Source organism: Oncorhynchus nerka, linkage group LG20 (genome assembly GCF_034236695.1).
Source record: "Oncorhynchus nerka isolate Pitt River linkage group LG20, Oner_Uvic_2.0, whole genome shotgun sequence".
Classification (NCBI taxonomy): Eukaryota; Metazoa; Chordata; class Actinopteri; order Salmoniformes; family Salmonidae; genus Oncorhynchus; species Oncorhynchus nerka.
In genome coordinates, this window is record NC_088415.1 from 54,407,335 (window position 1) to 54,473,169 (window position 65,835).

The window sequence follows — 65,835 nt, forward strand, 5'->3', positions numbered from 1 at the left end:
GTGGACCTGTTGGGGCGGTATGCAAACTGAAGTAGGTCTAGGGTGGCAAGTAAGGTGGAGGTGATTTGTTCCTTGACTATTCTCTCAAATCACTTAATGACAGAAGTGAGTGCTACGGCCGTTAGTCATTTAGTTCAGTTATCTTTGCCTTCTTTGGTACAAGAACAATGGTGGCCATCTTGAAGCATGTGGGGACAGCAGACTGGGATTGGGAGCGATTGAATAGGTTTGTATAGGGCACTGGAGTGAAGTAGATGAAGATAGGCTGATGAAGGTGAGTAATGAATAGGGAATAGTAATGGAAAGGTTTTCTGGCGTAAATGTGACTTTTACGTTATTGCTGAATGCAAAAAGCTCTAGATGAGAAATGTCATTGTGAGTCAATTGAGAGGCTGCTATGGAAATGTATGTCAATCTCTCCCTCAGTGAATGTTTAAAAAAAATAACATCTTACTCACACCCAATTCTCTCTTATCTCCCTCTCTCTATCCCACCCTTCCTCTTTTTCTTTAGTGCATCGTGAAGTGCCAATCCTCGGGCCTTCTTTCAGGCCTTGACGTTCTTCCTACTGAGCTCAGCAGAGCTCCTCTATAATTACAGCTCTCTGGTCGCTGAGCGGAAAATTTTTGTGCCCTGATGCAACTCTGTGCCGGGCGGCTCAAGTGAACTGGGCCGACCCTCCTATCTCCGGCACCCCGACCTAGCCGGCACACTCTATGGAGAAACCCACTTTAGGAATTAGAGAATTGTGTATGACACATCTTTAAAATAAGTAGTTAACTGAAGGAACAGTGTTTACCTCGATTAACAACCCTGCCTTGTGTTTGATTATGTGTGAAGACTGAAGGGTTTTTGTAATTACCAATATTAGCAGATGAGTATATTTGGAAGTAGCAGTAGACAAAGAGTTGACATTGTGTGTGTCTGTGTAATGCATTGTGGGTGGTGACAATTTGTAGTTGTTTTGACTAGAACGAATACAGATTTTGTACGATTTGACTTCGTAACAGGTTAGGATAGCCGGTTAGGACAATTAGGTTAAGGTTAGCTAAAATGCAAAATAAAATAAATGTATGACTTTAATTTGACAAAAGCTGTATCCCTTCTATCCATGACATGTGCCTGGAGCCTGTTGTATGAGACAGTAGTTACAGTGAGCCCGGGAGAGTTTGGCAAAGTAAACCTCTTTGTGGAGAGAGGGAGTGAAGAGGACAAGGAAATAGTTCCGCTGGCCAAGTAGGCTAAGTGCTACAGGATAGAGCGCCGGCCGGCCTCGAGGACGAAATGGATACTTGGCTATTTTCGCCCTGTGGGTTGCCAGTAGGCTGACTCGGTTTAGTTCCCTGAACACAGCAACTTTCTGGTGTGGGAAGAAGGAGCTCAAATGCATGGCTCTCTGGTTGTAGCTAGGTCTAGCAGAACCTCTGCCCACCTCTGTCTGGGGTATACTCCGGTTAGTACAGGCCCCTCCAGTCCTCTCTAGAGACTGAGCTGAGCCAGGTCAGTCCGTGCTGATGACTGGGCAGTAAAAACACAGTTTAGGCCCTGTAAGCAGCCTACCCGGCTCAATGAAACCACATGGCCCTTTGTGTTCAGACCAGCTCTCACAGGAACATAAAACTGACAGGAGCCCCTGGCTCCTCTGATGTGGCTGCTCAGAACTTTCTCTCAACCGCTCTCTTTCACTTTCTTCGTGTCCTTTTACTGACGAAATTGACCTGCCGGACAATACAGAGATAAGGAGCAGACAACTTGAAAGACAGTGATATCTGGGTAATCGGTTGTCTTTACCATATACACACGAGATCTAATGCACAAAAACTGCATTTTCACTGTGTGTATGCACTCACTGTATACCTATTACCCTCTCTGCCTCCTGTTCTTTGTCTCTCCCCCACAACTTAGTGATGAGAACCAGATGTAGGCCATTGCATTAAAGTGGAGGTGGAGGAGACAGAATAACTGACTGAGCACAAGGTTGTAAGGCAGTTCATTAACTAACGAGAGCGAGAGAGAGAGGTGGAAGGGTGGTAGAAACAGCATGAGGGGAAAAGGGGTCTCTCTGCCTTCTCATATGGTCTAGACTAACATTGTGTGTATATTTAGCTGCCAGGTTCAAAGTGCCAGTCGTCCAGACCAGGCCCAGATTGAAGCAGGGGGGTTTCCTAACGGATGTGACTTGGTCAGAACGAAGGTGGCTGGGGTTTGGGGGAGGTGGGAAGGAGAGAGAGTCTGATTCAGCAGCTCCTGATGGGAAATCGCTTCCTGCTCAGTTTGGGGGGGAAAAGCACGATGAGGTTTATAAGAGTAAAACCTGTAGAATAACCTGTATTATTTTCACACGATACTTTTGGCTATAAAAGAGCTCAACACACACTAGGCAAAGTGCAGACAGACTTACATAGCATAGCACATTAATGCAGCAGTTTCGCCCATACCACGATAGCTGTGTGCGGATTCAGCACTGGTGGGAGAGAGACATACTGTACCACAGAGGAAAACAGAGAAACTATTAGAAATAAAACAGTTGGGAAGGAGATGTGAAGATCTTGAGTTGGAGGGGAAAAAAGGAAGATTAGCACATTGCAAGAACGCGCACACACACACACACATAAAATGTAGGCCTCTTAGCGAGTGAAAGAGTACATTTTTTTCCAGTTATCTTTCCAGTGAAACTAATAGAATACTTAATAGAAGACTTGCAAGGGAAATGAAGCGAGACAAAAGGAGTGAATATTATAGACATCTCATCTGTCTTTCCCCTCCTCTTTCCACCCTTTTTCTTTTCCATTGAGTCCAGCTACACACCACCATACAACACTGTATCCGCACAGAGAAAGTGCCATACAAACAAGTGTAGGTGTCTCTGTTTCTGTGTGTGCAAGCGTATTTGTGTCAGTGTGTCTGTGTGTGTGTGTGTGAATGAATTTGTGTGGTGTTGGAGTGTAGATTTGTTTTTTTTTTGGTGTATCAGAGCTTGTGCAGGATGTGACTTGGCTGTTTGAAATTGAAGCCATATGTAGCCTATATACTTACTCACTACCAAGGGATTTTACCCTGTGTAAGTACTGGAATACATTGAATAAGTCAAATAGTTGGGGGTATTGGAGGAGAGGTTTGGGATACACTGTACAAGTACACTGCCCTACCAAGCAAAAAGGCAGGAACTGCTCATTTGGTCAAAAATGAGTTAATGTCATTTTTGCAACATTAAATACATTCTTATTCATCTGGACAAGTATCCTGCCCCTGTTGTATTGTGTTTTAAAGACAATGGTGGGGTCATGTTAGCAGTAACTGCATTAAGTTACTGTGAAACCAAGGTAAATAAAAGCATTTTTTTTCTCAGTTCCACGCTATGAGCAGTTACTGCCTTTTTGCTTTGGTAGGGCAGTACATTCAATTCTATTAGTTATATCTCAGGACAGTTTACAGTAATGCAGGGGTACTCAAGTACTATTTGAGAAGGTTTGGTCACACACATATCCTAGGTGGCAAAGGTCAGAATGGACATTGTCATTTATTGGTGTAGTAACAAATCCCCACATCACAACCCAAACTGCCCACTGGGCAACACACTGGTTGAATCAATTCAATTACATTGAACCAACGTGGAATAGACGTTGAATTGACATCTGTGCCCAGTGGGTTTTCAAACTGTTCATACCCCTGTTGGTTGGCGGAGAGACAATGTTGCCGTTTTAAAGCTAATCTCCTGCAATTCTACACATTTTGCCATGTCTACGTGCGTTCATATCGTACCATGGATCGAAGCCAGACTGACGGTCCATATTGACACGGGTCTGGATCCGGAACGCGGTCCACCTGTAGAGTATTGCTGCGGTAATGGGTTCATGAGGGCCTTGAGTTTTCCTGACCAATTGGCTTGACCAAAACGACTTCAGTTCCTAGCTATAGTCTACAACTTGAGCCTGAGTTTTTCCTGGTCAAGTCTTGTGGTCAGCAAAAAACTCTGTGTCCTATTCATGTTTTGTCTGGCCAGACTGTGATGTCACACTGTGAGCAGACAGAGTGTGACTTCCTCATCATCCAAGGTCCATTAATTAGCAGGTCAGTTGCACGGCAACTAAAAACAGCCACAGGAAGTCTCTCCTGGAGAGATCGAAGGACTGGGAAAATAGAGAGGAAGCTAAATAAAGGGACTGCAAGAAATGTAGGCTCCATTAGAGAAGGAAGAGTATGTTTTCATCTGTTCATCATCAAATTGGAAATTAGGTGAAGAGAGAGATGAGAGATGGATGATGAACGAGGGGCTGGGAGAGGAAGTGGTCTTTGCTAAGACTTGTGAATAAAGTGAGTCATTTAGCAGAAAGGAAAGAAACTGTCTCCAGTTACACAGAGAAAGAGAGAGAGAGGAAGAAGAAGAGAGAGAGAGGGAGTTGTGGGGAGGAATATGCTGAGGTTGTTTTTCATTCTGCAGAATTAGCCGGGAGAAGAGAATGTGCACGCATACACACACAAACACACACGCACAAATGCCTGCACACACGTCTGACAAGTTAACAAGGCATGAAGGACAAAACACATACTGTGTTTTAAGTGTTTTATATCCTCCATGTCTTGCTAACTTGTCAGAGTTGCGTGCACATTCTCTTCTCTCAGCTAATTCTGCAGTTAGTATAGCAAGACACAGGCATAAACTGAACACACACAATGGAAATACCCCCTCCAATCCCCCATCCTGTTGTCCTGCTGAGTGTCTGGCAGTTCAGATGCAGTCGGAATTCCAGATGTCGTAACTTAACCCTCCCTCCCCCCTCCCAAGCGGAGTGAGCCTCGTGACTCTCTCCCCAGTCCAAAACTCAACTCCACAACATACTGTAGCAGATGGAAAGGCTGGTCAGCCTAAATCGTTTTAACACAATAGGAAAATACAGTACATCATCAATGTAATTGCGCCATTCTTTAATCATAAGAATATCTTATGTTAACTAGTCATCTCCTCTGTCTTCCTGCCCTCTCCCATGCACCTCAGCTGTTTGTCAAAGGCCCATTAGCTGAGAGGAAACGCCTTAGCCTGTTGATTTGAACCTGCTTCATTGGCTTATATAACACACATATAGCACGCGCACACACACACACGCACGCACACACGCACGCAAACACACATACACGCACGCACGCACGCGCGCACGCACGCACGCACGCACACACACACACACACACACACACACACACACACACACACACACACACACAATAGCCAACATGTTTTTCTGCTGTGAATGCCAAAGGGTTTACACAATCCTCTTCATTCCTGGTTTCACTTAATCCTTGGACACAGCCTTTATTTTCCAACCCAGTTTCAGGCCTGCCAGTTTCCAAGCACCAATGGAGCTTTTGGGGAGCAAGAACCCTGGAGGTAAAGGAAGAGTGAGTATGGGACCAGTTGCGGTCTGATAATAAGGTGGATAAGGAAGTGCTATGTGGACAGTTTGTTAAGAGGTCATTGGTGAATGCAATACCAAGGTGATATTGAGCTTCAGTTTTTGACTTGCATTTGTTTTTACAATGTTGTTTGTTAAAGTGCCTCTGAGTGTGTGAGTGTGCGTGCACGTGACTGACCACTTAGCTCTGAAAACCAAAATAAATAACAGATATAGCTCGAACTTTTCAAAACATTTTATTTGAAAGAAAAGTGTAAAAGTGAAAAAGACAGGCACAATCTTATTCAAATAGTTCCGATAGTTATCATTATTATCATAAAAATTAATATAATTATTATTGTTTTTACTACTAGTAAACCCTCTCATCCCTGAAAAAAAAAACAGCACCATGAATTGAGAACTGTAAACAAGTGCATTGACAAAAAGGAGTCATTTCCATATCTTCAATTTATTGCATTGAGACGGAAAAACAATCAAGTTTCAAAAATAATATCCCCATCCCATTCACTTTCCCCCAAAATGAATATAAAATTAAGGCCACTTTCAAAATGTAGTTCCCTGTCCAGCAGGACATTTAATGACAATGTACACAAACACATTCTATACATGGAGAACAACAATAACAATAGTAATAGACATAATAATAATGACAACATCCTTGATAATAATCATCATAATAATCATTAAAACACTGCATGACATAAAGGAATATTAATGACACAGACAAATTGCTCAGCTTTCAAATTAGTGTTAAATATGCTTCAAAGGGACACTGTAGGTGTATAATTTGACATTTCTTATGTTCAATACTGGCTCTCTGAAATATCGAGATATCAAATTGTGGTAAGGATGGACTGGGGGCACGCATTGACTGCAGCACTTTGTGTGTTTCATTGAGTGTTTAGTGAATAGACTTATCTGATATATACCCCCTCTCTTTAGACAGTTCATAGTTCATGTGATAGAACTGAGATATAGGAGACAACGCTAAAAGGCTTTGACAGAATCTAGCGTCATGTACTATCATGGAGCAGAACATCCACATGACATGAAATTATGCTGATTGCATTCTTTAACACAGTCGACACTAAATATGGGCAGATGGAGGCACTGGACATAGTCATGTTCAAAGCTGAAATTCGCAGGGACACAAACACTGACGACACCCACTAAAAAATAGGACATTTAAAAAGGCTAAACAAACAGCGAAGAGCTGGAGTCAACAACCACAGAGAGAACGAGAGAGAAAGGAGGGAAGAGAAGAGGGGACAGAAATGGCAGAAAAGAGAGGGAGAGGAAGAGGAAAATGAATCTCCTCCATGTTTAAGTTGGTAGTGGTAGGAATATTTTAGCTATAGCTAACAAGTATATCTTGGCTCTGGCTAACCCTCATTCAAGGTCCACAGACTTCTCTTTTTATCTCCACTGGTATTACTCTCTATTTGCTCTCTTCTCTCCCCTACAGCCCCTCTCAACTCATCAACCTCCTCTCTCTCTCCTCTCCCTCTCCTCCCCTCTACACCTTGTCCAGTAGGGAGCGTTGGCAGTACAGAAGACGGCGTGGGGTGCCGTACCTGCGGAAGAACAGCAGTGCCCCCAGAGTGAGGATCACACACACCAACAGCATGAGGGGAACCACCACTGCCGCCGCACCCGCCCCTCCGCCAGATCCTCCTTCCTCTTCCACCTCGATGATGATTACTTCTGTCTCATCTCTATCCTCCTCTCTATCTTCCCGGTCATGTCCTCCACCCCCCCTTCCTCCGTCGGTCTTGGGGTCCTCCTCTGGACAGCCCATCCAGTCTTTAAGAGCAGACTTGGGGAATCCAGGCTCAACACGAAGCTTCTGGTTGTTGAACTTCCAATACTTATTGGCTTTGTAGAAGTAGGTGTGCCCTGAGAGCCAAAAACAGTGGGGAGGTAAAGATGTAAAATAAGAAATACAAAGTTGGGATAACTTTATCCATTGAGAAAACACACACACAAAAAAACACATTTGTTTTCTTTAGATTAGGACATAAAAAAAAGACTCACACTGCACGCTTGCATGCACCCATACACAGACACAAAAACACACGGGACGGTTACCTTGGTCTCTGCTCATGAAGCCAGCTTTAATATTGTCTGGGACGCCCTGCCACACATTGATTGGTTTGGGGTATTCAGGGTCCACAGAGCGTGAGTCCTCATTGTAACGATAGTACCTAACATGGGGAGAGACAGACATGTTTCAGTTTAACATGAGTGCATCTGCATATCTCCAAACCTCTGGTATGTGCTGACACACACCTACAGGTCTATTGTTCATCCAAAGATGTGGCTGCTCAGCTGGTGTGGTCTGAGTTATGAGATGTAAGCTTGGTGGGCCAGTGAAAGACAAAGCCTCCCAGAGACAGAATTCCGTTCTAGTTCTTTTAGCGAAGCCTCTTAATTAACTGAGTTCAGCAGGATAACCAATGTGCAATAGTGCAAAGTATAATAATGTGCAAAGTATAATAGTATAATTCATGACAGAGAAATACGATGTCCCCTTTCAGTCAGTCAACTTCAGTACAACATACTATGGGGAGTCGCATGCTCGCGACTTCGGTTGACGGATCCACAATCACACCCGACAATGAAATCCATGCCTCGTGTGCCCCACGCAGAGCTCCTGGATGATATCCGTGTTACGGTCTACTTCATTCTGCATGTGTCCCGGAGCACCGTTCTAGCGCCCGGGAAGAGAATGGGAGCTACTGTGGAGGCACAGTGTCATCTTTGGCTGACGTTCTCGCAGGTGCCGGAGAGGGACAGACAGATGTACCTCAATGAGCTGATTTCTCCTACAGGGTTGTTCGGTTCGGCCCTAGAGGATATGCAGGCCCGGTTCGAGGTCAAAAAGAAGCAGGAAGAGGCGTTGCACGTTTTTCTCCCTTGGAGGTTCATTCGGGATGCCGGAGGGGGAACCTTCCGGAAGGCTGGCAGGCGGAGCTCCTTCAGCTAAGCAGGCTGTGCCGGGGGCCGAGCCCAGCACCAGGTCAGACCGTTCTGGTTCCCAGGCACAATGCCAGTCTGCCTGACACAAGCGTCACCCCACTTCCAGAGGCGAGGTAAGAGATGGTCCTGCTGGAAGGTGACAGCCCCCATGCACCTAGCTTGGGGATGGCACGAGATCGTCCTCACTTACCAGCCTCCCCAAAAACCTGTGGTCACAACAGTACCACTAAGTGGCACTGCCAATTTGGGTACGTCACGGATGGACGAAGCCTCGAACCCAGAGTGGACCGGACTTCAGGCAAATGTTTGCACCTAAACACATTTTTTCAACCATTGTTTTTGGGTTTCAAGGGTGTTGTGTATTCCACATGTGAGTTCAATAAAACAGGTCCCTCCACATTCAGACACAAGGTTGTCAAGAGTGGTGGAGATAGAAAAAAGATATATATTTCTCCAAGTCCATGAGGCCTCAGATGACGCTTTATGGGAGACTCGCTGCCTCCTCTGACTAATGGCGCTCATGCGCAGTGTCGCCCTGGGTAATGCTAACAATGATGTCGGGGTACAGGCTATAACTCATTGTACGCCCCCCCACATGACTGTAGATTCTTCAACCAAATTTGCAAGAGTGAGACTACCCATGTTATATCTCGTTTCCCTCCTTCAGGGAACAATAGTTAATATCATAATGTTACGTTTTCAACATTCTTTGGTTTAGTGTTTTTACATTTCCACTCCACTCAGTCATGTCATGTTGATGTATTCAAACACACAGAGACATTCAGATGTAAAGAGACTTACTTGTTTCCCCTGAAGAAGTATGTCTTGCCGGTGGGGGTGTAGAAGAGGGCGGCATCTATTTTGTCTTTGGGTAGACCACTGCCCATCTCCTTTAGAGACTTGGGATAACCATCCTCCAGAATAGATTCCTTGAAAACCCAGTGCCTGTCTCCTACACAGAGAGAGATAGAATCTGAATGAGTGGGTTTCCTCAGTAAGAATTACAATGTCTTCTATATGTCTATATATCTTCTTCATGGATACTCTTACTGACAGATGTGGCTGCTTCACGTGATGTATTGTTGTCTCTACCTTCTTGCCTTTGTGCTGTTGTCTGTGCCCAAAAATGTTTGTACCATGCTTTGTGCTTCTACCATGCTGTGCTGCTGCCATGTTGTGTTGCTACCGTGCTCTTGTCATGTAGTGTTGCTATCATGCTGTGTTGTCGTGTGTCGCTGCCATGGTATTTTGATGCCTTAGGTCTCTCTTTATGTAGTGTTGTGGTGATGTGGGTTTTGATCACGATGTGGGTTTTGTCCTATATATAGATGTTTTAAATCCCAGCCCCCGTCCCCGCAGGAGGCCTTTTGCCTTTTGGTAGGCTGTCATTGTAAATAAGATTTTGTTCTTAACTGACATGCCTAGTTAAATAAATGTTCAAATAAAAGTCTATAGAATAGTATTATGCAGGGGTGGTAATAGAGTAAAGAGTAAGGACAGATTTACCCTTGAAAAATACAAAGTTCCCATCATCCCTTTCATAAGCAGCATTGATGTTTGATGGCAGGCCCCTCCAGAAATGGCCTATTGGCATTGGGTATCCGTCCAGAACTGCGTTGTTACGGACTCTCCAGAACCACTTATCCTAGAGGAGAGAGAGACATGGATAATACCTGTACAAACTAAATATATATATATATATACAGTACCAGTAAAAAGTTTGGAAAGGGTTTTTCTTCATTTGTACTATTTTCTACATTGTAGAATAATAGTGAGACATCACAACTATGAAATAACACATATGAATCACGTAGTAACCAAAAAAAGTGTTAAACAAATCTAAATATATTTTATATTCTTCAAAGATGCCACCATTTGCCTTGATGACAGCTTTGCACACTCTTGGCATTCTCTCAACTAGCTTCACCTGGAATGCTTTTCCAACAGTCTTGAAGGAGTTCCCACATATGCTGAGCACTTGTTGACTGCTTTTCTTTCACTCTGGATTCCCACGCACCCCAAACCATCTCAATTGGGTTGAGGTCGGGTGATTGTGGAGGCCAGGTCATCTGATGCAGCACTCCATCTCTCTCCTTCTTGGTCAAATAGCCCTTACACAGCCTGGATGTGTGTTGGGTGATTGACTTGTCGAAAAACAAATGATAGTCCCACTAAACGCGAACTAGATGGGATGGCGTATCGCTGCAGAATTCTGTGGTAGCCATGCTGGTTAAGTGTGCCTTGAATTCTAAATAAATCACAGACAGAGTCACCAGCAAAGCACCATCACACCTCCTCCTCCATGTTTAATGGTGGGAACCACACATGCAAAGATCATCCGTTCACCTACTCTGCATCTCACAAAGATACAGTGGTTGGAACCAAAAATCTCAAATTTGAACTCTTCAGACCAAAGGACAGATTTCCACTGGTCTAATGTCCATTGCTCATGTTTCTTGGCCCAAGCAAGTCTCGTCTTCTTGTTGGTGTCCTTTAGTAGTGGTTTCTTTGCAGCAAATCGACCATGAAGGCCTGATTCATGCAGTCCCCTTTGAACAGTTGATGTTGAGATGTGTCTATTACTTGAACTCTGTGAAGCATTTATTTGGGCTACAATTTCTGAGGCTGGTAACTTCACAGTCTCCTCTGTATAGTTGTTGAGATGTCTTGCTTGAACTCTGAAGCATTTGTTTGGGCTGCAATCTGAGGTGCTGTTAACTCTAATGATCTTATCCTCTGCAGCAGAGGGAACTCTGGGTCTTCATTTCTTGTGGCAGTTCTCATAAGAGCCAGTTTCATCATAGCGCTTGATGGTTTTTGCGACTGCACTTGAAGAAACTTTGAAAGTTCTTGAAATGTTCTGCATTGACTGACCTTCATGTCTTAAAGTAATGATGGACTGTCGTTTCTCTTTGCTTATTTGAGCTGTTCTTGTCATAATATGGACTTGGTCTTTTAACAAATTGGACTATCTTCTGTATACCACCCGTACCTTGTCACAACACAACTGATTGGGTCAAACACATTCAGAAGGAAAGAAATTCACATCAGTTAATTGAAATGCATTCCAGGTGACTACCTCATGACGCTGGTTGAGAGAATGTCAAGAGTGTGCAAAGCTGCCAAGGCAAAGGGTGGCTATTTGAAGAATCTCAAATATAAAATATATGAAGATTTGTTAAACACTTTTTTGGTTACTACATGATGTTATTTCATAGTTTTGATGTCTTCACTATTATTATACAATGTATAAAATATCAAAAATCAAGAAAAACCCTGGAATGAGTAGGTGTGTCCAAACTTTTGACTGGTACTGTATATTTAGGCAATAAGGCCAGAGGGGGTGTGGTATATGAACGATATACCACAGCTAAGGGTTGCCTGGAGCCCTTAGCCATGGTATATATCCCATGTACCATAAACCTCCGAGGTGCCTTATTGTAATTATAAACTGCTTACCAACGTAATTAGAACAGTAAAAATAAATGTTTTGTCATACCCGTGGTATACAGTCTGATATACCCCGGCTGTCAGTCAATCATCATTCAGGGCTCGAACCACCCAGTTTATAAATATACATACAACGACAAAGCTCATTTCAGCTATACATATCTGTAATGAAGTACCTTGAAGACAAATATTTCTCCTCGGAGGATGGCGATGGTGTCAAAGTGTCCCTCACAGATGTCAGGGCCAAAGCGAGGGTTGTATGGGGTGTGAGTGGGTTTGGGTGGGTGGTGAGGGGAGCGTGGGCTAGGTGGGGGAGGGCGGGGGCCACCACCTGATCTACCCCCTGCACGGTAGAGGGAGAGAGTAATACATGTAATCCTCTACTACTATCAATACCTAGGCCCTTCATTTTTTTTCTCGGGATCTGACTCAAATGAACTTTGCGCCCTAGTTATAGCCTAGATACAGTATAACAACTAACAGTAATTATAATGAATTTTCTCTTAGCCTGTGCTCACCATAGATTTGCTGTATTCCCCTGAGGTCATCTTCAGGCAGCTGGAAGTTCTCTGTCTCCATCCACTGGTAGAATGGAGCCATGATGGCAGAGGGGTCGTTGGAGTGCTCCAGACCCAGGGCATGACCCAACTCATGTACCGACACCAGGAACACGTCATTACCTAAGACCAACAGAACTATGTCATCACCATCACATTAAATTGTCCCATTAAATTCAAGCTTGTTATAACAGTGGTATATGTGTGCATGTATAGCAAAAGCACTATTCAAATTGAACTGGCTGGGTTCTTCTAAAGCATTGACAAGATATCCCTGTGGTAAATAGCAGGCCTCTATCTCACCATCAAAACGAAAAGAAAAAAACCTGTATATTATGCATTTTCCCCGCACAAACACGCCCTGGGGATAAGTTCAAAACACACACGTCGGGGCCTGCTGATGATGTGTTTTTGTGGCCTGCCGCTCACAACCGCCCGGGGAGCATGGCAACTCCCAACAGATTGAATCTGACATCCCGCCAGTGAATTTCCCATCACAACATTCCTCTCCCTCTTCCAAACACTCGAGGTCACTCACCTGACAGATCACTGTTGCCGACCGTCCAAGGCTCTGCAGAGTCAAAGTGTGTGTCTCCCCCTATGCCGTTACCGGGGAAGTAGGCATGTGCCAAGAAACCCCCCTCGCCGTCAAAGGGACTGGAGTCGCCATGGAAACCCTCACCGAAGAAGAGCATGATGTCGGCAAAGTCCTCCACCTTGTCCCGTATGTGACTGTAGGGGATCTCCCGGAATCGTAGAGGGGTCACACTCTCCCACACCTTGAAGGCTTTCCTGATAGCGTCATGGGTCTCATACTCCCCCACCTTAGGGGTGTAGTTCTGTATACTAAGAGGGAGAGAGGGAGCCTCGTTAGAGAGAGAAGAGCACAGTTTGTGACAGAAAAATATAGAAATGAAGTGAGTAAAGAGAAAGATGGGGAAAACAGTGATTCATTTTACCACATAATAAATCACTGGGAAATTTCAGAAAATCTGGCTAAGATTAGTATGACTTTACATGACTTCACCATATGCGTTGTGGCTGTTCTTTTCATTGTTACCCTACAGTTGGACGGATAACTGACCAGAAGGTGAGATCAGTTGGAGGGATAACTTACCAGAAGATGAGATCAGTTGGAGGGATAACTTACCAGAAGGTGAGATCAGTTGGAGGGATAACTTACCAGAAGATGAGATCAGTTGGAGGGATAACTTACCAGAAGGTGAGATCAGTTGGAGGGATAACTTACCAGAAGGTGAGATCAGTTGGAGGGATAACTTACCAGAAGGTGAGATCAGTTGGAGGGATAACTTACCAGAAGGTGAGATCAGTCTGAGGGATAACTTACCAGAAGGTGAGATCAGTCTGAGGGATAACTTACCAGAAGGTGAGATCAGTCTTATCCCATTTCAGGCCCTGGATAGCGTAGCGCTTCCTTCTCAGGTTACTCTTCAGCTCAGTCCCGAACTTGTCTGGAACTCCACAGCGTGGCCGCTTCATTGCCCTGGCAAACACAAGTCAGGAACTAGTCACACAAACCGGCATTTGTTTACAATAACCCTGAATCAGTGATTTCACACAAGTAAGGCGATGTGTTTTTAACGGCCAATTTATAAGCTCCTGGTCCTACAAACAGGGTAGTATGGTCCTGAACTTGCAACAGTTGTTTAGCGTGAGAGGCACTCACTCTACAGTTTTGGGGTCAATGGAGCCGGTGATGGTCAGGCCGTAGAACCTCTGCATGGCTGCGATGGCCGTGGTGATGGAGTGAGGGGAACGGGCAGCGTGTGTCCGCAGGTCACCTGGGGGCAGGTAGCCATACTGCTGCAGCCACACCTAAAACATGGAACAGGAAGAGGCTGTAATGTTAAAATGTCCTGAATGGATGAAGAATGAATACACCACAGATAAGTCAGAAATACTATATCCAGGCCTCCCGGGTGGCGCAGTGGTTAAGGGCACTGTACTGCAGCGACCCTGGGTTTGTGCCCAGGCTCTGCCATAACCGGCCGCGACCGGGAGGTCCGTGGGGCGACGCACAATTGGCACCCCCACAGCATGATGCTGCCACCCCCGTGCTTCACGGTTGGGATGGTGTTCTTCGGCTTGTCAAGCCTCCCCCTTTTTCCTCCAAACATAAAGATGGTCATTATGGCCAAACAGTTCTATTTTTGTTTCATCAGACCAGAGGACATTTCTCCAAAAAGTACAATCTTTGTCCACATTGCAAACCATAGCCTGGCTTTTTTCTGGCGGTTTTGGAGCAGTGACTTCTTCCTTGCTGAGCGGCCTTTCAGGTTATGCCGATATAGGACTCATTTTACTGTGGATATAGATACTTTTGAACCTGTTTCCTCCAGCATCTTCACAAGGTCTTTTGCTGTTGTTCTGGGATTGATTTGCACTTCTCGCACCAAAGTACGTTCATCTCTAAGAGACAGAACACGTCTCCTTCCTCAGCGATATGATGGCTGCGTGGTCCCATGGTGTTTATTCTTGCGTACTATTGTTTGTACAGATGAACGTGGTACCTTCAGGCATTTGGAAATTTCTCCCGAGGTTGAACCAGACTTGTGGAGGTCTACCATTTTTGTTCTGAGTACTTTTTTGTTCTAACTTCAAACTGAGTTTGAAGTTAGGCCTACATACATCCACAGGTACACCTCCAATAGACTCCAATGATGTCAGTCCTTGACAATCTTTTTGGCCTTCCTGTGACATCGGGTGGTGTAGGTGTCCTGGAGGGTAGGTAGTTTGCCCCCGGTGATGCGTTGTGCAGACCTCACTACCCTCTGGAGAGCCTTACGGTTGTGGGCAGATCAAGCGGTGATACAGCCCGACAGGATGCTCTCGATTGTGCATCTGTAAAAGTTTGTGAGTGTTTTTGGTGACAAGCCAAATTTCTTCAGTCTCCTGAAGTTGAAGCGCTGCTGCACCTTCTTCACCACGCTGTCTGTGTGGGTGGACCATTTCAGTTTGTCCGTGATGTGTACGCCGAGGAACTTAAAACTTTCCACCTTCTCCACTACTGTCCCGTCAATGTGAATAGGGAGGTGCTCCCTCTGCTGTTTACTGAAGTCCACGATCATCTCCTTTGTTTTGTTGTGTCATGCACAAAGTAGATGTCCTAACCGACTTGCCAAAACTTCAGTTTGTTAACAAGAAATTTGTGGAGTGGTTGTTAAACGAGTTTTAATGACTCAAACCTAAGTGTATGTAAACTTCCGACTTCAACTGAATCTTCCAATTTATGTTTTCATGTTTTGGCTTGCGTGAGAAGCACAAGGTCCACAGACAGGCAATGGCCATTCCAATGAGTAACTATAAAAGTATTCAAACATAAACAGTACTCTTCAGTGGCTGTGTCCAGATGGATGAAACCAAGGCCAATTTGACTGAAGCTGACACACTGAAACCAAACCAGGACAAAATGGCACCATACAAAGACAGCTCAGATTTCACTCAAGCCCTTGTAGGGAAAAGCCCAAATCTTGGTAGACAAAACTTAACAGTGAAACTAAAAACATTCTGTAGGTAAAATTTGAACCTACATCACTATAGATCTAGACTGGCCTCGGGGTCGGATGATTACAGTATATATTTGACCTTGCATATCCCTGGAAGCTCATCAAACTCTGGTGCCTCCCTCTCTTTATCTGTGGCAGATCCAGTGGCTGGGTTCCAAACCTCTCTCATACATTTTCTTTCTACCCCCCCCCCCCCCCCCAAAAAAAAAACTGGAGTTGGAAATAACATTGTGGCTAATGTGAAGTAGGTAAACCCGAGACCCACCTATCTGATATTCTCTACTGAACACACCCTGACTTGAACCTTGTCAATAAGCTAGGAATAAGTGAGCACACACCCAGGGAGTGTTTTTCACAACTTTAAAATATGGATTGTTTGGCTGCATGTTTGACCTGCAACTATTCAGCTCTTTTGTTGCCTTAACAGTGTCAGTGTATTGTGAAACAGCACAGTCAGTCAGTCATTTTACTGAGAACGTCTCTGTGATCCCATATGAACCAAAGTCAAAACCCCTCCCCCCATTCCCGTCTTTCTGTCGTCTTCTCTCCACTCCTCCTCCCACTCTTTTATCTTACGGAAAACCCAGAGGCCTGAGGGTAAATAATTGTGAACAACCACACCCAGTGCACAGTCAGTACATCGTTAGTGTACAGTTACTGCCTGGTAGGTTATTGTGCATGTTCCAGGAACATAATGAATATATGAACAAAAAACAACACTTTTAATTAACTAGTAATTATGTCATTTCGGCATTTTCTTTGTATCAAAATGTACTCCAGTTATATGTCAGCAGTTTCATTATACTGTGTGTGTGTGTGGGGGAAACTCACTCTATTACAGTATTGTAAATCCGTATGAAGGAGTGAGGGGGAGAGAGGTCGATGAGCATCATGAAAGAGAGGGGGGTGGCAAAGTGTGTAATTAATGGGTTATGATGGTTTAAATATAATGGAGGTGGGAGGACATGTCTGGAGGAAGAGTTTGTTTCAGGACAAGTTTCAATTCTATGCATGGTATAAGGCCACAGCAGCTCTTTCTCAGGCCACTATACCTTTTGTTCGTCTTTCATCTGGGTCTTCCATAGTGTATGTCGTTAGGCTGTATTTAAAATGGATGTACGTGCAAAAAGAGCCAATCAGTAACACTGAACACCTCTTTCAACCATAAGCCTAGTGAGTCCCACTCCTCCCATATATGGTCCCATTGGTGGGTCCATTAAAAAAAAAAACGTCTTTCAAGTGTTTTTCACTACTTCTGACTGTAGCAGTTTTGATCACCGAAGCCTAAAGAGTGGGCAGTTATAGTGGTCCCTTTCTTTACTTTAGTTGAGTGAGTCAGACCTAGTATGTAGACTTTTACACAAACAAAGTAGCACACTAATAGGCCTACACATTTTAGAGGTAAGGATGTTCCCTGGCCTTAAAAAATGAGAGTTCGTAGGATGTGCGTGCGTGCGCGTGCACTCGCGCCCCTGCATAGAAATAGAGAAAGATGACTGAATTACATTTCAAAGGAGAAGAAAAAACTAAGTCAGTTGCTCCGTTTGCTCTGTGCCAATGGAAATAAAACTCTGGTCGACAGTGAAGGCGCTTTACAGGGAATATGTCTCAGTGCTCCAGATTACTGATCAACTTAGTGTGCCCCAACACACAAACGTAACAGCTGATCATGAGAAAAAAGGCTCATAGCTCATAGCTAAATACACAATATACTGGCACAATGATCTGGCCCATACGAAACACTTGGTTTAGGAGCGACTGAACACACTATTACAAATCAGAACACACACACACATCATCAGAGTCATTAATCATAAATGTGTGTGTCTGGGTGGTGTTGCAACATTATGTGGATGTTATTGATAAGCCTCCCTGACCTCTGACTATTCTCTACCTAAGTGTGTATGGAATTGCCATCGGCTGTCTAAGCAAACTGTCCTCTAGCCAGCCAACGTCAACAAGATTGAGCAACAGATGAAGTCAAATCTGAAAAACATCCCAATGACGCCAAAGTCCTTTCAGCATTAGCCAATCTGTTTGCATCTCTGTACTTCGTCAAAACAGAGAATGCTCTGCTCAAAAGCAAAAACAAGAAAATGGAGGAGATGGTCAAAGTTGAATCTCCTTCATTATCATATCATTACCAACAATTGGGTCCAGAGTTTTTTTTTAATGAATAGATGACTTGACCTATCATAAGGTTATAACTAAGATCCTGAGTATTTCCTGTTCAGGTCATATGGTCAGGAAACTTGGTCCCTGGGATGTAGGCTGGTGGCCATGTTTGTACCCAGCAGCCCTGCTTGCGGAAGTGTACTATGCATTTGTGACCTATGACTAAACATCCTGTCCCACTGGGTATAGCCTAATTGCACCATTCATAAACCTAAACTGTCGTGTTCCCAAATTGCATTATCACAATTACTTATGTTCTCTTCCTTCTTGTGGGTATGACCTCCTTACCTCTAATTCTCTCTCTCCTTCCTGTTGCTTTCCATCATTTCCCACTTATTCACATTTCCATCAGACTGGTTCCCTCTTTGTACTGGCTGACCCTCCGCCTTCCTCCACCTTCCTGTGCCATTCGCTTTGTGTATTGTCAGGCTGCAGGCGTATTGCCACAGTGAGACCAATACAAGGTGTTGTCAAGCAAAGAGGAAATCCTCTGCCCACTTTCTCGCTTTCCCGAGGCCACAATATATGACACACCTACCTTCCATGCTCTGTCTGGCACTATGGTCTTTAAACAGCTAATTGGCTATTACACAGACCTGCAGATCTTGATTTACTGTTATTTTAGGGTATTATCTCTCTCTCTCAATACTAGTGAGCGTACTGGTGCAAAGATTATGGCCAAACCTCACTCAAATTACCAGTAGTATTATATTTGGTTTGTTGGTGAGTTACCCCAAATGTAGAACAGAAACAGTGAAAAGCTGTCAATTGGAACTGCGTTGTTAAACTATAGCGTTCCAAAAGTCTGATGGCACTGGCGCCCAAATAACATATGGCCCATATCCGTGGACATCTTAGGTCATACCGGTAGGCTGTATACCAGACTAGCTCAATTGCCAATTTTTCAGCCTCTGTGTATCACAGAAACACTTTAAATTAATAACACACACATGTTTATAATATCGCTATGGGTGAAATTTATTTTAAAAAAATATCTGTCCAAACATACAAAAACGTCTATTCTGAAACATACATTTTGACTATAAATGTGCGGCCAGCTCTAGGATGAGTCTTGGTGGTTCTAAACTTCTTACATTTAAGAATGATGGAGGCCACTGTATTCTTGGGGACCTTCAATGCTGCAGAAATGTTTTGGTACCTGTCATCACATCTGTGCCTCGACACAATCCAGTCTCGGAGCTCTATGGACAATTCCTTTGACCTCATGGCTTGGTTTTGGCTCTGACATGCACTGTCAACTGTGGGACCTTATAGACAGGTGTGTGCCTTTCCAAATCATGTCCAATCATTTGAATTTACCACAGGTGGACTCCAATCAAGTTGTAGAAACATCTCAAAGATGATCAATGGGAACAGGATGCACCTGAGCTCAATTTCGAGTTTCATGGCAAAGAGTCTGAATACTTAGGTAAATAAGGTATTTCTGAGTTTTTTAAATATAAAAAATATTTTAAAAAAAAAGTTTTTTATTTAGTCATTATGGGGATTGTGTGTAGATTGATGAGGATTTTTATTTTATTGAATCAATTTTAGAATAAGGGTGTAACGTAACAAAATGTGGAAAAGGGGAAGGGGTCTGAATACTTTCCGAACGCACTGTAGGCAGTCAACGTTCAAATTCATCCCAAAGGTGTTCAATGGCGTTGAGGTCAGGGCTCTGTACAGGCCAGTCAAGTTCTTCCACACCAATCTCGACAAACCATTTCTGTATGGACCTCACTTTTTGCACGGGGGAATTGTCGTACTGAAAAAGGAAAGGGCCTTCCCCAAACTGTTGCCACAAAGTTGGAAGCACAGAATCATCTAGAATGTCATTGTATGCTGTAGCGGTAAGATTTCCCTTCACTGAAAATAAGGGACTTAGCCCTGTTGGAATCGGCTAATAGCCCGAACCATGAAAAACAGCCCCAGACCAATATTCCTCCTCCACCAAACTTTACAGTTGGCACTATGCATTCGGGCAGGTAGTGTTTTCCGGGCATCCACCAAACCCATATTCATCTGTTGTACTGCCAGATGGTGAAGTGTGATTCATCACTCCTGAGAACCCGTTTCCACTGCTCCAGAGTCAAATGGCGGTGAGCTTTACACCACTCCAGCTGACGCTTGGCATTGTGCATGGTGATTTCATGAAGCTCCCAACGAACAGTTCTTGTGCTGACATTGATTCCAGAAGCAGTTTGGAACTTGGTATTGAATGTTGCAACCAAGGACAGACGATTTTTACACGCCACGCGCTTCAGCACTCGGCAGTCCCGTTCTGTGAGCTTGTGTGGCCTACCACTTTGGGAGCCGTTGTTGCTTCTAGACTTTTCCACTTCACATTAAGAGCACTTGCAGTTGACCGGGGCAGCTCTAGCAGGCCAGAAATGTTAAGAACTGACTTTTTGGAAAGGTGGCATCCTATGGCGGTGTCACATTGAAAGTCACTGAGCTCTTCAGTAAGGCCATTCAGTTTTGTGACAAAGTAGGCGTGGTATACAGATGATAGCACTATTTAGTAAAAGACCAAGTCCATATTATGGCAAGAACAACTCAAATAAGCAAAGAGAAACGATGGTTCATCGTTTCTTTAAGACATGAAGGTCAGTCAATGCAGAACATTTCAAGAACTTTCAAAGTATCTTCAAGTGCAGTCGCAAAAACCATCAAGTGCTGTGATGAAACTGGCTCTTATGAGGACCGCCAAAGGAAAGGAAGACCCAGAGTTACCTCTGCTGCAGAGGATAAGTTCATTAGTTACCAGCCTCAGAAATTGCAGCCCAAATAAATGCTTCACAGAGTTCAAGTAACAGACACATCTCAACATGAATTGTTCAGAGGAGACTATGTGAATCAGGCCTCCATGGTCGAATTGCTGCAAAGAAACCACTACTAAAGGATACCAATAAGAAGAAGAGACTTGCTTGGGCCAAGAAATATGAGCAATGGACATTAGACCAGTGGAAATCTGTCCTTTGGTCTGAAGAGTCCAAATTTGAGATTTTTGGTTCGAACCGCCGTGTCTTTGTGAGACGCAGAATAGGTGAACAGATGATCTCTGCATGTGTGGTTCCCACCATGAAGCAAGGAGGAGGAGGTGTGATAGTGTGGGGGTGCTTTGCTGGCGACACTGTCTGTGATTTATTTAGAATTCAAGGCACAGTTAACCAGCATGGCTACCACAGCATTCTGCAGCGACACGCCATCTCATCTGGTATGTGCTTAGTGGGACTATCATTTGTTTTTCAACGGGACCATGACCCACATCACACCGCCAGGCTTTGTAAGGGCTATTTGACCAAGAAGGAGAGTGATGCATCAGATGACATGGCATCCACAATCACCCGATCTCAAACCAATTAAGATGGTTTGGGATGAGTTGGACCGCAGAGTGAAGGAAAATCAGCCAACATGTGCTCAGCATATGTGGGAACTCCTTCAAGACTGTTGGAAAAGCATTCATCATGAAGCTGGTTGAGAGAATGCCAAGAGTGTGCAAAGCTGTCATCAAGACAAATGGTGGCCACTTTGAAGAGTCTAAAATTACTACTACATGATTCCATGTGTTATTTCATAGTTTTGATGTCTTCGCTATTATTTTACAATGTAGAAAATAGTAAAAAATTATGAAAAATCCTTGAATGAGTAGGTGTGTCCAAACTTTTGACTGGTACTGTATAGTGTATATGCTTATTTTGCGGAATGTAAACCATTTGACTGTTACAAAAATAAGTGTTAATGGACGACAGACTGTCTCTTTGCAATCATTAACAATTTGGCACTTTAAAGCTTTGCACTTTTAAGGTTAACAGTAGGGCCTATTGCTTTATATCAGGTAAGAGCATCACAATGCATAGTTTCAGAGGATATTGCCCCTCTAACTATTCAAAAAATTGATTGCTGTGTTCAAATGGGCAGCAGGTAGCTTATCGATTAGAGCGTTGTGCTAGTAATCTGAAAGGTTGCAAGTTCAATTCCGGGAGGTGAAAAATATGTTGATGTGCCCTTGAGCAAGGCACATAACCCCAATTGCTCCAGGGTAGCCGTTAACTCTGATGAATCCGGCAATAAGTCAATAATCCCTGTTATTTCTCTTCGAGTGACCCCCCAAGAGTTGTGTGCGGCGCCTTGCACGCTCAGGTCCCATGCCAGCATGAGCAACAGCAGTCGGGCATTCCCTCTATCCGGAGTGCCATTCCTCGACCATGACACCCGCAAAGTAAAGAAAGGCCCGGGTAGTAAAGGCCCGGTTTAAAAATATATATAATTGTTTAAAGAGCCATTTTCATTGATGAAAGCTGCGCATTCTTTACTTGCTTCTAAAGTAAAAAACTGATTTATCTGTCTAAATGGCAAACTCGTTGACTGACATGATTGTTACGTGGAATGGAACAGGGAATCCCAAAAGCAGACTCAGACAAGAAGAAAGGAATGAAGTAACGAAGCTACTTATTGAAACACAGGGGGAAGATGGAGTGCAGGCCAGGGAAAGCTCGGGCGGGTTGCAGGAAACCAGGTACGGAGGCTGAGGCTGGAGTGAGAGTGGTTGGGACAGGGTAAGCAGGTCTGGAGTGGAATCCAAGGGAGCAGTAGAGTGGGGGAGTCAAGAGCGGAGTAGCAGGATGAGGAGACGTGGGACTGGAGACAGGGACCAGAGTCAGAGCGGGCAAAACTGTAGCGGAGAGGAAAACCGTGTCAGGCAAGGAAAACAGGATCTAAATAGTAACAAACGGCTAGAAACATAGACTGACTGAGCAGAGATTACGATCTGGCAGTGTGGAAGTGGCAGGACTGAGTATTTGTAGAGGTCTTAATTATGGAACAGGTTGCAGCTGGTGGGGATGTGCTCTGACTCCAGCACACCTGTCTCCACCCACACAATCACACACACACAGAGAGATAGGGAGAGTGGGAGAGCACTGGGGGAGTTGCGGCGGGTCAAATAGACACAGGATGAGCAGTAGAGGGTGTGGCAGGAGCAGATGTAACAATTATCAGAGCTTCAGTTCCCTCTGAGAGACCTAACAGCCTACTTTCTGCTAAATTGACAGTCTAATCTAGGTCAGGGAGGGGCAACTTTGATGGAGGTGGGGGCCACAAAAAATCTGAACTCATCATGAGGGGCCGCAGTGACTTACGGGTCTGCATACCCACATCCATACCCCACACGCAGTCTGAGTCGGCCCTAGCCTTTTTTGGGGCCCTAAGCAACATTTAGTTCTGGTTCAGGTATGTTAATCCCCGTTTCTTTCCTTTTGCAGAATCAGCGCAATGAATACACCCCTGTTCACATACAGTTCACTTTCATAGCAGCCACATTCAAACAGCTTGTTGTATGTGTAATTCCTTCTAGCATATATCTACGCGCTCTCCTCCTCTCACTTTTCCCCTTTGCTTTTGGACTTCATTGCACAACGCATCAGCTGTCTGTGACAACTCAAAAAAGCATTTCCAAGCCAAACCTTCATATATAATGAGCACTAAGCGCTACACACAGCCTACATTGTTGTCATGTCGTAGTCAACATAGTTACTAGAACTAACGTGTTAGTAAACCCACTACAATCATGCAGTACAGTGTAGTCAGCAGTTACACCGGTGGGCCCCGGTGGCAGTACATTTATAAAACCAAAAGCTTACCTTGCCTTGGAAGAGTTCCAGTGTTGAATAGCCATAGTCAGCTAGCTAACATAGCATCCCTCTCTATTTGAGCCAGGTGTTTGAGTAGGCGAAACTAGCTAGCTTCATTCGATGCTAGCTAAGTAACTGACAGTGAGAAAAATATACACTACGAAATATAGATAGCTCTCTTTCTCTCTCCTGCTTCTCCAGAAATGTTGGAATAAATTCATTTATTCAGAAATGTTCAACTATTGTCTTTCTCTCTCTTTGAGTCAGCTACTCACCACATTTTATACACTTCAGTGCTAGCTAGCTGTAGCTTATGCTTTCAGTACTAGATTCATTCTCTGACCCTTTGATTTGGTGGACAACATATCAGTTCATGCTGCAAAATCTCTGATAGGTTGGAGGACATCCTCCGGACGTTGTCATAATTACTGTGTAAGTCTATGGAAGGGGGTGAGAACCATGAGCCTCCTAGGCTTTGTATTGAAGTCAACGGACCCAGAGGATGACAGAAGCTAGCTGTCTTCCGACTACACCATGGTGCTACCCTACAGAGTGCTGCTGAGGCTACTAGACCTTCATTGCAAAACAATGTTTTAATCAATTATTTGGTGACGTGAATATATATTTAGTATAGTTTTATTTAAAAGCACTGGCCGCTAGACTAATTTACCATTCTGAAACATTTCAGCTGACATGGGCTAATTGAGTGACTGTCATTGACTGATATAAGAGAAAAACAGCTGATGCACAATCACATTTCAAAATTGCACCTTGTGTATTCTACTATTCCCGACTGAGTTTCAATTTTTTTTATTTGGAAAAAGTCAGTTTCCCATCCCTGGTGTAGATAAATTATTCTTTCCATTTGCACAGCTGGAAATGCAATTCAGGCCCCTTACAGTATGCTCAGATTACAGTTCAGGCGCCAGCAGTCAGATTAAAAACATCAAAAGGACATTTGACATCTACAGTGATGTTGTCAGAGCTTCATGTGACATGATTTAGCTGACTGTTTTCATAAATGATAGATGTCTGTCAGTAGGAGTATGGGGTGCGTTGGGGTTTAACATGGTGGTGAATTCCTGTAGTCGAAACAAAGGAACTTCATATCTCTCTGGCTCGGGATACTGACCGCTGGTGAGTCCTCCTCCACTGCTGACCATCAGACTATCATCTCTTCAGACACAGCCCTTCTCTCTGTAAAACTCCCTTCCCCCAGTTCAACCCTAACTCAGGACAGATGTCAACAATTATATTTCCGCATGTCTTTGAAGTTGGGTCCTACCCGCAACTCTAAATCCCCTATCCTTTCAGAAAGTGCCTCTGTACCTGACCACAATACAGAGACCATGTTATTTCTCCCCATTTGCCTTCTTCTCTTTTTCTTTTATTTTGCCTCCTCAGCATTTCTAAATGTTGTCATGTGAGCCATCCTCATTGTGGTCTGCGTCCTTTAGCTGAGGTCAGATCCATCCCACATCCCCCCAGTTCTACTGACAGTCTGACACCCCAGACCTGGGAAATTATTTCCTTGCTTTTTGGGGTACAACTTTTTAACCCTAAAAGCGCCAACAAGGGTACATTTCTGAATCCATGAGGTCAGAAATGTAACAAATTCAAAAACTCGTTACCAACCAAAAACCCCAATTTACCATGATTTCTGTGTTAATATGGAGGAATTCAAAATGATCTATTGTGTATACTAGTGGGGTGTGGCTAAGCTGGCTAAGATGAACATGTGAACTCAATTGAAAAACGTTGTGATAAAAGCACCAGATTTGGCACAAAGGTCGATGTATGTACCCCGGAAAGATATAGGCATGGAGCCACCCCAGATTTGGCACAAAGGTCGATGTATGTACCCCGAAAAGATATAGGCATGGAGCCACCCCAGATTTGGCCCCTGGGGAACATGGCAGCCACTATATAACAACAATAAGTCTTAAATGTAAATACATATTTAGCTTCCAGTCAATGTCTCTATATCAAGTGGAGAGTCTGATGTTTCAGATGCAGTTGGAACTGAGTTGATAGACTATACCGTTCCAAAAGTCTGATGGCCTATCGTTCATATAGGTTTGACATCTTAGGTCATACCATTAGGCTATAAAAGTGAAATAAAAATAAATGTAAAAAACATATTTAAAAAATATCAGATTAGCTCAATTCCAATTTCTCAGCTCTGGGTAGGACAGAAACACAACACTTTAAATGAATAATACACAAATGTTTATACAAATTGCCTATGGGTGAAATTGATCAAAATATCTGTTCAAAACGTCTATTTTGAATCGTCAATTTGGACTATAAATGTGTAAACAGTTTAAAATATATGCTTATTTTGCGGAATTTAAACCATTTACTTAATCAAATGAAAAGTCTTACTGCTTGACAGACCGTGTCTCTCTCTGCAATCATTACCAATTTGTCTCTTTTAAGATAAGAATAAGTTATTTGCGCTTTTGAGGTTAACAGTAGGGCCCATTGCTATATATCAGGTTAAAACATCACAATGCATATATATATATTTTTTTACATAGTTATTGCCAAGTGGTTGGCCTAGCGTTGTGCCAGTAATCTGAAATGCTACGGGTTCGATTCCGGGAGCCGACACGGTGTAAAATATGTCGCTGTGCCCTTGAGCAAGGCACATAACCCCCATCGCTCCGGGGTAGCCGTTAACTCTGAGGAATCTGGCAACAAACTATCAATCCCTGTTATTTACTTTCGAGTGACCTCCCAAGAGCAGGCTATGACTCACTCACCTCTGGTTTTTGATACTGTGGCGCCGCTCCTTGCACGCTCAGGTCCAATGCCAACACGAGCAACAGCAATTGGGCATATGCCTCTACACGGAGTGCCATTCCTCGACCACGACACCGGCAAAAACGACCAAATAGGCTCTGTTTTCCCTGTATCACTTTTCCTTGATTCTTGAAGTAGCTACACCGGTTGGAAGAACGCTTCCAAATTCAAAATTATGGATCAAAAATATAATTATTTAAACAGCAATTTGCGTTGGATGAAAGCCGGACATTCTTTACTTGTTCTAAAATCAAAACCAGATGTATTTGTAAACATAAACTGAGGAGTAACTTGATTAAAGAGCTGCGAGAGGTTGCATCAATAATTTGGCAACGTTTTTAACAGCTCACATTCCACAATAATTATAAACGACAACCTTGTTTCTCTTTGTCGCCGTCTCAGCGTTTTAGGCCTATATATTTATTTGCAGCTTCCCCTAAATGTTTCTTGTGTCGGGATGGTCAGGATGTTTTGATTCTTCTTTCTTCACCCCCTCTCTCTCTGCCACACAGCAACTGCTAGTTTGACAGTCCCGCGAGGCCTTTGCTAGAAAATAGTAAAACCTCCCCCTTCAACATTGGCCCTTCCCTTCTGCTTTTGTGCTCAGTCAGCCTCTGTAACCTCTGAGTAATTACATGATAAAGGAGTTATTGCGAGTTAATAAGCATATCACCAACACTGTCTACAGTCACACATCAGGTCTTTCCATACAAGTATCAATACATGAGATAAATGTTTATGTATTTCAAGTATTATGCAAATAGGTATATCAATGAATACGACTCACATTCTTTCTGAAATGGTCGTCGGTAGCATGGTCTGGGGACATGCTCAAATGTTCTGTGATAGAAGATCGTTGCTCCCAGATAAATGACACAGTTCTCATCAGGCAAGTCATACGCAATGGTAGGTAGTATGGGCCGTTGATATTTGTTAAGGAATGAGGGTAGAGGGGTCACCTCAGCCTCACCCTCATTGGGGTCGAAACAACCAGATGCATCCGGGTTTCAGGAGAAATGGAAAGAGAGCCTCTGCAACAAGAGTTCCGCTTTTGGACGTTAAAAAGATTCCCCAGTGATGTTGTATACATATTAGCTAGTAGTTCTGAAAGTAGCATTCACAAGTCAAAAGTGGTCCCCGAAAATTGAAAACTACGTCACATATATTCAGATGTGTGCACCACGTCATTGCTCTTTCTCTCTCTCTCTCTGCTCTGTGTGCATTTTGCTAGCTGTTACTCAAATGGTGAGGGGCTGTACCTCCTCGACTGGAACTAGAATTGTGTGGGAGGAAAATGTAGGGAAAATGTCGCTGCACAGATTCCAATAAATAGTCGCTTTCAAACTAGGGATTTCGTAGCTAATTGAGGTAAAACAGAAATGCTCATAGATTATGCATGTATGAACTACATATTGACACATCCAGCCCAAAGCGAGAGGTTTAAAAAATACTTACTAGTTGCCAAAGTTCCAGAGCATGTCTGTAGCCGTTTACACTTGTACCTGTATACGGCTTGATAATCGTAGATTTGGGCACTAACAAGCACCTAAATTGGAAGTGGCTGTTCAGTAATATGCTATACATGATGTCAGAGCTCTGGCTCTGCGCTTCAAAGTGTTGTATGTGTTTTGACTGACAGATGTTCTGCACTTGAGCATTGCTCATACCCTGGATTGTTCTGAACTAAATGAGCCTATGTTTGTTTCTTGAAAAGAACATTCGCAGCAGCAGACGCTCCTGACTCCTTTCTATGCGTGCCACATTTTTATAACTTAGCTAGTCATGTCGGCAATAGAACAAGCTTTCAAATCATGTCCACCTTTATAATGGTCTGTTTTTGGATTGCGTCAACAACAACAGTTATCGTGTGATGGCGGGGATGCAGGGTTGTGCTCACAACAAAACATCTACAAATTTGTACTTGCTGTAGTTCCGAAACAGCACAGCTAGGGAGATTCTTTTTTTAAAAGTACCTTATAATAAAATACTCTTGTTTGAGTCATAAAAGTGCATTGAAATTGATTAGGAACTGTGCACACTTTGGAGAGGTGTGTGGCCACTTGGAGACACCAGTTTTTTGTCTTATGTTGCACCTACCCCACTTTTACAGGAATATTCTTATCATGTTACTGAATGTATGCAGAGTACTTTCAGATTTCCTTGTCAACAAATGCGGCCGAAAAGTACAGTAAATGTAAAATGCAAATAAAATAAACAGTGTAATGTTTGGATTCAGTCTTGTGTCAGGTGAACTGTTGTGTACTCACCTTTGGTCTAATCATTTCCCCACTATCTCCCAACTGTTCCCTTTCAATTTCTATAAAGGTTATGCATTTTACTATTTCATCTGTAAGAAACATTTAAAATTAGCCCTATCCAAATAGGCCAATTCCCATGAGTGTAAAGAGTTAACAAGGCAACACGCCATGTTAACTCCTCCTCCACATTTACTGGATTGGTTCAACAATTCAGAAGAAAACCTTCCCAGACAGTTTTTTTGTCGTCAGGACCAAAAAGAGAGAAAAGCTGCTAGTTAGGTTACCTCAGCCCAAATGGGTCAGTTAGTTCAGTTGGACAATCCAACAAGTTCTCATGTTGAAGGCCCAACACTGTCACCTGGTGGCTTTAACCAGTACTACATTATTTAACGTATCTAACTACATTTTTTTTTTTTAAATCCTGAAGGTTGTGTACAGTACTGTATATCAAGTCTTTTTTTTTGTCCGCCCAAACTCTCGAAGAAAAGTGACACATTACAATAATGCCTTGACAGTCATACTTGAGGGTATTCTATGGGCTGTTTTGTTCCACCACTTCCACTCCTCCTTTCACCTCTTTGTCTGGACGGCATCTGAAACTGTGCACACTGCCACCTGCTGTACAGACATACTAATCTTTCCTACTTAGTATACACGTCATGCATGTGGTGATCAGTTGTATGCCACATGCACCAATGTTCTTTTGTAAGTGGTTAGATGAATTGGCACTAGCTAAATAGATCCACACAGACACCAAACTCACAGAATATTCAGTACCTGGTGCATCTGTGTGTGTTTAGTTGTACGCACACTCTAGAATTGTAATGCTTACACCTTGGCTATCCTTGCAACTCTCAATGGCCAGTGATCACTGTCTGAGCCATCAGCCCCCTCCTGACCTTTCACACAGAGATTCAGGTTTCATTCACAATGCACATGTAGGGTGCACACACACACACACACACACACTGCATGGCTGCTCTGGTTGTCATGGCTGAAGAGATTAGGGGCTGAAGTGGGGGCAGCTGGCCTCTTTCCCCTCTCTTCCTTTCGGTTGATGTGACAGACACAGAAGAAGGCAGAGGAGTTGAATTGTGTTGAAAGAGAGCAGGAATTAGTGACGCCTGTGTGTCAGGAAACCTGCCAAGATGAAGGCAGTTAGGGTCTACTACAGTGCTGTGCCAACACGCACGCCCGGTCACACACTTGCACAAAGGAATGCCCACACGCACACACTATGTTCTTGCGTGCATGTAGCCATTTATTTGATGTCCCTAAAGGCAGTGTGTGCCGCACACATATTTATGTCACAAATCAACAAAACACAACAGCTCTGCAGCAGAATGTAGAACAGACATGATAGGCGTCCAAAACACAGAGAAACCGTCATCCATCCCAGTTGTTGTTTCTTTATTTTTTTTTGAATCAATCTTAATTCTCTGGCATACACTGAAAGTACAACTCACAACAATATCAGGCGTACACCTCTGATTCTTTTCTTTTTGTTTTTGTTGCCGTTGTTGTAAAGACACAAACATGAACCGAAGACAACGAGTTACAGAAAACGGACATCACTGTGAGACCATACAACAATCAGCTGATTCATAAGATCCAAAGGAAAGGGTCTCTACCTAGCAGACCACAACCTCCTTTACTCTGCGCTTCTTTGCCCATCAGTTGGAAGAAGAGTCTGGAGTAATCTATTCACCATGACATAAACAATTAGGTTTTGTACAGTAGCAGGTTGAGGATGAGAGACTGCATCTCCATAGGCTGTCAGGGTTGAAGCTGCTGTACTGAGTTTAGTTTAGTGACCCCTCCCAATCTGTTCCACCTACCTTACCCTTTTATGATTGAATGAAGGAATGGTTGATGTGTGAACAGTGTTACTTCCTCTCTACCTTGCCTCCTTTTCCAATGCATGTCTTTATTAGAGATTCTATCTATCAAATAAGCATGGAGTCAGACTCTGTTCAGGAAAATGACCTTTAAAACTAGCTAAAGAAGAGCTAACAGAGCTCTCTGTCTAACAGAGGTCTCTGTCTAACAGAGCTCTCATTCTAGAAACCAGCTCCAACTCTCATCATCTTGACAGTGACTTCTGGCATCCTCAAGCTCTCAATCCTGGAGTCATGTCATCTTTTTGCATCCTTCAGCTTTCCTTCTCTTTTAAAACAAAAGGCCAGGATGGCCAACTTACAGTTTTCACAAACTAACTAAGCAATTTACTCAGGAACTACCAAACCGACAGACTACTCAAATTATTTTGGAAGCAATACAATACAAAAGCCCATACGATTTGACCCAAAGGAACAGTGAATGTCCATTGAGAGCACCAGAGCATCACAGAGCCAATCACATTGACTCTAGAGTAGGCCCTTCATCAGATCCCTCACCTGAGCCCCTCCCAGTGGTAGGCTCCTTTGACAGTTGGGATCTAACAGGAGATTCAGCCAATCGGGGCATCTCCCCGTCCTCTCCTTGGCTGCCACTGGTCGGGCCTTGTGCTGGGTCGTCTGCCGGGTCATTGCTAGTGTTGAGGAATGCTTGGTACTGGTTCCAGAAGCCCACGTTGCTCCTGGTGGCTGGCGGGGTGGAGGACATTGTAGGTGTGTTAGCAGGAAGTCGCTCAGACGCTGATCGACCGCTCCGTACAGGGGGACGTGTTGCCTTGACAACCCCTCCATGATGCTTCATGTGTCCCTGTGGATGAACATGAAAATAACAGATTTTATAAGTGCCACTCCGACCAACCACTGAGTCACCCTGGCTGGATATAACATTTATATCACAAACATTTAGCTTGACTGATTACCCTCAGTCTGGACGGTGCCTTCTCATCAGTGAATGTTTCAGTTCAATGTAACCTGAAAACCAACTATCGGATCAAACTAGTTTTTAGAAGTAATGTCAGGTTCATAGGTTGCAATGTTTTTGACATCGAATGTACAATTCAACAGATTAATAAACCACTTCAAAGCAGCTATAAACATGTAGTCCATTAAACATGGAGTCCATAAGAGAGGACCAAGTTTTTTACCAACCTCACACCAATCTATACCCACATCATTCTCTCTCCCCATTCTCTTACCTTCAGTCCACTGCGGCTGGCATACTCTTTCCCACACTCGACACAGCTGTAGGTCTTTTTCTCAGGGCGAGACATGGGAGGGGGGAGAGTGGGAGCCAGACTGATTGGACCAGTGCCTTCCAGTCGGTCTCTGACACCACCCATCCCATCCTCCTTCCCATGGGAGCTGAGGTACGCCCCCAGCCTCGTCTCCCTGGTGTAGGCGACAGCTTTCTGGGGAACATCCCCAGCCTCAGTGTTGCCTGTCTCTGTAGTCTCTGACAGTGATGCCATTCTGTGGTCCATATCAAGCACAGGGGCTTGCTTTGGTGCTGCAGGTGGGGAGGTTTCAACCCTGTCTTCCTCTGTGGGCTCTGGGGTGTTGGGTTTAGTAGGCTGTTCAGGGTCTAGTGTGGGCGCTAGGTAGGTTTTCGGGTACTCTGGGCTAAGGACAGAGGTAAAGGAGGGGGCTGGGCTAGGGTGTGCTACTGGGGCACCAAGTGTTGGAGTGCTCAGTAGATCTTCCAGGTTTGATCTTGGGCCAGGGAAGAAGACATCGAGAGGAAGGGAATTCTCACCCAATAGACAGTCTGACATCATGAGACTGGACAAGGGGGTGGTTTTGAGAACACTGGAGGAAGTGTGAGCAGGGCTTGTCTTACTCGCTGGAGTATCAATGGTTGTATCAAGTAGTTCCGCATGTTTGCCATCACTGACTGGGGAGCTTGAATCGCCCAGGGCTGGAGGTGGGGAGGGCACGCTGACACACAGGACCGGGGGGTCGGCGCTGCCAGGCGGAGGGGTAAGTGAGGTGGGGTTTAGGAAAGGGTCAGGGCTGAGGTCAGAGGGTGGGATCAGGTCAGGGCTGGAGGAGTGAGATCTGCTTGGCTCCCCCGACACACGCTGGTGATGTCACACTGACGGATATGGGGGCAGAGGCTCCTACTAGGGTTTGAATGTGGGTGGACGCTGCTGAGCTCTTTGACTGGCTGCCTGAGGCTGCAGTGAAGCTCTCAAAAGAAACATCGGAGGTGTCATTGGGCTGGGGCTGGGATTCAGCGTCTGGCTCTGCTATTGGCTCTGACAGAGACTCCGGAGCTCCCTCCGGTGGCAGCTGCCCTCCCAGGTGCATGCGGATGTGGTGTTGCAGCACCAGTGCATTGGTGAACTTGCGCTGGCACAGTGGGCAGGAGTTTTGGGCACGGGAGTTGGGCGGGCGGGCACGGTGGGTGGCCAGGTGGGACCGCAGGCTGCCCTTGGTGGAGAAGGAGCGTCCACACAGTTTACAGGGGAAGGGGCGCTCACCCAGGTGGGTGGCCTGGTGCAGACGCAGTGCCCTGGGGCAGCTCAGCACACGTAGACATACCCCACACTGGTTGGGGGCCAGGGAGCCAGTGCTCATGATGCCTAGGCCGGGGAGAATGGCGCCTGCCAGAGCGCTGCCCCCGTTGGCACTCATGCCCAGAGCGGCCACCATCTCTCTGGTGAAGTTGGAGACAGAGGTGGGGACGTGGGTGGAGGATGATGGGGAGGCCATCACGTAGGTACTGGAGGTACTAGCACCCATGAGGCCGCTGCTGAACAACCCAGTGGAGGCCATGCTGCTGTGAGAGGTCTCCCCTGAGGAGGAGGCCCAGGAAGAGGAGGTGGGAGGCTCCTTCTCCAGCTTTTCCACCAGCCGCTGCAACTTGGAGGTGTCTGAGGAGGGAGTGGAGGAGGAGGTGGAGGTGGTGAAGGCCTGGGCTTTGGGGTAGTGGGAGAAGGGGAAGGAGAGCTGAGAGTGGGTGGAGGAGAGGTGGGAAGAGCCTGGAGCAGGGGGTGGAGGGCGGAGTAGGCCCAAGGCAGGGTGATGGTGTGGGGAACCAGATGGGAAGAGGAGTTTAGGGAGGTGGGCCAGCTGGGAGTAAGCAGAGTGAGACATCATGGGAAGGTGAGGAGGTGTGTTCTCATCAAAGCACTGCTGCTTGGCCCCTTTAAAGAACCCAGCAATGGCGGAGGCGGCCGAGGAGGGGACAGAGAGGTGAGAGGAAGCGAGGGAGGAGGACGCAGAGGAAGAAGAAGAGGATGTGAGTGAGGAAGCAGCAGAGGATATGGAGGCAGCGGCCGCTGCAGCAGCGGCTTGGTTGAGCCGCAGGAGGGAGTGGGCGGTGGAGATGAGGGCCAGGTCCACACTGGGGGGCAGGGGGAGTGAAGAGGGGGGAGCACCGGTGGATATCCCCAGAGAAAATCCCCCTCCGGCACCATCCACCTCCATACCGTCTCCATACGGGTCATCCTCGGCTCGCCGTTTACGACGCCTCTGAGCCTGCGCTGCGCTTACGCTCAGGCCAGTGCTGCTCATTGGCTGACCCTGGGGCTCAGACCCCCCCACTGGTCCCATACCCATTCCAAATAGGGAGGGGGGGAGGAGGGAGAGCGAGAGCTCTGGGTTCTGCTCGCGGTGGCGGAGGAAGTGCACCTTGAGGTTGCCGCGGGTGGTGAAGCGGCTGAGGCAGACAGGGCACTGGTAGGGCCTCTCACCCGTGTGGGAGCGCAGGTGGATCTGCAGGGACGAGTCACTGCTGAACAGCTTCCCACAGAACCGACAGGCATGCTGCAGACGCCCCAGGGAGGATGATGAGGACCCCGCTGAGGAGACAGACAGGTGGGGTTCCTGAGAGGAGGGCGGTGCCATAGAGGCAGTGGTAGGCAGGGGCGGGGTGAGGAAGGGCAGACCACTGTGGCCACTGGTTAAGGTGGTGTTGGGGGATTTCTCATGGAGGAAACGAGTGGGCAAGGCCAGGGAGAGGGCCAGGGGGTAGTTGGAGGAAGCCATGGTGGAGATGGCAGACGAGGCAGAGGAGGAAGAAGAGGAGGAGGAAGGGCGAGCACTGGTCCCAGGGTAAAGATAAGACCCAGTAGCCCCTCCTGCACCCTCCATCTGAGGCTTGTGTGGACGCAGGACATGGGACAGGCTGTGGCTGAGCTTGGAGGGCTTGGAGGCAGGCTGGGGAGGGAGCAAGGTGGAGAAGCAGGCCAGGAGAGGGGCTACAGTGTTAGGAGGCTGAGTGGGTGTAGGCTGGGGAGGACTGGACGTCCTCTCACTGCCCTCCAGACAGAGCTGGGGCAGAGGAGGCAGGAGGATCTGGGGCACCTCCAGGGCACAGGAGGCCCCACCCAGCCGCAGCACCTGCCTGCAGATCTCCTCCGTCATCTGCATCTGGTGTATTTGCCTCTGCTGCAGCACCCGCAGCTCTTCCAGGATCACTGCAATGCTAAGGTGGGCACGGGGTGGAGGGGCAGAGGCAGTGCCCGGGCTTGGGGAAGGAGTCACAGGGCTGGGGGGGCCCTCTGGAACGGGGCTAGGGCTGCCGGGGTGGGGCGGGGGCATAGGGAAGCTGATGAAGAGGAGGAGGAGGTGGTAGTGGCTGACACGCCTAGCTTGGGAGAGGCCATGAGAGAGCGGGGAGGGTGGGTCTGACTGGAAGGTGACGTGGAGGTGAGGTCGGGGAGGGTCAGGACTGTCTGGGAGGAGAGGGAGGGATCGGGGAAGTCAGGGGAGAGGGAGGACTGGGGGTCTGCGAGGGAGATGGGGCAGGGAGTGGGCTGGCAGGGAGAGCGGGAGAGGGGGGAGCCCTCACTTGGTAGAGAGGGGGTGTGAAGCCCCCCGAAGTTGGGACCTTGAGCCAGGGGGGGGTGGTATCTTTGAGGAGAGAAGGAAGATGAAGAGGAGGAGGAGTCTGTGGTCAGAGGAAAGGAAAATGACTTCACTGCCAACTGGTCATCTGAAAAAAGAAGAGAAAAAAGACAAGAGAGAAGGTTGACTTAGTTATTGTAATATTGAGCAAGACAGAGCTTTGAATCTACTTAACACACTTTTACTACTTTGGGTTCATAAAATCTATTTTAGCACTGCTCAAAATGCCCTCTTGAGAGTGTTTTCCACCAGTCAACCTTATCTGACAGTGAGTGTTGACACACCAATGATGATCAGTGGATAGCAAAGAAAAGCAACTGAAGCAAATCCATCATACAGGTAACAACTACGAGTACATGAAATGCCTCTGTCCCTCTGAGAATTGTGATTTTTCAAGTAGTAGCAGATAGGACCGAAGCCCTCAGATAACATCTATACATTCGGAGACCATGCAGTCAGGTGAACACCAGAACCCTGCCCAGTTTGCCTCTTTATTCTCTTCTCCACCACCTCATCATCCAAACTCCCCTCTCTTTCCACTTTACTTCACCCTTTATTGGTTTTTTTCCTTGTCAACTCCCCCCCCCCCACACACACACACACAAATTCCCCTGGCTTGCAAGACTACACCATCCACACTGAGCAGCCTACCTTGTTTCCACGGCAACACAGGACAGAGGACAATGGTCCCTAAAACCTCTTACAACCCTGACCTCTGAAAAAGACACGCATATATAGACATGCCCTCTATCACACTCTCTCTCTCTCCATTTGTTCTGTCTTTCATCTCTTGTTGCACCCTTCCCCCATAACCCAGTAGGGTGTCAGGGACAGGCAGTCTGTGGGTACTGGACAGTGGCTGTGATTGGCAGGCAGACTTGACCTTAAGAACACTGGGGTCACACATTCCTTCTAGTTCTGGGCAGGCAGAGGAAGAGGTGGGGGCAAAATAAAACAAACAGGCTACCAGACTCGATGACTCGCAGACCGGCAACGACCACACTTCACTACCAAAACACACACACACACACAAATACACACACACTCCCACATCTACAATAACAAACACAATATTACTACACCATACGACTACAATGTTACGACACTATTAGACCCAACTATACTGGTTGCAGACCTACAAATGCATATATACACACACAGTGCATTCAGAAAGCATTCAGAAAGCATGTTACGTTACAGCCTTATTCTAAAATGGATTAAATATTTTTTCCCCTCATCAATCTACACACAATACCCCACAATGACAAAGCAACAACAGTTTTTTAGACATTTCTGCAAATGTATAAAACATCTAAAACTGAAATATCACATTCAGACCCTTCACCCAGTATTTTGTTGAAGCACCTTTGGCAGCAATTACAGCTCGAGTCTTCTTGGGTATGACGCTACAAGCTTGGCACACCTGTATTTGGGGAGTTTCTCCCATTCTTCTCTACAGATCCTCTCAAGCTCTGTCAGGTTGGATGGGGAACAGGTATTTTCAGAGATGTTTGATTGATTTCAAGTCCGGGCTCTGGCTGGGCCACTCAAGGACATTCAGAGTCTTGTCCAGAAGCCACTCCTGCTTGGTCTTGGCTGTGTGCTTAGGGTCGTTGTCCTATTAGAAGGTGAACCTTCGCCCCCAGTCTGAGGATGTGAGCGCTTGGGAGCAGATTTTCATCAAGGATCTCGCTGTACTTTGCTCTGTTCATCTTTCCCTCGATCCTGATTAGTCTCCCAGCCCTTGCCACTGAAAAACATCCCCACAGATGCTGCCACCACCACGCTTCACCGTAGGGATGGTACCAGGTTTCCTCCAAATGTGATGCTTGGCATTCAGTCCAAAGAGTTCAATCTTGGTTTCATCAGACCAGAGAATCTTGTTTCTCATGGTCTGAGAGTCCTTTAGTTGCCTTTTGGCAAACTCCAAGTGGGCTGTCATGAGCCTTTTACTGAGGAGTAGCTTCTGTCTGGCCACTCTACCATAAAGGCCTGATTGGTAGAGTGCTGCAGAGATGGTTGTCCTTCTGGAAGGTTCTTCCATCTCCACAGGGGAACTCTGGAGCTCTGTCAGAGTGACCATCAGATTCTTGGTCACCTCCTTGACCCCAATTGCTCAGTTTGGCTGGGTGGCCAGCTCTAGGCAGAGTCTTGGTGGTTTGAAACTTATTTTATTTAAGAATGATGGAGGACACTGTCTTCTTGGGGACCTTCAATGCTGCAGGCATTTTTTGGTACCTTTCCCCAGATCTGTGCCTCGACACACTCCTGTCTCGTAGCCCTACGGACAATTCCTTCGACCTCATGGCTTGGTTTTTTCTCTGACATGCACTGTCAATTGTGGAACCTTATATAGACAGGTGTGTGCCTTTTCAAATCATGTCCAATCAATTGAATTTACCACAGGTAGATGTAAAGGATGATCAATGGAAACAGGATGCACCTGAGCTCAATTTCAAATCTCATAGCAAAGGGTCTGAATATTTATGTAAATAAGATATTTCTGTTTTTATTTTTTAATACATTTGCAAACATTTCTAAAAACCTGTTTTCACTTTGTCATTATGGGGTATTGTGTGTAAATTATTATTTATTTATTTTGCTCCTTTGCACCCCATTATTTCTATCTCGACTTTGCACATTCTTCCACTGCAAATCTACCATTCCAGTGTTTTACTTGCTATATTGTATTTACTTTGCCACCATGGCCTTTTTTTTTGTTGCCTTTACCTCCCTTATCTCACCTCATTTGTTCACATTGTATATAGACTTATTTTTCTACTGTATTATTGACTGTATGTTTGTTTTACTCCATGTGTAACTCTGTGTTGTTGTATGTGTCGAACTGCTTTGCTTTATCTTGGCCAGGTCGCAATTGTAAATGAGAACTTGTTCTCAACTTGCCTACCTGGTTAAATAAAGTTGAAATAAAAAAAAAGATTGATGATGATTTTTTTTATTTAATCAATTTTAGGATAAGGCTGAAACGTAACGAAATGTGGAAAAAGTCAAGGGGTCTGAATACTTTCTGAATGCACCGTATAGCAAGGATCATCAACTAGATTCAACCACCAGCCAATTTACTTCTTGAGTGGCTGGTCAGAGGGCCGGAACATAATAAAACAAAGATTTTTAGATTGCAAATTGACTGCAAGAAGCCTAAACAAATATAATATTTGACTAAAATATAATCATTTCAAGCCTTGATTACATTTGGGGACATTGCCTGACGTAGTGTGCCGTCTTTCTGATGGGACGTTAAAATTGGTGTGGCCACTCTCTGTGGTCATTCAAAATCCAATGGAACATATTGTAAAAGTAGGGGTGTTCACCCCGATGTGATGGCTAAATTCCCAACCTGGCTACATTCCATCATGGCCACCTAATCATCCCCCTCAATCCTAATTGGCAGTATCACTCTCTACCTGATAGCTGAAGCGTGGTGAGCGTTCTGGCACAAAAATGGTCGCCGTGTATCACTGAGGTGGGTGCTACACATTGATGGTGAATGAGGTGAGTTTCCTCCTACTATGTAAACAGTGGTGTAAAGTACGAAAGTAAAAAATACTTGAAAGTAAGTCATTTTGGGGGGTATCTTTACTTTACTTTACTATTTATATTTTTACCAACTTTTAATTTTACTTCACTACATTCCTAAAGAAAATAATGTACATTTTACTCCATACATTTTCCCTGACACCCAAAAGTACTCGCTGCATTTTGAATGCTTAGTAGGACAAGAAAATGGTCCAATTTACACACTTATCAGGAGAACATCCCTGGTCATCCCTACTGCCTCTGATCCGGAGGACTCACTAAACAGAGAACATCCCTGGTCATCCCTACTGCCTCTGATCCGGAGGACTCACTAAACAGAGAACATCCTTGGTCATCCCTACTGCCTCTGATCTGGCAGACTCACTAAACAGAGAACATCCTTGGTCATCCCTACTGCCTCTGATCTGGCAGACTCACTAAACACATGCTTCATTTGTAAATTATGTCAGTGTTGGATTTGAAATAATATTTTGGGGAAAATGTCTGGTTTGCTTAATAGAAGGAATTTGAAATGATTTATATATTTATATATTTTTACTTGCAAAAACCTAAGTATATTTTAGCAATTACATTTACTTATGATACGTAAGTATATTTAAAACCAAATACTTTTAGATTTTTACTCAAGTAGTATTTAACTGGGTGACTTTGACTTTTACTTGAGTCATTTTCTATTAAGGTATTTTTACTTTTACTCAAGTATGACAATTGGGTACTTTTCCCACCACTGTATGTAAAAGGCTTTGAGTACCTCAGTTGGCAGAAAAGCGCAATATAAATCCAATCAATTATCATTTATTATTTGTATTCGATCACATCTCTATTATTCCTGGGAATACTTGGGAACATATTTCCAAAATTAAAATCGCTTGGATCTGATTTCCTGGTGTTTTTATATATATATTTTATATATTTATATATATATATTTGGCTCAGAAAACTTGGGGGCCAAATAAAACTGCCGTGGGCCGGCAGTTGGGGAATCCTGACACGCACACGCACACACTCACACACAGAGACAAGCACACGCACACACACAATATTACTAAAACCTACCACTACAATGTTACTAAACTATTACATCTAATTAGCCCTCAGTGACTGGTTGTAGACTTACCAACGCATATAAACACATATAGACACACACACACTAGTTCTTGGGTGTGTTCATGCCTCACTGCTCAACGACAAAGCCCTAGAGGGACAATGGGATTGCATGTTATTGCAGTTACAACACCTTATAAAGCACCTCTCGCGTTAATCAGTTCCTGTACCATCTCCTCTCATCTCCTAAACGGCATTCCAAAATCGAAAACATGCATATTTGGAACGATAGAGTTTATTTGACTTTTCAGTGTAACACTGTAACATCTTCTCTATCCTCTATTTCCTCTACGTTTTCATCTTTCCTCCTCTTCATATGCCAACTAACTGGGTGGTCTGTGTCTTTGAATCTGCCAATACAAGGGGGGGGGGGGGGGGTTGGTGAAGGCAATGAGAAGGAAAGAAACACATACACTAATACATAGGATTAGAAAGAAGGAAACAAGACTCCTCAGACACAATCATTGCAATAATAGCACACAATTGCTGACATATTAAAATGAGCATCATAGCATCCCCACACCTTTAGATTCTGAACTGACAGAGATAGGGTCAACGTTTTCACTAAAAATTCTCGCCAAAACTTTCCAGGTGACAGGTACTATATACTGTCTCTTTACGCCTCTTTAAACATGTGCCACTACACAAGCACTGTTCTGTGGAGGAAATCAAGTTATTAACTACCCAGAAAAATATATTTCCAAAAAACAGCATAACAACTTGGCCTACTTATTTGAAAAATCATGTCAAGCTATATTTTGAAAAACACAAATGGAGAAAAACAAACATTTGACAACACAACATAAAAAAAGTTAATTATTTCCATACTAATAGCTACTGTATTCAGCTGTTGACTTGCATATCAATAATAGTCCATTTCTCACCATGCTCTAGTATTGGAGAGGCGGCAGGGAGCGGGCTCATGAGCTGCTGGGGTCGTTTCTGTTTCCGACGAGACATGCTTCAGCAGGACGCGACTGATGCAGCGGTACATGGGCCAACAGAATGCTTTGATTTTTTTCTCCCTGCACACTGAAAAAGTGGTTAACTAAATTACGCGAATTAGAAGAGAAGCACAGGTGAATTTTCCGCCACAAATGTCCAACTCCATTGGTGGCATCGTGGTGCAAAAGTGAAAAACTTGTGAAGACTACAGGCATGTGTTTCAATTCTTTCTCTCAACAAGTCCTCTTTTCTCAAACTCACCGTTAGACCCCCCCCCCCTTCTCTCACAAAACACACACACACACACATAGTCCTCTTGTTCAACCACTACATTTGCATTCAAATGGCGAATGAACACCACTTCTTTTGAGCCATGACTCCCTCCTCACTCCTCTTGCCTCCACCTCACCCACAAAAGCCCATCACGTTCTGTCATTCAGACAAACATAATCATGTGGACCCCAAAAAGTGCTGTCCATTGATTTAAATACTAAAGTTTTGCATCCCCATGACGCAAATAAAACCTCAATACTGCACTACATTTTATCTTAGTCCGTATAGCCTACATTTGATGAAGAACAGTAGGCCAATGAATTTACACCTCTCACTTGATTTAATTTGTCTCTTTGTATCAGTGTACACGGTTTACTATACTTGTGAGTACCAGAAGTCCTCAAAAGAATAGTAAGCCAACTAAAATTCAGAGAAGTGAGGACATTTTTCCGGTCCTCACTTGTTAAAAGGCTATTTTAGGGGTTAGGTTTAGGGTTGGGGTTAGAATTAGGGTTATGGTTAGGTTTATGGTTAAGGATTAGGGAAAATAGGATTTTGAATCGGAATCAATTGTTGGTCCCCAAAAAGTCCTCGCAAGTATAGTAAGGCCTAGCTATGTGTGTGTGTGTGTGTATGTGGGGGGGGGGGTAGATCCAGTAAAAAAAAAAACATTTCAAAAAATCTCTCACTCTGGCTGCCCCTCATTTTCATTACCTCTCCACGTGGTAAGCAGTAGAGCCGGATGTTGAAAAGGAAGCATTGTGCTTCGCGTCAGTGGTCCTGTGTATTCCAGAGGCTCACGGAGGGTGATGCTCACTCAGCTGTGTCCTAGCGCCATTGTTGCGAATTCCTGTTCATTCAGTGGCCTGTTAATGGAGCTTTCGCATCGGGAACGCTGGAAGGGAGGTAGATGGAATTCCAAGTTGGGGTTCCACCAATAGATTGGTTGGACACCGCTGCTCACCGTCCGTCAATCATCCATTACAAAGAGTTGACTGGACTCACCTCTTTGAATAGTATATCTATAATCAAGGGAGGATGCTATTTTGTGGGTAGGCCAACCTGTACCCAAACATGCACGCACATGCTCACACAGACATGTTTGTTTTTCTATCCTTGTGGGGACCAAACAATTGATTCCCACTCAAAATCTTATTTTCCCTAACCCCTAACACTCAACCTAACCTTAAGTAGTATTTTTATTTATTTTTTATTTTACTAGGCAAGTCAGTTTAAGAACAAATTCTTATTTTCAATGACGGCCTAGGAATAGTGGGTTAACTGCCTGTTCAGAGGCAGAACGACAGATTTTGTACCTTGTCAGCTCGGGGATTTGAACTTGCAACCTTTCAATTACTAGTCCAATGCTCTAACCACTAGGCTACCCTACTGGCCCCTGGATGCAGCACCCTAAACCTAAACCTAACCCCTAACCCTAAACCTGACCCCTAAGCCTAAAATAGCCTTTTTCCTTGTGGAGACAGGCGAAATGCCCCCACTCGTCAGAATTTTCCTCGTTTTAGGACTTCTGGTCCCCACAAGGATAGTAAAACTAAAAACACACACATACACCTTGTCTTATTTTTCCAATGGGGTTTACAAGCTTCTGAACCTGGCAGGTAAATTGTGCCAGGAGATGGTGATGTTTCAAATCACTATCACTAGCTATCTAGTCTAGACAGGTTGCCTCCCACAATGTAACAATTTTCCAGCCTTAGAGATGTATAGAGATCGCAACGTTGTAGCTGTCCCATTGTGGTGTTTGTTTCCTCGTCCCCAGGCCCAAATTGCTGGTGCATAGAGCCTGGTAACAGTGCGGGACTGTTTGGGGTGTGGACTTACTGGGTGACATGATACTCAATTCAAATATTGCTGTTCATGCTAATACATAGCTAGCCAGCGTAACTCTGCTAGCCGTCCTGTAACATGATCGAATGCATTCAGTTGTGCAACTGCCGAGGTATCCCCTTTTCCTTCCCTTCAAATAGAAAAGGCGTCGTAGTTGTGCGGAACACTATCCCCGGTAAAAAGTACAAGCACGAGTCTTTTCCGTACCAATGGCAATGATGCAGAACGCTAAGACTACTTTAAAGCACTGGGGGAAATTGTTGGACACATCTCTGTGGGAGATGGCTTGCCACAGGCAGTTTGCGAAGTGTCAAACTCTTCTTTAAAACCCTTCTTAGAAGATACTACAAATGTATCTTTGAATTGACAGGAATAGGCGGTTTATTTTGAGAAAAAGAATATCCATATTTCGCGAGCTAACCAAGTCCTCTTTGTTGCACACAAACACTTCAGCGGAGGTTCTAAGGGTTGCACTATATGATGATAGGCTTCAAGGTTACTCCCGATCTGAGGCGCTTGGAAACCAGATGGTTCAACAGAGGCTGGTGGGTGAGATTATGGCGTCTGTGGCGTCTGTGAGCGCACGGGGCAGCACCATTGAGGCCATCTCCATTTTGAAGTAGCCTATTTTCTTCTTCTACTACTTCTATAAGTTGGTAAAAAAAAAACTGAAAGGGTGCATACTACCACCTGGAGTGTGTTGTAAAGCCAAGGTTGGTGATTTACTGCCACCTGCAATTATGGAATGTTTGCTCGCAAGTATAATTCATTGGTTGATCCCTTCTGGGCTCGCCATTGAGGTTATCTCCAATTTAAAGTTGTCCATTTTCTTCTTGTTTTTATGTTTGAAAAAAGTGTCAAGCTAATTTTGGTGACTAACCGCCACCTGCAGTGCTGGAGTCTGCGTGATTGATTTATTGTGCCCACTAGATGGCGGTCATACAGCTTAAAGCCATTTACAAACTAGGCAAACCAATTTGAAGAAGAAGACTGCTCTGATCACTGGCTAATCAATCCAACCCATAGGAATTCCCACCCAGTTGACTGCTTTACAATGGTGGAAGAACGTGTTATATCTCTATACATCTCTATGGAACAGGGAAGCACGTCACTGGCTTATCTGGTGACATCACAGCCTTATCAGCTTGTTGCCCTAGCATCAACATCCCCATTGGACACAAATTAGTAGCTAGCTAGTTAGCGAGATGGAAAAAGATGAGCTTATTTTTAATGAGTGCATTTTGCAAGTGGCTGGTTTGCATCATCTACCGTCACTAAAACCACTGCAAAGGTTTTGCCCCTTCCCAGATTATTTTTCTTCTCCGAAAAGTCAAAGAGAATCTGATATCTTCCACATACCTAGAGCTGTTGCTCTAGACCTGGGATTTAGGAGACTACTAGCTATCACTAGCTAACAGGGGAGAAATACAACCTACACCACATAAATGCCTCTCTCACATATGCTTATTTCTGTCCCTAAGTGTTAGGAACTCCACTCTCCATCCCCCATGACCAGTTCCTGAGAGTCTAGGAGGTAACTTAAACCTGCCTCTCAAACTGTCTCTGACCTGTGTCGTGATAGGTTGCTAGGGAGTTTACTAGGGGGCCAGACATCTGCCCATCCTCTTGATTATACAGGTCACAAAATACTTAGAAGTCTCCCTCAGGCAGTGGCAGAGAGCAACATCTCTGTTTCTGCCCATCAACACCTGGACTCATTTAAATCTCTGGACTTGTGGGATGGTGTGTGTGCCCAAAGTGAGTTTGTACATTTGTATATTGTTCTTCATAGTTAGTTACTACTATTGCCTATTGTATGTTGCCCCTCTGAGTTTACTGTGTTGTGTAATACTCTGCAGGTGGCATATGCAATCTATACAGTCCTTGCTGCTATAGATTCAGTATCTGTGCATTTGTGCCCTGGTGTATTCATGTTGTATGTGTGTATTCATTACCTTTGTTTCTGTCCATTACAGAACCACTACCTTTCCTACTTTTCATCCCCATGTACATCCATCCCCATTTACATCTCCAGAGTGTGTCAATAAAGTTATTGTGTGTATCAACTCTGGGCATGTCTTATTCCCCTCTAACCAGGGGCAGGGTCAGTGGGTCACAAACCAGTAGAATACTCTTTTTTACAAACACTAAAACAGAAACGAAATAATGTAAACACGAAATAGGAATGTTTTTATCAAACTAAAACCAAATAAAAAATAGTAAATCAAGTCGGGAAACTAAGTGAAACTAAACTGAATTTAAAATAAAATCGAACAACGAATAGAAATAAAAACGAACAGAAAAACTGCAAAACTATAATAGCCTTTAATCACATACTAATCCACCTAGACGTGTTTTCAACTATTTTGCGATTATAAACCTTGAGTTTCTACTGCTGGGTGGAGAACCCTTACCTTACCACACACACATTTTACATTAAGGCCATAATTGCATATGCACAGCTACATTGCAGGCCTGCCACACAGTCGATTTGCATGACAAGTTAACACAAACAAACAGAAAACGCTACAGAAGGCTTAAAGAAATGAAAGGCCTTAATGACGCACGTTTAGCCTATTATATAGCTATAGTGCCCACAAAGCTAGGCAGCTTGCTCTTCATTTCTTTTATAGGATACTTAGTTCCCTGTGTTGCACTTGCACTTACATCACATTATGGCCAACATGAAACCCTTTCAGAAATGTACAGTATGCTATAGTGCATCATATCATGTGTGAACAGGATTGTGCACAATTGTGTCATTTTTTGCCCAAAATGCACATTTCTTTGCCCTGATTTTGACCGTATCCTCCTGTTCTACATAGGCCCGCACATCTGGTACGCACATCACCACCCCAAACACACACACACACACACACACCCTCTGCTGTTTCCCCAAACCAGTTTTAAAGAACCATTCCAAATCGATTGATATAAACATACATCTTGTAAATATCAAGCAATTTAAATATAATTTGGTATTGTGGATTATAGGCCTACAAATATCTGAACATTAAAATAAAAAAGACAGTTATTCACCAAGCCTATTTTGGGTTACCTCTAAAATAGGTTTCCCATTCACAGTTGGCACCATGGGTAGGACTATTCTATTTGGGGGCTATGCTTTGAGTCAATAACAATTGTATTCCTCATAATACAGTTGTCATCCTTGCCTCTCATAATTTGGACATTGAATGTATAGCTTAATGTGTTGGGATCAACGTGTCTGCTGCCAGACAGTGATGTATAGGCCTATCCTGATTTGGCTGTTTGATGTGGCCTACACGTATACATTTTAGAATTCGCTTTTCAGAGACGTACGATATATTTATACAACCTTTCATCACTAGAAACAGTGTTTTATAGTAAAAAAAAAAACGAAGAATAAATCAAAACCGTTGTTCGTGTATCGCAAACTATTTAATTATATTTAAGCATAGCCTATTGTGCCAACAAAGCATTTGTGTTTTTCGTAGCATCGCACCATGACATTTAAATCGACGATCTAACATTTGAAAAACGCTTGAGAACAGCGCTATAACTTCTGCTGTCCCGCTACTGTACCGGCGACCTGTTGCATGCGTGCGCGCGCACTGATCATAACAAGTTATGATTTCATAAATTATTATGACTGCCCTAAAATATCGCTACAAATTGCTCATGTCCCTCGTTTGCGTCGTCGACATAAATAAAATAACGGAATTTACTCACCATGTTAGAATCGATGATATTTGACTGTAGTTTACAAAATGATAAAATATGTTGGGCAATAGGCTAAGTCTCCCAGTCGGGACATCGACATAGCCTTTTCCGGCATTCAGCCACAAAGATGCGCAGTCGTCCCTGAGACAGACGGGCGGAACACCGCATTGGCAAATTATTTATTTATATCGTCGCAGTGTAGAGGGACTATTTGGTATCTTTTAAATGTATCAATTCATTGTTTTTACTGACCCAGAGAAAGAGGCGGGGGAGGGTGAAGATAGGCTAGCCTACTATGCGGTAATGAAAGGGAATTGGATTAGTATTCCTGTCATCCTCCTCCCCTTCCCTTTTCAATCCTCTTTGTAGGCTATTTGGCGAGGGCGGCCTGCTTCTCGGTCTGTGTCTGGTTTCTGCGGCAGTGGCGGCTGTCTGTTCGTCCTATCCGGACCCTGTCCCACTGTAATTAATGACATTCATCGCCACCATGACTTGTACTATATAGGACACAGACTGACCACGACTAGACTTGCCTACCGACTGAATTTTTTTTTACCGACTCACATATCTACCCCGTATTAAATCCATGGGGGCATTGTGCAAATCTCGTGTCGGCCTAACACCTAGGAACTATTTGAATAGGTCCTAACCTAGAAGTTCCAATGCAGGACTGTTATTTTTCCATCTGGCTATCATTTTTGTCAACTACTAGACTATAACATAATAATGGTCCTATATGTCTCTTGGAACAGACCCCATTCTATTCATAGAGGAAATTCATTATGGACCATGGAAAGAATGCATAGGCCTTTAGCAAAATATACGGCACATAAATGGCACATGACATGAAGAATGTTTACAACAGTCAGTGACACATTTTAGCAGTCAAAATGTCACCCCACATCTCACACACACAGGTCTATGAAAATGATCATGCTCATCATCAGTATTCTGTCAGGCGTGTCGGCCTACTGAACTCCCACCAACGCAACTGTTATCAGGCAGTGTATGTGTTCTTATCAGACCCGGCGTATATAGTCTCTCATTGTGTTTTAGACAGTAGTCACACTTCAAGGCACATAAGAGATAGCAAGGGTATGTTTTAGGTGAGTGTATATTGGTCTGACCCAGCCAGCACTGATGACAACCAAGAGCCTCGTGCAACAAGTTATAAAATCTGACATACTGTACCTTCGCGAAGGTGTAGAGGAATGCGTCCACTAGGGGGCTCACTAATACCAAAAACAAGGTTGTGTGGCAGGCCAGTGAATGCATTTGCTTTAGCTCGCCAGGTTGCCGACTCTAGTTAGGCATATACAATGAGTGTACAAAACATTAAGAACACCTTCCTAATATTGAGTTGCACTCAGAACAGCCTCAATTCGTCTGGGCATGGACTCTACAAGGTGTCGAAAGCGTTCCACAGGAATGCTGGCCCATGTTGACTCCAATGCTTCCCAGTTGTGTCAAGTTGGCTGGATGTCCTTTGGGTGGTGGATCATTCTTGATACGCATGGGAAACTGTTGAGAGTGAAAGACCCAGCAGGGTTTCAGTTCTTGTCACAAACCGGTACGCCTGGCAGCTACTACCATACCTTGTTCAAAAGCACCTTGTGAATGGCATGCACACACAATCCATGTCTCAATTGTCTCAAGACTTAAAAGTCCTTCTTTATCCTATCTTCTCCCTTCATCTACACGGATTGAAGTGGATTTAACAAGTGAAATCAATAAGGGATCATAGTTTTCACCTGGATTCACCTGGTCAGGCTATGTCATGGAAAGAGCAGATGTTCTTAATCTTTTGCACACTCAGTGTATACATTTTCAAAACATTTGGAAATCAGTTCATCCGCCATCACTAACATAATGGAAAATTGAATGATTTATTATTGAAATAGCATGGGTGACTGAGAAAAACAAATTTGTAAAATGTAATGCCATGTGGCTATTTATAATGCAGACACTAGGGATGGGGGTGTGAGCATGCGGTTCTGGGCAAAGGAGATGTAGTCATTGTTTGTGTGCATCTGTAAGTTGTTGTTAGTATGTTTATGTTTGTATTTGGTGTGAAGAAAAAGGGAGAAAAAAAGAAAGAAAGAAATACACAATGCAGTGATGGAGAAGCATACAGACACTTTGCATTAACAATTTTATTTATCCTTAGCCTACTATACAGTACTTGAGTATGCCAATACTTTCTGTTTCAACTGAGTCTATGTTATTAATATCAATATCTCTACAATACTCAACAAATTATGTGCATCTTCCCACGTAAAATTGTTGTAAATTATTCATGGCACTGACCCTGTTATATAGCTCATAATCTCATGTTTATCTTCTTTCTCATGTGTTTATTTACATTATATTATTTTCAAGCAGATTTAAGTCAAAACTGTAATTCGGCTACTTAGGAACATTCACTGTCTTCTTGGTAAGCACCTCCACTGTATATTTGGCCTTGTGATTTAGGTTATTGTCCTGCTGAAAGGTGAATTAATCTCCCAGTGTCTTGTGGAAAGCCTGCTGAACCAGGTTTTCCTCTAGGATTTTGCCTGTGCTTAGTTCCATTCCGTTTATTTTTTATCCTGAAAATCTCCCCCGTCCTAAATTATTACAAGCATACCCATAACACGATGCAGCCACCACTATGCTTGAAAATAAGGGGTGGTACTCAGTAATGGGTTGTATTGAATTAGCCCCAAACATAACAATTTGTATTCAAGACAAAAAGTGAATTGCTTTGACACATATTTTTGCAGTATTTCTTTAGTGCCTTGTTGCAAACAGAATGCATGTTTTGGAATATTTGTATTTTGTACAGGCTTCCTTCTTTTCCCTCTGTCAATTCGGTAAGTTTTGTGGAGTAACTACACTGCTGTTGATCCATCCTCAGTTTTCTCTTATCACAGCCATTTTAAAGTCACCATTGGCCTCATGGTGAAATCCCTGAGCGGTTTCCTTCCTCTCTGGCAACTGAGTTAGGAAGGACACCTGTATCGTTGTAGTGACTGGGTGTATTGATACACCATCCAAAGTGTAATTAATAACTTCACCATGCTCAAAATGATATTCAATGTCTGCTTTGTTTTACCCATCTACAAATAGGTGCCCTTCTTTGCAATTAGAAAACCTCCCTGGTCTTTGTGGTTTAATCTGTGTTTGAAATTCACTTCTCGACTGAGGGACCTTACAGAGAATTGTATGTGTGAGGTACAAAGATGAGGTAGTCATTCAAAATTTATGTTAAACACTATTAATAAGTACATGCAACTTATTATGTGACAGTTATACTCCCGAATTTAAATAGGCTTACCATAACAAAGGGGTTGAATACTTAAGACATTTCAGCATTTCATTTGTAATAAATGTGTGAAAATTTCAATAAAGATAATTCCACTTTGACATTAAGGGGTCTTTTGTGTAGGCCAGTGACACAAATCTATATTTAATTCATTTTAAATTCAGGCTGTAACACACAACAAAAGTAGAAAAATGGTCAAAGGGTGTGAATACTTTATAAAGGCACAGTACACTTTGAAAGTTGAAACAAGTATAATGGGAATTTTAATGTTTGTGCTTTTCTTATGACTAATTTCTGTGTTCAATTCATGTGCTGTTCTAATAAACCAATTTCTGTGTTAATGCAAGTGGCTGACTGAACGAATCCTCACTATCAGTAGCTGCAATTTGGCAGTCCACCCAGACCTTGTTTTGAGAACGAAAGATATCTCAGTTTCAAGGTCTCAGCTTAGAGAGAAGAACCCTCATTGGTCTGTCACATGTTATGAACCAGTATTGGTCAGTCAAAATGAATGAAACAAAACGGTAATGATGAATTAATTATGCTAAATCATGCAAATATAACTTGTCTGTGTATAGCCGTATATAAGACAACTGCTGGGATTGCCCAGGGAGAGCTCCTGATTGACATGTGTACTATGGTGCATTGAGTTGGTTGGAACCTCTCCAGCACTCTGATAAATAAAGGATGATTCATTCAAGATTGACTTCGAGTGTCCCTGTGTAAGAATTTCCACGACACGACACAAGCAAGCCATGTCATCTCAGTACATGTAGGAACAACATTGGGCAATTTCACACACAAAAATAGGCCTACATTTACATACAGCTTTTGTTTTTGTCAAACTAGCTAAATGAATTTACATGGTCTGATCATGTGGATACCAAGTTTCACTTTCAAGATTTAAAACGTTTATTTTCCCCTAGTAAAAAAATGTTACTTGTTGTCCTAGTTCTCTGCTTCACTGGACTCACTGGTCTCATATCCGGAAACATCTTCAACATTCCTAGACGTCCCCTCTCTCAGTCAGTCAGACACCCTCTCATGTTCAGCCGAGCTCACTGGTAACACAGCACAATAGAATTCACTGATTGAGAATTCACCCAGAAAATGTCTGCGTTTACATTTGGCCATTCACGCAACATGACACGTTCTATAAATGTAATAAGTAATGTATAATTGGACATATATTTTGTTTAGAATTATAATATATGAATACTCACTGTATGACGGTTCAGTTAAGCTGTTTACTCTCTTTGGTTTGAACAGCAACCTCCTGATGTCTTCAAGAAACTTTCTCTCTCTCCTACAGCACACCTCGTCAAACAACTCAATAAGTGAATCCCTAGTTCTCCACGGCGACTCCATGGTCTCCTCCCCCTCCCATATATGTGCCTAACCAGACTGCTCCTCTGTGGTCTTAGCACTCCATTCACTTTTACCATTAGCTTAATCCTCTCCAAAAACTCTGTGACCTGAGTGACATCACCCCTGTTTTTGATGTTGAGGGTGTGGTATCTGTTGTCACACTTCTTGAGGAGCCACTGGAGGGCTCTCCCCTCACTCTCAATTAACTGCCCTATGGTGGTGTCCCTCAGCGACTAACACCAGCTTAACATCACCAGGGCATGTCTCCATGCATCAATACCCAGAAGCTTGATGTGCCCCTTCACCAACCTCAGGTGGACTTTTGAAGGCAATAACTGCAGAAATGGTGGGCCTCACCTATCAAACAGATAGTGAGCAACAGATTAGTCCTCTAGTGTTACGTCTCGTTAGATGAATTAGACCAAGGTGCAGCATGGTAGGCAAACATCTTACTTTTATTTAAAATGAACTCCAGAAAACCAACAAAATACAAAAACAAAGGTAAAGTTCTGCAGGCTATACAGCAACTAACAAAATCAAGATCCCACAACTAAAGATGGAAAAAAGGCTGCCTAAGTATGATCCCAAATCAGAGACAACGATAGCCCGCTGCCTCTGATTGGGAACCATACCCAGCCAACAAAGAAATAGAAAAACTAGAATGCCCACCCAAATCACACCCTGACCTAACCAAATAGAGAAATAAAAAGTATTTCTAAGGTCAGGGCGTGACAGTACCCCCAAAGGTGCGGACTCCGGCCGCAAAACCTGAATCTATGGGGGAGGGTCCGGGTGGGCATCAAGCCTCGGTGGCGGCTCCGGTTTGGGACGTAGACCCCGCTCCGCTAGCTGATCCCTCCGCTTCCGTGGAACCGGACCGTGGATCGTCGCCAGAGGAACCAGGCCGTGGATCGTCGCAGGAGGAACCGGACCGTGGATCGTTGCCGGATGCTCCGGACCGTGGATCGTCGCCGGGGAATCCAGATCGTAGATCGTCGCCGGGGACTCCGGACCATAGATCGTCGCAGAAGGCTCCGGACTGGGAACACCCACTGGAGGCTCTGGACCACCGACCGTCGCTGGAGGCTCTGGACTCCTGACCGTCGCTGGAGGCTCTGGACAGCTGACCATCGCTGGAGGCTCTGGACTGCAGACCGTCGCTGGAGACTCCGGACCTTGGATCGTCTCTGGAGGCTTCGTGCCATGGATCATCACTGGAGGCTTCGGGCCATGGATCATCACTGGAGGCTTCGTGCCATGGATCATCACTGGAGGCTTTGTGCGTGGAGCAGGCACGGGACGTACCAGGCTGGAGACGCGCACTGGAGGCCGGGTGCATGGAGCTGGCACAGGATATATTGGACCTTGGAGGCGCACTCGAGGTCTGGAGCGTAGAGCTGGCACAACCCGTCCTGGCTGGATACCCACTTTAGCTCAGTAAGTGTGGAGAGCTGGCACAGGACGCACTGGGCTGTGAAGGCGCACTGGAGGCATAGTGCGTAGAGCCAGTGCAGGATATACTGGGTCGTGGAGGCACACTGGAGGTCTGGAGCATAGAGCTGGTACAACGCGTCCTGGCTGAATACCCCCTGTAGTACGGCAAGTGCGTGGAGCTGGCACAGGCCAGGCCGCACTGGGTTGTGCTGGCGAACTGGGGATACCGTGCGTAGAGCTTGAGAAGGATATCCTGGACCGAGGAGGCGCACTGGAGACCAGGACCGCTGAGCCGGCACAATCCGTCCTGGACAGATGCTCACCTTAGCACGGCAAGTACGGAAAGCAGCACTGGAGGCACGGTGCGCAGAACCGGAAAACATGGTATCTGAACCGTGACCAACTCCTCATCGTAATTACAGGGAGTTGGTTCTTGTTCCCACCTTTGCTCCGCTCGCCACCCCGTGTGCCCCCCCAAAAAATGTATTTGAGGCTGCCTCTCGTGCTTCCGTCGTTTCCATGATTCTTGGTCTCATCGCCGTTCCTCTCTTGCTGCCTCCGCCTGCTTCCATGGCAGGGTCTTGTCCCCTGCCATTACCTCCTCCCAGGTCCAGGATGTCCTCCACACTGGGATCTTTGGGATCTTCTGTTACGCTCGTTAGATGAATTAGACCAAGGTGCAGCGTGGTAGGTGAACATCTTACTTTTATTTAATATGAACATCAAAAAAAAAAAAAAAAAACGTAAAGCTCTGCAGGCTATACAGCAACTAACAAAATCAAGATCCCACAACTAAACGTGGAAAAAAGGCTGCCTAAGTATGATCCCCAATCAATGATAGACAGCTGCTTCTGATTGGGAACCATACCCGGCCAACAAAGAAATAGAAAAACTAGAATGCCCACCCAATTCACACCCTGACCTAACCAAATAGAACATTTTAAAAAGGCTCTCCAATAAAAAGGCTCTCTAAGGTCAGGGTGTGACATCTAGACAGGCATACAGACAGATAGATTTACCTGCTGGCACATAAATTACCTACCTTACCTACCTACCTACCTACCACATCAATATTTGATATTGCTTTCTGTAGACTAGCACAAGGAACTGAATCCCAAGTGCTTATTAGCTATAGTTCAACCTAATAATCTGTTCCAGGACAGGGGGCCCATCAAGGGGATATTGAGACAGACACAGCTAGCTGTACATTGCTTAGTAAAATAAGCAACACCAGCTCAGACCAATTGCAGGATTTACTGAAATCATATTATATATCATATTATATACAAATTTTGCCCTGTTTTTAGTGTTAAATCATGTTTTTTCTTTGGTTTTTGGTACATCATCATTGAAAATGTATTTTTTAAATCACACTCTAGCTCCGCTTCTGCCCTGAGGTGATGCAACCGGTTTGTTCCCATTCCATACTCCCTTAGATGAACATCCCAGCCACTATCGTTCAGAATTCAAAAGTATTACTGCATTACAACTTGGATATTACTGTATCTCAAAATCTAAAAGTGCAGGCAGATACCACTGAATAACTTACCACACACATGTTCAGACCTTCCTGTGTCCATCACTTTCTTTCCCAATGCCTGTCTGAAAATGCACAACGCGGAGCTATTATGAAACACTAATCCTTTTGTTCACAGTAACTGTACACTTCCATGCAAAGGTAGCTGTTTTGTGACTTTGATTGTAGTATCCAGTGAATTATTCTAATGATGGAGTCTCAGTGTAAGGATCCACTTTTCTTTTCTTAGTCAACCTTGTGTTCTTTTTCTTTTTGTGTTCTTGAACGTAGCCCTGTTTCTTTGTGTTCTTGAACGTAGCCCTGTTTCTTTGTGTTCTAGAACGTTTGCCCTGTCTTTCATTTTTGTTCAATGATTTCACCTTTGTTGGTTTCTCACCTGGTCTCATCAGCTCCCTATTTAGTTCAGTTGATTCTGTTTGTGTGGTCGTGAGGTATTGTTTGTTTTTGACTGTCTACCTGTGTTTGACCACTGCCTGCCTGTGACCACGATTCATGGTATAATGTATAAGGCATAATGCAGTCTGTTCACAAAAACTTGATCAGCTGTTTCTTTCAAGTGAAGAGTGTACAGCACAGGGTGAATAACAGATCACTCCCTCAGATGTTTCTGTGTCAAGACTCAGATGCATGCAGGTACACTGTGTCATCAAAACAGTGGCTGGCATTTTGTTTCCCAAGCTGTCCCAAGCTGTAGTTATTGGATACCACAATGGTATACACTGTAGGTTACATGTGACATAGCCTATTTTATACTAGATTTTCTGTAAAATAACTAGAAGAAAATAGCTGTGTTCGAATACCCATACTGTATACTACATACTTAATACATAATTAATAATTATATACTACATACTATATACTACTATTTCATTTTAGTATATTGTAAACAAATGGTATCCTTTCAGTTGAGTGTACTAGCGCTTCGCCTGTCTACCGGAAGTTGATGCTGTTATTATGCAACTTCTTGTTAGCATAACAAATGACTAGCTAGACATCTTGCGACTTCATTAACAATGTTGATTGAGAATGCATAACCAATTACGTGAATAATCAAGTTAATAAACTTTGGGTAGTTAGAATATAGTTAATATACTGGCAAGTTCAATGTTAGGCAGCTAGCTAACATACCGGTACATAAAAGCAACTGCTGTTATGATATGCTATGCAGTTAGTAAGGCTAGCGTAGCTAATAAATTGTCAGCCAACATTACGTGTAACGTAACTTATTTGAAAAGTCATGACTTTTTAATTTCTTAACATTTGTCATAATTAGTTAAAGCAATTAATTGCTTTGTTTTTGCACTTGTTTTTGCAATTAATTGTTTTGTATCCGCTCTCGTCGGACTTTGACTGCATATATTTTGCCATTTTCTTCAAATCTGAAAACGTTGTGAAGCCACGCCCATTTCTGAAGAATTGCATTATGGCTCTTAAAAGCACGGAAATAGTGTCCACTGCATGTATACTTCGAATTTTGACGAAAGTAGTTCGACATCCGGGAACTTTGGCATACTAACTATAGCCATACTATGACCAATAAGCATACTACATACTCAATGTACGTCATAAATAGTACGGTTAGTGCGGTTAGTATGAATATTCGAACACAGCTACTGTCAATATTGTTGCAAAGTTGCAAATCTATATGAGGTTGAAGATAAACTACTATGTGGTAACGAAAGGGAATTGTACAACTGAAAAGGTCTGGATGACCTCTAATAAACACAATGCACTGATTCAGGGATGTGTGAAGGACCACAGAGATGTATGACAAGAACAGAGCCAAAGGATGTCAGGCCAAATAGTTTTTATTGTCACCACACAACAATGCACTCCAGTTAACTTTGGGTAAGGGTGTGTGGTTCATGTTGTATCGACACACACAGTACCATAGCAAACACTTCTTTGTAGCTAGCTCTGCTCCCATGTGTCAATTCCCCCCTCTTTATCAGATTAGCCACGCCCAGTAGGCAGGTGCCAACAAGCTCATTGGAGGACACACCGTGTAACAATTGGTTCGTTGGCACGTCAATCGTGGTCTCTAAAGGCCTTTTTAACAGTTCCTGTCATCCCTCTCCCCTTCCCTGTTCAACTCGTTGTTGTCTACTTTGCAAGGGTGACCTGCTTCTCGGCCTGTATTTTATGTGTCTGCGGCAATGACGACTGTCAGTTCTTCACTTACACTTTCAGTTAGGCTTTTTTTTATTTTCTTTTCTGATGTGTTCATCAGAGACAGCAAGTCTTACAAAAGTGCCTTTGGTCTGCCCCTGCCAGACCGCAGAGCTGAGATACCCTCCAGCAACAAGTTATGAAATTTGAGATCCCTTCATGAACATGTAAAGGAATGAGTCCACTAGGGGGCTCACTAACACCGAAAACAAGGTTGTGTTGCAGTAGACCGATAGAGCCCCACAGTGGACGAGTCATAATACCCATCAAATCTAGAAGTCAAACATGGTAATGGTTCCAACCGTTTTTTCAACATACATTTTTCCCATAGGGGATTTTAGAACCACTTCAAACAAGGTATATCTTTCATGAAGGCTTTCCCTGGTATGATGTTTTGATAACTGTGTAAATCTCTCTCGGACAAGGTGACTTACAGTACCAGTCGCTGCAGAATGCTGTGGTAGCCATGCTGGTTAAGTGTGTCTTGAATTCTAAATACATCACTGACAGTGTCACCTGCATAGCACCCCTACACCATCACACCTCCTCCTCCATCCTTCACGGTGGGAACCATACATGCAGAGATCACCCGTTCACCTACTCTGCGTCTCACAAAGACACTGTGGTTGGAACCAAAAATCTCAGATTTGGACTCATCAGACCAAAGGACAGATTTCCACTGGTCTAATGTCCATTGCTCGTGTTTCTTGGCCCAAGCAAGTCTCTTCTTATTATTGGTGTCCTTTAGTGAAGCCCTGGTTCACACAGGCTCATCTGAACAGATGATGTTGAGTTGTGTCGATTACCTGAACTCTGTGAAGCGTTTATTTGGGCTGTAATCTGAGGTGCAATTAACTCTAATTAACTTATCCTCTGCAGCAGAGGTAACTCTGTGTAACGGCTTTCTTCCTGGGAAGGAGAGGCGGACCAAAACGCAGCGTGGTTAGGGTTAAACATCTTTAACAAAGACGAATACCGAGAAAACACTACAAATATACAGAACAATAAATGTGAAAACCAAAACAGTCCTGTGTGGTGAAACAAACACGGAAATAATCACCCACAAAACCCAACACAAAACAGGCTACTTAAATATGGTTCCCAATCAGAGACAATGACTAACACCTGCCTCTGATTGAGAACCATATCAGGCCAAACACAGAAACAGACCAACTAGACACTGTCACGTTCTGACCTTTATTTCTGTTGTTTTTGTCATTATTTAGTATGGTCAGGCCGTGAGTTGGGGTGGGCAGTCTATGTTTGTTTTTTTATGATTTTGGGATTTCTATATTTCGGCCTAGTATTTACATTATAGTATGGTTCTCAATCAGAGGCAGGTGTCATTAGTTGTCTCTGATTGAGAATCATACTTAGGTAGCCTGGGTTTCACTGTTTGTTTGTGGGTGTCAGCACAGTTCTCATTAGCTTCACGGTTGTTATTTTGTTTATTGTTTTTGTATAGTGTGTTTCAGTGTTCAGTGTTTTCTTTATTAAAATTCGTGATGAACACATACCACGCCGCATTTTGGTCCTCCGATCCTTCTCGCCTCTCCTCTTCAGATGAAGAGGAGGACGTCCGTGACAGACACACAACATAGAATGCACACCCAGCTCACATCCTGACCAAAACTAAAACAAGGAAAACACACAAGACCTATGGTCAGAACGTGACAGTACCCTCAAGGTGCGGACTCCGACCGCACAACCTAAACCTATAGGGGAGGGTCTGGGTGGGCATCTGTCCGCGGTGGCGGCTCTGGCACTGGACGTGGACCCCACTCCATAATTGTCTTAGTCCACCTCCTTAGCGTCCTTTGAGGACCTTGGCCCAGTAACCCTAACAAAGGGCCCCACTGGACTGAGGTGCAGCTCCGGACTGAGGGGCAGCTCCGGACTGAGGTGGCTCAGGACTGAGGGGTAGCTCAGGACTGAGAGGTAGCTCAGGACTGAGAGATAGCTCAGGCTGGTTGATGGCTCTGGCAGCTTCTGGCTGAATGGCGGCTCTGGCAGATCCTGGCTGACTGGCGGCTCTGGCAGATCCTGGCCGAATGGCAGCTCTGGCAGATCCTGGCTGACTGGCGGCTCTGGCAGATCCTGGCTGAATGGCGGCTCTGGCAGATCCTGGCTGACTGGCGGCTCTGGCGGATCCTGGCTGACTTGCGGCTCTGGCAGATCCTAGCTGAATGGCGGCTCTGGCAGATCCTGGCTGAATGGCGGCTCTGGCAGATCCTGGCTGACTAGCGGCTCTGGCGGATCCTGGCTGAATGACAGCTCTGGCGGATCCTGACTGACTGGCGGCTCCATGCTGACTGGCGGCTTTGGCGGCTCCATGCTGACTGGCGGCTCCATGCTGACTGGCGGCTCTGGCGGCTCATGACAGACGGGAGACTCTAGCGGCTCTGGACAGACGGGAGACTCTAGCGGCTCTGGACAGACGGGAGACTCTAGCGGCTCTGGACAGATGGGCAGCTCAGGCGGCGCTGGGCAGACGGGCAGCTCCGGCAACGCTGGAGAGGAGGAAAGCTCTGGCAGCGCTGGACAGGGGAGCTCTGGTACCTCTGGACTGAGGTGCGGAAGCTCTGGCAGCGCCGGACAGGCGGGAGACTCCGGCTGCGCTGGAGAGGAGGAAGGCTCTGGCAGTGCCGGACAGGCGGGAGACTCCGCTGCGCTGGAGAGGAGGAAGGCTCTGGCAGAGCTGGACAGAGAAGCTCTGGCGCCTCTGGACTGAGGGGCTGAAACTCTGGTAGCGCCGGACAGGCGGGAGACTCCGGCTGCGCTGGAGAGGAGGAAGGCTCTGGCAGCGCTGGACAGAGAAGCTCTGGCGCCTCTGGACTGAGGGGCTCTGGCGCCTCTGGACTGAGGGGCGGAAACTCTGGTAGCGCCGGAAAGGCGGGAGCACCTGTATTGATGGGACGGAGAGACTGGCTGGGGACACGCACCTCAGGGCGAATGCCTTGCATACTACGCCAAATCAACTGCTCTCTCTCTTCACACTCCCCCAATTATATTAACACCTTCTCGAGTGTCTCCTCATCTCCCATCCGTTCACTCTCCTCCATTCTGTCCAATAACTCCTCGACCCTCTCAGACTCAGCCCTCAGCTTCGCCGATAGCTCCGATAACATCCATGGCTCCTTACGGTAAACAGGGGGAGTTGGCTCAGGTCTGGCTCCTGACTCTGCCTGTGCCACCCCCCCAAGACATTTTTTGGGCTGCCTCTCTGGCTTCCAGCCGCTCTGCCGTGCTAGCACCTCATAATGCCGCCTTTCTGCTTTCGCTGCCTCCAGCTCGGCTTTGGGGCGGCAATATTCCCCTGGCTCTGCCCAGGGTCCTTTCCCGTCTAGGATCTCCTCCCAAGTCCATTCTTCCAAATAATGCAGCCTCTCCCACTGCTACTGCTGCTGCTGCTGCTTTTGCTGCTGCTGCTGTTGGTCCTGCTATTGTTGCTTCTCCTGCTGCACCTGTTGCTTCTCCTACTGCTGCTTTTGCTGCTGCCTCTGTTTACCACGCCGCTTGGTCCTTGGTTGGTGGATGATTCTGTAACGGCTTTCCTCCTGGGAAGGAGAGGCGGACCAAAACGCAGCGTGGTTAGGGTTAAACATATTTAAGAAAGACGAATACAGAGAAAACACTACAAATATACAAAACAATAAATGTGAAAACCGAAACAGTCCTGTGTGGTGAAACAAACACAGACACAGAAATAATCACCCACAAAACCTAACACAAAAAGGCTACCTAATATGGTTCCCAATCAGAGACAATGACTAACACCTGCCTCTGATTGAGAACCATATCAGGCCAAACACAGAAACCGACCAACTAGACACACAACATAGAATGCCCACCCAGCTCACGTCCTGACCAACACTAAAACAAGGAAAACACACAAGACCTATGGTCAGAACGTGACACTCTGGGTCTTCTTTTCCTGTGGCGGTCCTAATGACAGCCAATTGCACAACACAACTGATTGGCTCAAACGCATTAAGAAGGAAAACAAATCCACAAATTTACTTTTAACAAGGCACACCTGTTAATTGAAATGCATTCCAGGTGACTACCGCATGAAGCTGAGAATGCCAAAAGTGGGCAAAGTTGTCATTATAAGGACTGATGCCGGGGATGAAAAGCAGGTACGGGGAGTCAAACATTTAACAAATACATTTAATGTCCCCAGTCCACCTGGCCATGCTGCTGCTCCAGTTTCAACTGACCTGAGCCCTAGGACCATGCCCCAGGACTACCTGACATGATGACTCCTTGCTGTCCCCAGTCCACCTGGCCATGCTGCTGCTCCAGTTTCAACTGTTCTGCCTTACTATTATTCGACCATGCTGGTCATTTATGAACATTTGAACATCTTGGCCATGTTCTGTTATAATCTCCACCCGGCACAGCCAGAAGAGGACTGGCCACCCCACATATGCTCTCTCTAATTCTCTCTTTCTTTCTCTCTCTCGGAGGACCTGAGCCCTAGGACCGTGCCCCAGGACTACCTGCATGATGACTCCTTGCTGTCCCCAGTCCACCTGACTGTGCTGCTGCTCCAGTTTCAACTGTTCTGCCTTATTATTATTCGACCATGCTGGTCATTTATGAACATTTGAACATCTTGGCCATGTTCTGTTATAATCTCCACCCGGCACAGCCAGAAGAGGACTGGCCACCCCACATAGCCTGGTTCCTCTCTAGGTTTCTTCCTAGGTGTTGGCCTTTCTAGGGAGTTTTCCTAGCCACCGTGCTTCTACACCTGCATTGCTTGCTGTTTGGGGTTTTAGGCTGGGTTTCTGTACAGCACTTTGAGATATCAGCTGATGTACGAAGGGCTATATAAATAAATTTGATTTGATTTGAATAGGAACAGACAGGTAACAGGACAGAAACAGCCTCAGCACATGGGTATACAAGGACATATGAACATTAATACAGAAGCAGGGAACAGAGCTGGTAACCAGACAGATATAGGGAAGGTAATGACAGAGGTGATTGAGTTTAGGTGAGTCTAATAATCGCTGATGCGCGTGACGGGGGGAAGGGAGATGTGCGTAGTGATGACGGCAGGAGTGCGCATTGCTGGGGAGCCTGGCACCCTCGAGCACCAGGGGGGAAGAGCAGGAGCAGGCGTGACAGTCATCAAGGCAAAGGATGGCTACTTTGAAGAATCTCAAATATAAAATAAATGTTGATTTGTTTAACACTCTTTTTTGTTACTACATGATTATTTCATAGTTTTGATGTCTTCCCTATTATTATTCTACAATGTAGAATAGAGTCAAAATAAAGAAAAACTCTTGAATGAGTAGGAGTTCTAAACTTTGGACTGGTACTGCATATATATGGATCTATTTACTCTCAGATTCAAACATTCTAATTAGCATCAAAGTAGACATCATGCAAGACTACAAATCCCTGTAAGCTCCTACACGTCATCTCTAGCTGACACATTTCCCACTGGGCACAGACATCAATTCAATGTCTTTTCCACTTCGGTTCAATTTTATTCCGTTGAAATGACGTGAAAACGACGTTGATTCAACCAGTGTGTGCCCATTGGGTTGCTAGCTACCTTGATCCAAAACAAAATATATATTGAACATTTTAATTTACTGTTCCATATTTTATTGAACTAATATTTGTTGGCCTATTTATGCATTTGATCTTGTGTCTTGTACTGAATTCTAATAGCGGTCAGATATTTACAATGGTCTGTGCTATCCGTGATCCTTGGGACGTCCCAACTCTAAACCCTAACCTTAACCCCTACCCTTACCCTAACCATAACCCTTACCTAACCCTAACCCTAAGCTTAACTATTTTAAATTCCAACTTCAATTGTGTAAGGACGTCCCAAGGATCCCAGATAGCACAGAGCTATTTACAACGTGCCATGAATACTAGGCTAGTTTTTTGTAAAGAAACTATCTAGCTAGCTCCCTACATACTATAGACGATATTAGCAACATAGCCTTATTTTGACAGAACTTCTTCTCCTTCGCCCATTGGAAGTCTATATTTAATCGCTTATCATTTCTGCCAACTATATGAACGAGGTGAAATCTATTTCAATTTGAGGTGTCAGAATGCCCTGCTGTATTAAAGCAATTCTGTTCTGTTGCAGATTCAAAGCCAGATTAACTCATTGCAGAATGTATCCATAATCATTCATGAATAAACATATAGACTGAGTGTACAAAACATTTCCATGACATAGACTGACCAGGTGAATCCAGGTGAAAGCTATCAATCAATCAAATGTATTTATAAAGCCCTTTTTACATCAGCCGATGTCACACACTTCTATACAGAAACCCAGCCTAAAACCCCCAACAGCAAGCAATGCAGATGTAGCACAGTGGCTAGGAAAAACTCCCTAGAGAGGCAGGAATCTAGATAGAAACCTAGAGAGGAACCAGGCTCTGAGGGGTGGCCAGTCCTCTTCTGGCTGCTCCGGATGGAGATTATAACAGTACATTGCAAAGATGTTCAAATGTTCATAGATGACCAGCAGGGTCAAATACTAATCATCACAGTGGTTGTAGAGGTTGCAACAGGTCAGCACTTCAGGAGTAAATGTCAGTTGGCTGTTCATAGCCGAGCATTCAAGAATTAGAGACAGCAGGTGCGGTAGAGAGAGAGAGAGTCGCAAACAGCAGGTCCAGGACAAGGTAGCACGCCCGGTGAACAGGTCAGGGTTCCATAGACGCAGGCAGAACAGTTGTTAACTGGAGCAGCAGCTAGACCCGGTAGACAGGGGACAGCAAGGAGTAAGTCATCAGGCCAGGTAGTCCTGAGGCATGGTCCCAGAGCTTAGGTCCTCCGGTAGGGGAGGGAGAGAATTAGTGGGACACAGGATAAGACAGGAGAAATACTACTGATATAACAGACTGACCCTAGCCCTCCGACACAAACCATTGCAGCATAAATACTGGAGGCTGAGAGAGGAGGGGTCGGGGGACACCGTGACCGACGATACACCCGGACAGGGCCAACTAGGCATGATTACAACCCAGAGAATCCCATTGGTACACAGTAAGGGCGGGTCGTTGCTCCAGTGCCTTTCGTTCACCTTCACACCCCTGATCACTTATTGATGTCACCACTTCAATCACTGTAGATGAAGGAGAGGAGACAAGTTAAAGAAGGACTTTTAAGCCTTGAAACATGGATTGTGTATGTGTGCCATTCAGAGGGTAAATAGGCAAGAAAAAAGTTTCAAGTGCCTTAAAACAAGGTATGGGCACCACCAGGAGTGGAGCCTGCGGCTTAATTTGACTCAACACGGGAAACCTCACCCGGCCCGGACACGGAAAGGATTGACAGATTGTGACAGGCGCACCGGTTTTAGTGTGTCAAGAACTGCAACCCTGCTGGGTTTTTCACTCTCAACAGTTTCCCGTGTGTATCAAGAATGGTCCACCATCCAAAGGACATTCAGCCAACTTGACACAACTGTGGGAAGCATTGGAGTCAACATGGGCCAGCATCCCTGTGGAATGCTTTCAGCACCTTGTAGAGTCCATGCCCCCAAAGAACTGAGGCTGTTCTGAGGGCTAAAGGGGGTGCAACTTAATATTAGGAAGGTGTTTCTAATGTTTTTTTACACTCTGTATATATTTAAGAATGCACCCAGTCATCCATCAATCAAGTCAAACACCAGAACTACAACAATTAAATTGTTTTTAAGAAATCTAGTAGCGAACAATGCATACAGATGCTTTTTATACAATGAACCAAAATATAAACGCAAGATGAAACAATTTCAAAGGTTTTACTAAGTTAAAGTTCATATAAGGAAATCAGTCAATTGAAATAAATTCATTCGGCCCTATTCTATGGATCACAGATAACCCTGGTGAGGGTCACAGATAACTTAAAAAAAGGTAGGGGTGTGGATCAGAAAACCAGTCAGTATCTGGTGTGACCACCATTTGCCTCATGCAGCTCAACACATCTCCTTCACATAGAGTTGATCAGGCTGTTGATTGTGGCCTGTGGAATGTTGTCCCACTCCTCTTCAATGGCTGTGCGAAGCTGCTGGATATTGGTGGAAACTGGAACACGCTTACGTACATGTCAATCCAGAGCATCCCAAACATGCTCAATGGGTGACATGTCTGATGAGTATGCAGGCCGTGGAAGAACTGGGACATTTTCAGCTTCCAGGAATTGTGTACAGATCCTTGTGTCACGGCCGTTAAAAGAAGAGGACCAAGGTGCAGCATGTGAGCGTACATACTTTTAATAGTAGATGTTGCCAACAAAACAATAAACAATACCAAAACGAACCGTGATTAAGGCTATGTGCCATCAAACAAAGTTAACTTCCCACAAAGACAGGTGGAAAAAAGGGCTACCTAAGTATGCTTCTCAATCAGAGACAACGATAGACAGCTGTCCCTGATTGAGACCCCAACCGGCAAAAACATAGAAATACAAATAATAGAGTATAGAATACCCACCCCAACTCACACCCTGACCAAACCAAAATAGAGACATAAACAGGATCTCTAAGGTCAGGGCGTGACAGTACCCCCCCACCAAAGGTGCAAAACCTAAACCTATAGGGGAGGGTCTGGGTGGGCATCTATCCGCGGTGGCGGCTCAGGTGTGGGACGCAGACCCCGCTCCACCACTGGCTCACCCCACTTTGGTGGCACCTCTGGTGCGGGGACCCTCGTCGCCGACCCCGCACTGGGGACCCTCGTTGTGGGCCCCGGACTGGGGACCCTCGTAGCGGGCCCCGGACTGGGCACCCCCGTTGTGGGCCCCGGACTGGGCACCCTCGCTGCGGGCCCCGGACTGGGCACCCTCATTGCGGGCCCCGGACTGGGCATCCTCGTTCCGGGCCCCGGACTGGGCATCCTCGTTGCGGGCCCCGGACTGGGCACCCTTGTTGCGGGTTCCGGACTGGAGACCGTCTCTGGAGGCTCCGGACTGGAGACCGTCTCTGGAGACTCCGGACTGGAGACCGTCGCTGGAGGCTCCGGACTGGAGACCTACCTCCTCAGGATCTCGTCATCGCATTCAAATTGCCATCGATAAAATGCAA

At 44.8% G+C, this 65,835-nt stretch overlaps 2 protein-coding genes across 2 annotated transcripts; both read right to left on the minus strand.

The window, feature by feature from the left end:
* Positions 1 to 5,628: 5,628 nt before the first annotated feature.
* On the minus strand, positions 5,629 to 27,068 carry mmp14b (matrix metallopeptidase 14b (membrane-inserted)). Its single transcript, XM_029623064.2, has 10 exons — positions 26,495 to 27,068; positions 14,082 to 14,230; positions 13,776 to 13,898; positions 12,933 to 13,240; positions 12,356 to 12,517; positions 12,014 to 12,180; positions 9,894 to 10,032; positions 9,189 to 9,339; positions 7,497 to 7,612; positions 5,629 to 7,304 (listed from the first exon to the last, which is right to left on the minus strand). The coding sequence occupies exons 1-10, from the start codon at positions 26,591 to 26,593 to the stop codon at positions 6,925 to 6,927; spliced, it is 1,794 nt and encodes a 597-aa protein (XP_029478924.2). The 5' UTR covers positions 26,594 to 27,068; the 3' UTR covers positions 5,629 to 6,924.
* A 3,025-nt stretch (positions 27,069 to 30,093) lies between these two features.
* LOC115102781 (sal-like protein 1) lies at positions 30,094 to 41,364 on the minus strand. The gene is given in 5 exon segments (XM_029623065.2): positions 30,094 to 31,495; positions 31,884 to 32,730; positions 32,732 to 35,220; positions 35,223 to 35,626; positions 41,085 to 41,364. Coding segments are annotated over 5 exon segments (4,164 nt in total). The 5' UTR covers positions 41,161 to 41,364; the 3' UTR covers positions 30,094 to 31,147.
* Positions 41,365 to 65,835: the final 24,471 nt, after the last annotated feature.

Excerpts from the sequence above, each read along its gene's own strand:
- mmp14b (XM_029623064.2), bottom strand. The coding sequence starts at position 26,593 with ATGGCACTCCGTGTAGAGGCATATGCCCAATTGCTGTTGCTCGTGTTG. Across the intron at positions 13,899-14,081 it reads ATTGACCCCAAAACTGTAGA|GGCAATGAAGCGGCCACGCT; the intron begins GTGAGTGCCTCT and ends TGTGTTTGCCAG. Across the intron at positions 7,305-7,496 it reads CTTCATGAGCAGAGACCAAG|GGCACACCTACTTCTACAAA; the intron begins GTAACCGTCCCG and ends TTTGGCTCTCAG.